At 42.1% G+C, this 72,089-nt stretch overlaps 1 protein-coding gene across 1 annotated transcript; it reads left to right on the top strand.

Moving 5' to 3' along the window:
* Positions 1 to 12,745: 12,745 nt before the first annotated feature.
* On the top strand, positions 12,746 to 63,898 carry THBS4 (thrombospondin 4; the record flags this gene model as incomplete). Its single annotated transcript, XM_084233215.1, has 22 exons — positions 12,746 to 12,940; positions 18,584 to 18,787; positions 29,986 to 30,233; positions 32,589 to 32,697; positions 33,376 to 33,458; positions 33,788 to 33,839; positions 34,034 to 34,236; positions 35,688 to 35,825; positions 38,619 to 38,687; positions 48,869 to 49,021; positions 52,599 to 52,703; positions 53,300 to 53,407; positions 53,709 to 53,868; positions 55,122 to 55,240; positions 56,069 to 56,121; positions 58,266 to 58,459; positions 59,292 to 59,470; positions 60,230 to 60,278; positions 60,365 to 60,561; positions 61,120 to 61,292; positions 63,096 to 63,235; positions 63,837 to 63,898. The coding sequence occupies exons 1-22, from the start codon at positions 12,853 to 12,855 to the stop codon at positions 63,896 to 63,898; spliced, it is 2,886 nt and encodes a 961-aa protein (XP_084089341.1). The 5' UTR covers positions 12,746 to 12,852.
* Positions 63,899 to 72,089: the final 8,191 nt, after the last annotated feature.

Genomic DNA, 72,089 nt, shown 5'->3' with positions numbered 1-72,089 from the left:
GGTTAATATAGATTTTTAATTTAATAAACCCTAAAATTAATCTTTTTACCTGTTTCTGAAAAATACAAGACTATCACATTGCTTTGTTCCAAGCTTTATAGTTTATAATACTCCAGTGCTATCTAATTTAGTTCAACAAACTTGAACATTATCATTGTTGTCTTTAAATGACTGATACTTACATTTACTTATTCACCACTTCTTCTTGCATTTCAGTCTTCTAATTTGAATTCATTCTCTCTGAGTCTAAAGTATATCCTCTAGAATTTCATTTTGTGAGCATCTAAACTCAGCTTTACTTGTCTTACGATATCTTCAGTATGCCCTTATTCTTAAAAGATATTTTTACTAATATTGATTTGGGATTGTTAATTATTTTTTTCTCAGCACATCAAATACAATATTACATATCTTGGGCCTCCCCTTGTGGCGCAGCGGTTGAGCGCTGGGCTGAGCGGCTGCCCGCAGCCTCTACAGAGCCAGTTCCTTCCCCGGCCGCCGGCGAGGATTCCACTCAAAAAATAAATAAATAAATAAACAATATTACATATCTTAATTGTTTCCATGACTGCTGCTGAAAACAGTAAAATACTGTAAGTGATTTAAGATGATTTGTTTTTCATCATTGGCTGCCTTTTTTTTTTTTTTTTTTTAGTTTAGTTATTTATTTATACAAGCACTGGGTACAGTCAGAAGCGCGGGAGGGTGAGAGAATTCACCAGAACCAGAGCGGGGAACAGAACAGGCAGATGGACCTAAATACACTGCTGAGGGGAGCAGCAGGCGCGGCAGGAGAGGTCTGCACGCCATGTGGGACCCTCCTCCAGTGGCTGGGGAGCAGCCAGGGATCGAACCGGCGCTGCAGAGGCTGTGGGCAGCTTCGCAACTCAGCGCTCAACCGCTGCGCCACCAGGGGAGGACTTCATTGGCTGCTTTTAAGATCCTTTCTTAGAGCCTCCCTGGTAGCACAAGGGGTTGGGCACCACACTATGAAGCAATCTGTAGCCTCTGCAGCATGAGTTTGATTCCTGGCCAGCCAGAGAACAACCTGCTCCCCTCAGCAGTGTATTTCGTCGGTGTTGCCTATTCTGTTTCCCACTCTGTCTCTAGTGAATCCTCTCACCCTTGGTGACTCTGGCCTGTACCCCAGCTCATGTATGCATGGATGGATAAATCTTTTTTTTAAAAAAAGAATCTTTAAAAAAAAAAAAGATCCTTTCTTAGACGTTGGTATTCTGAACTTTCACTATCACATGCCTAGGAGTGATTTTCCTGTAATTTATCCTATTAGGGATTTGTCAGGATTCTGTGGCTTGGTGTCTTTTAAAAATTCTAAAAAATTCTTGTCCATTATCTCTTTGAATATTTTCTCTTTTCCGTTCTTTCTAATATCTCCTTCTAAAATTATAATTAGACATGTAGACTCTCATTCCAACCCCTTTGCATGTCTCATCTTTCTTTTCTCTTTTTAATTTTTATTTATTTTTGTGTAGAAGCACTGGGGTATAGGCTAGAGGGGCGGTGGGTGAGAGGACTCACCAGAGACAGGGTGGATAGCAGAACAGGCAGATCAACTGAAATACACTGCTGAGGAGAGCAGCGGGCGAGACAGGAGAGGCCTGCTGCGCCATGTGGGTCAGTTCCCTGGCCAGGGATCGAACTCTGGCCATAGTGGTGATAGCACTGAGACTTAACTCCTAGGCCACCAGGGAGGCCTCCTCATCTTTCTTTTTAAGTTTGCCATATGTACTCAATATCATTCCCTTAGATTTATCTCACACTTCACTAGTTACCTCTTAATTTTGTCCAGTTTCTTGCCAGCAGAGATCCATCAGTCTTTGCTATCAGGGATCCCTTCCTTACCCTGCATCTTGGCTTTTCCATGTATCTGAGAGCTCAACCTCGAGAGTGCTAGTCTTTCCTATAGGGTTTTCCCGAAAGCCACATCTTGCTCACCACAGATGGCCGATCTGAAAGGTCCTGTAGAAATTGCAGTAGCAGTTATGAACACAAGTAAGTTTTGAAAAAACAAAACAAACAACTAAATTTACCTTTTAACTACACAGTTGAAAATACTGTTGTCTTAACACACAAAATAGTGTTTAATCATGAATTAGGGGTAAATCTGTCTTTACCCCTAATTCATGAAGTCCATTTATTCGCATCACTGTAAAGTTATAACCCAAAATTCTATACAAAAAAATGTATAAAGAATAGCTCAATCATGAAAGAACACCTCAGTATTTATGATTATAAATACCATTCATAACAACAGTGGAAACAGTACTGTTGACAGTGCAGTGCATTCTTCTTATATCCATTTTTAATTTGCTTATATAAAGCGTGAACTGTAAAGCCTCTCTCCATCTCTGCTCTCCCCTTCTCCCTCTCCTTCTCTCCCTCTCTCTCCTTCTCTCTCTCATTGTAGTAGACTTGGGATACTCTGGATCCAACTACTCTATGAGTATGTCATACTTCCTTCATTCAAACCTCCCCAAGAACCAGAGAAAACCTTTCCCTAGATAGCTGACTAAGTTACCATTAATTTCCTCAGTCACATGAACACAAATCTCAATTGATCAACAGGAATATTTGAGAAAGTGAGGGGGTTGGAGAAGAGAGAGAAAAAAACAAACATCTGTTCTGCCACAAGCAAACTCAGAATCATAACATTCCATGATATCCCACGGTCCCTGATTATAGTGGGAAGATTATTCCCTAGTGTAAGTTACAGGTTGTAAATGGAAAATATTTTTATTCTGGAACCTTCCCTGGCCCAAACTCTCTATTTTTTTATCTGTGTGTTGGCCAATTTATCTAGATATCCTTGCACACATAGAGTTACCAAGGAGTGAGATTATTGTATCTCTATATATAGCAACATAGCCTCCCCCTTGATTTAGAAGCTCAATTTTTGCCTAGGTTACCAAGGCACCCAAAAGCATTAATTCTGTTTGTAGTCAGGGTAATTGAACATTTCTCAAAGTACTGCTGGCCTCTTCTTTTTACAGGAGAGTTGGGTGCCCCTTCCCTAAGTGAATATGTTCTACTTGTTTTCAGGTTGTCAAGGCAACCTGCTTCCCTTGTTTCTTCTCATTTGTGTTCTGAACAATAATAAATTAACAAACTCAATTACAAATGGAATGATCTGAACCCTATTATTTTATTTATTTATTTTTTTTCGTGCAAGTATCTCCTGCTGAGGGTCTCAGTGGGTCTTTATTTATACCTTAAGGCGAGCAGTGGGATTACATCAGCATAAGCATTGAAGCAGAGCAAAGATAATCAATACATATTTTCTCATAATCATGTAAAGACTCCCTTGGCCTTACACCTGTAGGCCATTTCTTTGGTAACCTAAGAACAATTAGTTTCCTAGGTACAGCTCATTCACTAGCATGATCAATCATACAAAACAGTACAACATTTGGCAACATTTAAACTTTCCCAATTGCAAATGTGGGTGTAAAATTCCTATTCTACATTCAATTACTAAAATCAGTCTATCTCCTAGCACTCAATTAACTTGGTTAATATATTAATTACTTTAGTCTAAGACAACTCATCAAATCTATGTAAGTTCTACTGAAGTCTAACTCTTTTTTTTCTTTTATTTCTTTTATTTAAATTTTATTTTTATATTCCCCATACAATTACAACCCCCTTATTTTGATCCCAACCCCTCCTTTCCCCGCTGCCCACCCCCCATATAGTGTCTCTGGTTCATAGTTTTTCGTTGATTTTGATATTTTCTTTCTTATAGTTATTCTTTTTTCCTCATCCCTTATTTAAGTTTTCTAGATTCCTGCTATGAATGAGACCATCCGGTATTTTTCTTTTTCTTTCTGGCTTATTTCGTTGAGCATGATCCCTTCCAGCGCCATCCATGTTGCTGCAAATTGCATGTGTTTATCTTTTTTGAATGCTGAGTAATATTCCATGGTGTATATGTACCACATCTTCTTGATCCAATCATCTATTTTTGGGCATTTGGGTTGTTTCCAAAGCTTAGCTATTGTAAACAGTGCTGCTATAAACATAGGGGTGCAGGTGCTCTTTGGAATTGATGTTTCTGTGTCCTTTGGGTAAATACCTAGGAGTGGAACTGCTGGATCATATCGGAGCTCTATGTTTAGTAGATCCAGAAATCTCCACACAGCTCTCCATAGTGGTTGGACCAGTTTGTACTCCCACCAGCAGTGCAGGAGAGTTTCTTTTTTTCCGCAACCTCGCCAACATTTGTTGTTGCTAGTGCTTTTAATATGTGCCGTTCTCACTGGTGTGAAATGGTATCTCATTTTAGTTTTAATTTGCATTTCCCTGATTACAAGTGATGTTGAACATTTTTTCATTTATCTGTTGGCCATTTGCATTTCCTCTTCAGAGAAGTTTCTTTTTAGTTCTTCTGCCCATTTTTTGACTAGATTATTTTCTTTGTTTTTGTTGAGTTTCATCAGCTCTTTGCAGATTTTTGTGATCAGTCCTTTTTCATTAGTGTTGTGTGCAAAAATGTTCTCCCAGTCGGTGGGGTTTCTCTTTGTTTTTGTTATTGTCTCTTTTGCTGTGCAGAAGCTCTTTAATTTGATGTAGTCCCAGCTGTTTATCTTTGCCTTCACTATCACTGCTTTGGGTGATGTGTCTGTAAAGATGTCTTTGAGGTGCATGTCACGTAGTGTTTCACCTATATTTTCTTCTATGTATTTTATGGTTTCAGGTCTTATGTCTAGTTCTTTAATCCATTTTGTGTTGATTTTTGTGTATGGTGTGAGGTAGTAGTCAAGCTTCATTCTTTTGCATGTAGCAACCCAGTTTTCCCAGCACCATTTATTGAACAAACTTTCTTTGCTCCAATGCATATTCTTTGCTCCTTTGTCAAAGATGAGTTGACCATAAATCTGTGGGTTTATTTCTGGATTTTCTATTCAGTTCCATTGGTCTGTGTGTCTGTTCTTGTTCCAATACCATGCAGTTTTGATGATTATGGCTTTGTAGTACAGTTTGAAGTCTGGGAATGTGATGCCTCCATTACCTTTTTTTTTCAGGAGAGCTTTGGCTATTTGGGGTTTTTGGTGTGAACCCTATTATTTTAAAAAGATAATGGAGCAAGTACATGCCAGGCACTGGGTTATATTTCATCCCTCACCTAACAAGTGCCATTGATATTTCTACCCCTCTTACATATTACAGGTACCATTAGTATCTCCATCTTGTGAATGACACTCCAATCTCAGGCACAGAGACATTAAATGGCTTCCCAAGGGCACACAGTGGCAGAACCCAGGTGATACAACTGTAAAGCCTGCCCCTTCCTGACCAAGACACTACCCCTTGTTGTTTTCTCTGGCCCTAGTCAGAAATGTTTCATATCCACACTTCTGGAAGTTGCCTTCAGGTCTCCAAAGTCAAAGTCTAACCTAGCAATAAACAAGTCCTGGTAATTGAGAGCCACAATTGGTCAGCACCATACGGGAGCTAGTTTTCATATACTTCACAAGATAGCTATCATTCCCATTTTCAAGTGAGGAAACTGAGACACCACCTTCCCCAACAAGAGCTTAAGGGACTTCCACAAGGCCACACCCCTAGTAAGTGACTGAGCCTGGCTTTAAACCTATGCAGGCCACCTTTTCAGATCAGACATAGCATTCCTTCACAAGACAGGGCTGGGTCATGATTATTTCTTGCTGGTGACCACATACATTTTGGCAATCATCTTTAAAAAGTATGGAGAATAAAAAGCAAATACTGCAAAACCAGTTGGGGGCTTCACATAATAAATATTAGAAGAAAGTAAGTTAAATTAACAAGAAATTCACTGTGATGGTCTCATTTCTCTTGGTCTACCCAGAAAGAAGCTTTTGTGCATTGAGTAAGGTAGGGCCACAGAGAAGAGGGTGCTGGACCTCGGACTGGAAGCTTTGACATTTCCCAGAGAAATTTGTTTACTTTCCCCGACCTTGAGTCTTCTAGTCTGTAAAGTGGGAATTATAACTATCCTATCTGTCTCACCTCATGAGGATTAAATGAGATCAAATATAAGATAGGGTTCAATATCTGAATGATATAAAATTGGTTTATATCATTATACATATCATTATATCAGATTTAAAGTTGATTACTATTATTATGTGAGTTACTAAGACTCTGCCACAGAAAAGAGAAAAAGATGGTATGTATATGTATTTATGCATATACATGCACACATTTGCATACCTGTCTGTGTAAGGGCATATGTATAAATAACATGTGTTGTACAAATGAAGATTTAAAAAAAAAAAAACAACAAACTACTCATAATGTCATCGGAAGAGCCCTGATATAGTGTGTTAGAGTAAGTCTGCTGGCCTCTACGTTTAGAGGCTTACCCATCTAAAATTAACCATCAGAGATGCAGACAGTGTTGAAAGGTCACTGTGATGGCTGAGCTAAAAGGAACAGTAGTCCTGAGAGGACTAACACCCAGGATATGAAGCCGGGGGCAACTTCCGGGGGCTGCAGTGGAACACTCTAGCTCCACTGGGAAGGCCCTGGGAAATGAGTTCCTACGTTACTGGAAGGTGGGGGGGTGAGCGGGGGTGGGGGGTTATATTGAAAGATGAGTTAAATGGGGCATAGAACTCTGACAGGTACATGAGAGGAATGGGCTTTCAACAGCTCTGGACACAAAGAGCTAACCCTCCAAGAGCCCTTTGCTGCCTTCTCTTGCCTTTCCTTCTCCAGTCCTCTCTCATTTCCCCTTCTCTCTTCTTGTTCCCCACTTCCTCTGCTATGTTTGCTCACCTGCAGTTTTTCTGCTATAACTTATACCTTACTGGATTTGTCCTGTTTTCCTTTCCAGCTGATGAATTTTTTTAAATGCAGCAGCCAAAATAATCAACATCACTAGTAATTACATCCATGCTGAGAATTACTTTGGGGACGGGACCTATCAGATCTCCATAAGGAAATTTCTTTCTGAGAATTATATGTCAGAATTCCATTTTTAACTGACATGTGTGATGAAACACGTGGCATATAGCATGAAATGTAATGCTCGAATGTAATAATGAAATGTTTACAATTCCCATTTTCCTAGATCCATAAGAGGAGCTGCATTTTCATTAGACTTTTTTTCTTCAAGTCAGGTGACCAACTCCCATTTCTCCTGAGACTCATATGAAACTGGTCAATTTTAACACCACTAGAAAATACTGTACCTAAAGAGAGGAAGTAGAAGGGCCTCCCCGGTGGCGCAGCGGTTGAGCGCTGGGTTGCGAAGCTGCCCGCGGCCTCTGCGGCGCCGGTTCGATCCCCGGCTGCTCCCCGGCCACCAGAGGAGGGTCCCACATGGCGCACAGACCTCTCCTGCCACCCGCTGCTCCCCTCAGCAGTGTACTTCGGTCCTTCTGCCTGCTCTGCTCCCCGCTCTGGCTCTGGTGAATTCTCTCACCCTCCCGCGCTTCTGACTGTACCCAGTGCATGTACAAACAAATAAATAAATAAAAATACATGCCTCTTTAAAAAAAATAAATAAATAAAAGAGAGGAAGTAGAGGAACAGTAGATTTGACATTAGTTTGTGATACAAGGGAGCAAAATGTACCTTAATGCCCTGTGCCTCTCAATTTCTAGGTCTGAGTAGAAGAGAGTAAGGAATGAAATATCAGGAAGTCTCCACTAATATTTGCTTCTCTTTCCTTCTCATCCTTACTTCTGCTTTAAAAAGTCTACCAGTGTGTAGGATTGCCAGAAAAAAATATGGTCTAGAACGGAAGTCAAAAACTTTTTCTTTAAAGGGCCAGAGAATAAATATTTTAGGCTTTTGCAGGCCATATAGACATTGCTACCTATAAATGATGCTGACACCTATACATCTCTCTTAGCGACAGGCCCATGCAACTAAATGCTTAGTGAAAGTTCCACTTGATTATCTTGAAGGTGCTTTAAACTCAACATGGCCAAGTCCACCAAGTAGCCCAGGTCAGAACCACAGACATCATCTTGACATCTCCCTCCATGATCTTGTAAATTACACCATACCTTCTGCTTGTGGTATTCTTCCCTTACATTATCATGTGGGGGGGGGCAAGCCTCCTCACCCTTTATGACCTAAATGAAAAGCCAGCTCTTCTAGGAAGCCTATTCTAATTCTTTGTAACTACAAGTTGCTTTCTCCTCAGTAATTCTTTATTTCTTAGGACATATGTCTATTATAACCCTTAAGATATTGTTTATATCATCAGTTTGAGTAGACAGCAGAGGAGAACAAGAACTGGGTTTCATTCAGCTATATATGTCCATTGTCTATCTAAGACAGTGCTGGGCACATTCTAGAGTACTGTCAATAAATATCTGTTGAGTCAGTTAATGAATGAATACATAGTAGTTATTTATTGGATAACTAATTAATTAGTGACAGGATACTCCAGTTAAGATTTCATGCCTAATAGGCAAATGCTCTTTCTAACATAACACCTTTGTCAATGATTAGATAGCAAAACTCATGTAAATTTAGAATTTAGTGTTTGAAAATGCAGTTCCTTTCTGAACTCATTAAGGCTCATTTTTAATCAGCAGTGCCAATGTCCTTGTTGACAGGTAAAACTGCCAAAATCCTTCAAGTGTTAGGTTTTTTTAGTTAGGTTAAACATGCCTGCAGGAATTCAAGAAATGCTATTAATTTACTTACAACTCTTTGCCCCCATAGATGAACTTCAACCCAACTCAAGCCAAATTAACTCAAATTCTAAACTCCTTACATGTAAGTAGGTGTAATTTTTAGCATATTTTGCAAGTTTACTTTATATTCTGTGATTTCATTGCATTCTGCAAATACATTTAGACATCTGGCACTAACTTTGGGAGTTTTCTGATACAGTCGTCATTGTGATCACTAGACTCTGCAGGAACCAACATCTAGATGGATTCATCTATTTCTTAATGAAGAAGAGCAGTCACTGTCAAAACTCTGGGCTTCAAGTTGTATAGACATAGTTATTAATTGTAATAAATGCCCTCTCAATTGCATTTCTGGCTTTTTTCCTAGGGAATTTTTACACAGTAGTTTTTAAAGTTTATTTGAGTAGCTTAATGAGAGATTTTTATAGTCTATTTAGACTCTTAGGTTGAAAATGAGTGAATTTATACACTTATATTCTTGCTTCACTAATCTTCAGTGCCTAACTGCTAAGGCAAAATATCTTTTAAATTCTAAAAAAAAAAAAGTGTTTTAATTGCAAACTAATCAAAAGCCCCCTGCTTCATTTACTGGACCCTCATGGGTCTAACTAGTTTCTGGAGAAGCTATTTTCCTGTCATTTAACCAGATTCCTTCCTTTGTTATTAACACTAAACTAAACAGTAACCCAAAGTTTAAACTTTCTAGGCATTTGGTGTATATCGGCACACATTAGATAAGCCATAGTCTCTTTAAACCATATTTAAATTTGATAATTATCTTCCATTTCTTTTCTCCTGAATTATTCAAGTGGAAAATGACACAAGAAACAACTTTTATACAAGTTTAGTTACAAAAATGTATAAAACTTCTACTTGTGCCAAATCACAATATGTAATTTAAGTCATTTCTCCCATTTCTGAGGAACTATAGGAGCAGAAGCAAGATGAGCATCGCTGTTCCCAAAATTGGTTTGCATGTTGAGGTTGGTGATGGTGCCATACATACAGCAAAAGGGTTGGGAAAGGTTTATAACTTACGTAATGAGGCTTTCTGGTAGCACCACAGGCTCCCAAGCTGGTCTGACAATGGTTTGAGAGAGCAGGGCAAAGAGAATGACTTTGGGGGTTTATAGTGGTTAGTAAGTAGGACTGGAATGAGAATTCCTGCACATGGTCTAAGGTCTGCACAGTTTGAATTTCCTGCCTCATTAAGTGACTAAATTGCACCCAGGTTTTCTTGGTGACTCAGCTCTGTACCCTGTCTCTCATCCTCTAACAAGGCCAACACAGGCACGCTATCGGGTCAAAGGCAGAGGTGCAAGAATAAGTCAGTTCAGTGAAACAAGCACCTTTTAAAATTTCTGCTTATGGTACTTTGATAAAATCCTACGAGCCAAGGAATTAAATGGCTGAGCCCAGAGTCATAATGGGAAGACAGCAGATGTGTGTGTACAAGAGTGGACAGCTAGAGCAATGTTTGCTACCTGTTACAACTTCCAGTGGATTACTAACATACCACAGCAACTCTTACCTTACTTCATAGGAAAAGGATGTCAATTCACTACTCACTTTTGAGTGCAAAGTACTGTACTTGAATTGGAACAACAAAAATGAGATAGTGCTAAAAAGCTCACAGTCTGATATTGGGGGAGGGAATTAAATCAATACATTTTAAAATAAACTCAGTGTGATACATATGACAACAGATGTTTTTTTGTTTTTGTTTTTGTTTTTTTATACAAGAACCGGGCTTCAGGCCAGATGCGTGGGAGGGTGAGAGGATTCACCAGAGACAGAACAGGCAGACTGATGAAATACACTGCTGAGGGGAGCAGCGGGTGAGACAGAAGAGGTCTGCAGCGCCATGTGGGACCCTCGCCTGCCGGCTGGGATTGAACCGGCACTGCAGAGGCTGCGGACAGCTTCACAGCGCAGCGCTCAACCACTGCGCCACCGGGGGTGTCCCGACAACAGATGTTTTAAGGAGAGATGACACAGAAATGAAACTGATGTACCCTTTCATGTCCTTTGCCATAGATTTCATAGCCAATTTGGTGAAGTTTATTGTAAGTTTCTCTTGATTCTGAGGACATTAAAATAAAGCTGACTGAATTATCCCAGTCAATGGCTTCATAAAAATGCAGGCTCTTTAGAAGTAAAAGTAGATTGTAAATTCTGTTCAGCTAGTAGAAAGTCATTTGATTCTTTTGTTGCTCCGTTACATTCAGTAGTCATCCCAGTTTCAACCAATTTATTCTGTGCCTATCTGTACAAGCTATTTTGCTGGAAATTTTCTAGGATTGGGAATGCCTAGCGAAGATACCTAAACAAAATGACTTAAATGGACTCTGTCTCCAAGTAACTTCAGTTTACTCTTGCTTACTCTGCAGTCCATTTATATATATATATATATATACACACACATATATATTTATATTATATATATATATATAAATAAAACACAAAAGGAAAGCTGTTCTGCTAGAAAAAGAAGTTGGAAGTCTGGAGCTCCCTTTGATCTAGGCAACCCCTGAGGACACAATTTGAAGATTTGAAGATTCTCAAGTATAATCTGTTTCATTCATTTATAGTCTCATTGCCAGAAGCATGTACATCTTTTGTCTGGTGACCCATACCACTCAGTACTTTAGAGTAACGTGGCATTAAATGAGGCCTAGATTACAACTAGGTTGGACTATTTCCAGGTCAGTAATGTAAATGGAATCATAGTCACTGAGGAGTTATTCTAGACACAAGATGATGAGTTAATCTTCCAGCCTGTGCTGGATAGCTTCTTACACTTTGAAATGAATTTCTTTGAGACATAAAGGTGGGGATAGAAATACTTTGTTGGCTCTTCGCCATTCATTAGTCAAAGGAAAAGTTTGCTATTGTTCGGAACCACTTTTTCCTCTAGTTAATTCACATTATTTTTATGGGGCTTTGCCTAGGAGGACGACTGATAATTTCTTTACCTCCCCTATCTTTCGGATCCTACGCCTGTGGAATCTCTTAGGAAGTGGGCAGAGTGCTTGCATAGCCGACAGAAAACTAATTCCCCATAAAATATGATGTTCCTGTCCGGATAGATTTTTTTTTTTGAGGTGTTATATTTACATTAAAATCTCAAATTCGGGCCTCTCCGGTGGCGCAGCGGTTGAGCGCTGGGTTGCGAAGCTGCCCGCAGCCTCTGCAGTGACAGTTCGATCCCCAGCCGCCAGCGAGGGTCCCACATGGTGCACAGACCTCTCCTGCTGTGCCCGCTGCTCCCCTCAGCAGTGTTCTTCGTCAGTCTGCCTGTTCTGTTCCTCCTCTGGCTCTGGTGAATTCTCTCACCCTCCCGCGCCTTTAACTGTACCCAGTGCTAGTATAAATAAATAAGTCACTCTTTAAAATCTCAAAATCTTTCAAACGTCCACTGTTCGTATCTGAAAACTTTATGTGAAAAAATTCAACATTTGAAGTAGTCACGAAAAGTCAATTGAAAATAAACCAGTTATTCTCCGGACCACTTTGGGGCGGGGCAGGGGGCAGAACGTTCCGGGGGAGCCTTCAGAGTTAGCTGGGAAGGGAGCCTGAGATGGCCATCAACAGCCTTTCCAATGGTCTTCTTTTCAGAAAACAAGAGGCATACAAAAGATGGGGGACCAGTAATGCCCATATCTAGCAGGTCGGGGTCAATTTCTTTCGCCCCATCTCTTCTACCCGGCCCTCCGCGTGCCGCGCCGCGTCCTCCTGGCTCGCTCACCAGCCTCCTCCCACCTCGCTCATCCCGCTGTCCTGACCCCCGAGCCAGGCTGGGTCTGGTCTCTTTCGCGTGCCCAAACTCACGCCGCCTCCCCTCCACCCGCGCTCCCCGTCCGGCCGCCCCCATGCTACCCGACCAAAGGGAATCCCAGCCAAGGGGGCCGCCCCGGCCGCGGCCCTCCCCCGCCCCGGGGCCGGCCGGACCATAAAGAGCCCGGGCCGCGGCCGCGGGACCAGCCGCGAGCGCGCCCAGCCCCGCAGCGCCCGACGCCCGCTGCCGCCCCCGACGGCAGCCCGGGACGCCGCGCTCGGCGCCCGCCCCTGGCCGCGCACCCTCCACCTGCGCCGCCGGCGGGTCCCGCCCGCAGACAGCTCGCCGCCCCGGGACGCCGAGGCAGAGCCCCGCTGCGGCTGCTCCCCGGCGCCCGCGCGCTGCAGAAGAGCCAACATGCTGGCCGCGTGCGGAGCCGCCGTCCTCCTCCTGCACCTGGGCCTGCAGCCGTGGCTGGGGGTCGGCGCCCAGGCCACCCCCCAGGGTAAGCGGGCTCGGGCGGGGGCGCCGGGTCCCTGGTTCGCGGAGCCGCCGTCCAGCGCCGCGCTCGGGGCGCGCTGCTCAACCCTTGGCTCCCGGGGCCTCGCTGCACACCGCGGTGCCTCCGGGGTCCGAGTCAAAGCTTGTTGTGATGGGAAGCGGTGATCGAGTGTAGAATTTTCTGAGATTCGATTTTCCCGCGATGAGACTAATTCCCTGAACCATCGTTTGGAGACGCAAAAGTTTTCAGTCTACGCAGGAGCGTGGGGTTTCCTTCAAAGCTTGTGTGGGGTGAGGTGAACGCTGACTTGTGTCCCGTGTGATGCTGTATGGTCCGCCCTGCCCTCATCCCTTGCCCCCTAAATTCTTCGACGATGCGGACGGAGCTCGTTCGCTCAGAGAGCGGATGCGGACATCCCCCAGAAAGGCGCAGCTTTTCTCTGTTTACCCGAGAAAGGCGCAGCGTTTCTGAACTACCCGGCCACTCGCCTTGTTTCTGCTGTAACTTTCCTTGGACACCAAAGTCTCCTTTGGGATTTGGCTTGATTCCTGGGATAAATAGAACAGGAGAGGGTGACAAAACCGGTCTTTTCTCTATCAAGAGGTAAAAATTGGATAATTTGAAAAGGCAGCTGGGAGATCTGCAAACCCCCCTGTGAGATGGGGGTGAAAATAATGGCTGGACAGAAAGCATTTATGCTAATAGAAAATTTCTGTAAAGAGGAAAAGGAAGAAAGTATTTAAGCAAGAAAAGGTCTCCCGGGCTCTGGCTATCTAGTGGTGATCTTCATCTGTTTGAAATTGGTGCCCAGATTAATTTAATTACTAAGGAACCCTAGAAGAGTTACAAACTGTTTTCCTTATTTTTTGCCTAAAATCAGGTTTGTAAAAGGAGGCTTTAAAATGTAGTTGTAAATTCAGTTATAAATGGACAGTTTAAAACATTGCTTTTATTGTTTTCTTTGTTAAGTACCACTTTTGTGGATTTCATTTATTCACCAAACCTACTAAAATAAGGTACACAACTGAAAGTTGTTGTTGCTCACCAAGATAGAGTGAAGAAAGCCTGTAAAATGCATTCTCACTCCCTTCCATTCCCATGGCAATGATCACTCAGTTGAGCTTTGCATTTCACCAAATAACTCATTTTTTCCCCAGACCAGGGAACCAGAATTGCTTTTAGTTTAGATTGAAATATTTGAAATGTTGTATTCTACATTTATTCCCTATGACTTTGCTTCTAATTGACTTTGCTTGTAATTGACTAATTGACATAATAGCATTAATTTCAGGTGTGCAACATAATGAAATGATAATTTTATACATTGTAAGTAATCAGTGAATAGACAATTTGAATTAACATCCTCCACCACACATAGTTACAAAAACTTTTCTTGTGGTGAGAACTTTTAGGATCTACTCTCTTAACAGCTCTCAGATATGCAATACAGTATTAATTGTAGTTCTCATGCTGCACATTACATCACCATGAATTACTTGTTTTATAACTGGGAGTTTGTGCCTTTTGATCCCCTCTACCCATTTTATGCTCCACCAGTCTGCTTGGTATTATTGTTTTGTTTTTTCAGATTGCACTTCCACAAATAAGTGAAATCATATGGTATCTGTCTTGTTCTATCCTACTTATTTCACATATCATAATGCCCCCAGGGTACAGCCACATTGTTGAAAGTGGTAAGATATCATTCTTTTTTATGACTGAATAATATTCCATTGTGCATAGATAACACATTATCTTTATCCATTCATCCATCAATGGACACTTAAGTTGTTTCCACATATTGACTATTGTAAATAATGCTGCACTGAACATAAGGGTCCAGATATCTTTTTGAGTGACTGTTTTTATTGTCTTTGGATAAAAATAAGATTCCACCCAGACATGCAGTTGCTGGGTTATGTGGTAATTCTATTTTGAACTTTTTGAAGACCCTCCATGCTGTTTTTCATAGTAGCTATATCAATTTACATTCCCACAAACAATATACAGGCTTCCCTTTTCTTCGCATACAGGCTTCCCTTTTCTTCGCATGACAATTTCTTCACAAAGACCGCACTTGTCTTTTTGTTTTTTGATAATAACCATTTAAACAGGTGTGAAGTGATATTTCATTTAACAACAAACCTAAACAGATTTGCATTCTCCTAAGATTAGTGATGTTGAGCATCTTTTCATGTTTCTGTTAACCATTTGTGTGTATTTGGAGAAAAAATGTTCAGATCTGCTCATTTTTTAATCGGATTTTTTAGCTGTTGATTTATATGAGTTCTTCATATTTTTGGATATTAACCCTTTATCAGTATCTGATTTAAAAATGTTTTCTCTAATTCTATAGGTTCGCCTTTCATTTTGTTGATGATTTCCTTTACTGTGCAGATTTTTAGTTTGATGTAGCCCCACTTTGGCTTTTTTGCAATTGCTTTAGATCAGAAAGAAAGTTTGTTCTTTTTTGTAAACACAGTTCACATGTTTTCTTATTGCAGACATTGGCAGGCTTGAATTTTGTGTTGTATTCTTGATGTTGCAACTCACAGCTTCGTGGGTGGTGCAGGCGAGAGTTTTGCTTCTGCCGAGATAATGCTGCCTGTCTTAGGGAGATTTGAACTCAGGCTGTAATACCTATATTATCTGGTTACTTTTGTTGCTGTAGATGATCTGATTAAGCCAAGTTTTTGACAGATTCTTTTATTGAGTTAGTCTTTTAATTATCAGCTCAACTTGATACTTATCTCCTTTCTCTTCTGAGTTTCAGTGCTAATCTTAAATTACAATGGATTTGATTTTCATACCATGGAAGTCGGGCTCATGGCAGCAGTAATTTCCCCTCTATCACTAGAGGGCTGTGCTTAGTTCCTGACACTATTACTAGAACATAAGAACATGAATAGAAATTTGTAGTGTCTCATTTCCTTCTCAAAACACTCTCTAAACTCATTACTAACTAATCCTAACTCTGCCTCTTGAGAGAGAAGCCAGTGGCTTAGATGAACCATACAGATTGAAGTACGATAATTTAGTTTCAGTTAAATTATGTACATGATCACAGTCAAAGCAAGAATCCAGAATACTAAAAATTTAGTGTTTTAATGCAATTCATAAACGCACATCTCTTTTTGATGGTGCTGGTCCTGAGTGGGGCTTTTCAATATATTGCCTGATTTTCCTTTGTCTTCCTCACTGGGGAAATGTAAAATTTTCAATTATCTGGAAATTTAAAAATTCAGTTTCCCTCCGAAAGTACTGTATGCTGCAGTCTTCATGTTTGGGGAGTGGAGGGTACTAGAAGTAACATAATAGATTTTTTACTTTCTAGCACTTCTAATATTAAATTCAGAATTGTGTGAGGTCCTCTGATCCATGCAAAAGAATACAGATTCAGGATGAAGACAGAGTGTGTTTTGAAAAAAGTAGACATTCTTGTGTAACTAGGTTTTTATCTATAGCTTTTATTTATTTTTTCATACTGTAATACTTTCAAAAGCAATACCTGTTCATTGTAAAAAAAAAAGACTCATAAAGCCAAAAAAAGGAAATTTAAAAAGTATGATTACATAATCTAGATACAGCAACTATTCGTGTTAACAATATGTTGTTCTGTCTTTCAAATTTTTTATGCAAATATATTTCAAATAGCATGTTACAGTTTTATAACCTTTTGTTCCACTTTATGTATCATGAATATTTTCCCATATCTATCAGTATTCAGATGCATTACCCTTTTTAATAGATAGTATTCCACTCTTTGGAAGGACCAAAATTTATCCAGGGCTCTAATAGAAGACATCATACTATGTTCCAGTATTCTGATATTATAATAATTTTTCGTATTTATGCATACAAGAGCTGGGGTACAGGCCAGAGTTGCGGGGGGTGAGAGGATTCACCAGAGACAGAGCAGGGAACAGAACAGGCAGACTGACTGAAATACACTGCTGAGGGGAGCAGCAGACGAGACTGGAGAGGTCTGCCTCACCATGTGGGTTGCTCCCTGGCCAGCCGGGGATCAAACTCTTGCTGCAGATGCTGCAGATTGCTTCACAGTGCGGTGCTTAACCCCTTGCGCCACCAGGGAGGCCCTGATACTATAATTTGTTGAATAATCTCAGTGCCTCAAGATGGCTTGAGATGGCTAACATCCCCTTAGTCTCTGTGAGCCCTTTTTGTCATCTGAGGACAGTTTGTTTTCATAACAAACTGCAACGCCAACAGAGCAGCAGGTTTCCCACCTCTTGCAATTCAGTTTTCACTTAATTCCTTCCTAAACAGAAATTCTAGAAGTACCACTGGTAGTGAATATCTTTATATCTAAATTGGACGTGTTATTCATTACCTCCTCAGGATAAGTTTCTGTAGGTAGAATTGCTATATCAAGGAGCATGTGTGGCTTAAGACTTTTGGTGCTGTTATTTAAACTGTCTTAATGTTTAAACTAGTTTAAATCATACCCACCACTATTTAAGATCGCCCATAGGGTAATTGTGATGCTCAGGTTTTTATGCCTCAGCCTCTGTGGCTATCACCTGTGGCCTTGAATGCAGGAGGCACTTGGGAGCGTGGGCGCAGGGCATGCGTGCTGATGGTAGCACCTGGAGTGTGGTGCAGGCGGGTGTGAGTGGGCACACCTGGGCCTGGAGGATGAGGCTATAAGGGCGGGGTCACTCAGAAGACGGCTGCGGCAGAGAACAGAGGCAGAGGACAAGTGACTACAGAGAGGCAGAACCACAAGAGAACTCCAGAGACTGGGGCCTGGGCGGCCTTTTCCTTAAACCCTCACCAACAGTTGGGTATGGGTGTATTTATTGTTTTTCCAACTTGATGGTGAAAAAGACACCTTAATGTTAAGTTAGCAATTCCTTCCTCTTAGTTAAGCATATGAATACTTATGGGGGGGAGTGTACACACATTTATTTGCCATTATACTTTTTCTATAAATTGCTTTTTCGTGGTCTGCCTGTTTTTGTTAGGATGCTTATTTTATTAATTTGTAAGAGCTCTTTATAAATTATGGGTACTATTACCCTTTTAGTAACCAGGTGATTGTATCCAAGAGAGTTCTACAGTCTAATTCCCACAGGCTATGAAGTTGTTTAAACATTCGCATAAACCAAAAGAATGGCAAAGTAACTTCTAGTGTCTCTTATCCAAATTTGATATTTGCCTTTAAATAACTCTGAACTACTCTCTCATTGTTTTCATAAATCATTGCAGTTTAAGAGAAAGTGCTGCTGGGTTGATTAAAAGCAACTTGGGACCATAAGAAAAGCAATGAGTTGGATGCTGTTCCCCTTGCACTTTACACTTCAAATTTTTTTTTTTTTTTTTTTTTTTGCCAGCGGGCATTTTCAGAACCACTTCTTAAGCCAATTGCAACATTTGGGGGTTGCAAATTTAGTCTTCTGGGGGTCGGACTATAACCTAGTGATGAATAATATGCTGTGTTTCTTCTGTTTCAGACATTTAGACATTCTAAGTGATAAGGAAGGACCAGAAAATTAGCAATGTGGAAAAATAATTACAATATTAGTTTACACTTGTTAATAGCTTACTGTCAAGTTGTCCCCCTCAGGTTTGTTAACCCAAAGTTCAATCTTTTACTCATGATCCTTTTCTTCCTATTGTCTCTAGTCCTTGACCTTCTCCCCTCTGCCAGCCAGAGGTTGAACCCAGGTGCTCTGCAGCAAATCCTGATGGACCCCACCCTGAATGAGCTCTATGTGATCTCCACCTTCAAGCTGCAGACTAAAAGTTCAGCCACTATCTTCGGTCTTTACTCTTCAACTGACAACAGCAAATATTTTGAATTTACTGTGATGGGGCGCCTAAACAAAGGTAAGCAAACGTGCATAAATCATTCTCTTAAAAAATCCCGTTTTCTTCCAGGATTTGAGGTCTACTTTTCTTGAGACGGTTCTCTTGCAATTTTTATTCTCATTCACGGCTCATTTCAATACCAAATTCTTCTAATTGTATATTTGCCTATGTAAGGAGGGTGAGTTGATAATGGGGAAAAAAATGAAGAATTTCTTGACCAACCTGATATTTTGGATCCATTCTGGAAGAGACAGGACACAGGACAATCGGACCACTGTCGTGGCTCTGGTTGCAATAGCAAGTACTGTAATCTGGGTGGCTTAAACAACAGAAACTTATTTCTCACAGTACTGGAGGATGAGAGGTCCAAGGTCAGTCCAGTAGACTTACTTCCTAATAAGGGCCCAGGTGCTGACTTGTAGACAACTACCGTCTTACTGTGCCCATGATCTTTCCTTGTAGTACGAGGTAGAGAGAGTGAAAGCTCTCTGTCTTCCTCTTCTAAGGACACTGATCCCTTCATACAGATCCTAATAAGTGCACTTCCTAATACCATCACATTGAGGGTCGGGACCTCAACATATGAATTTTGGGGAGACATGAATATTGAACCCATAATAGCCACCCACACCATTCTTACCTTCCCCTCGAAGCTTGTGACTTGGCAGACATGACTCCTTAGCTCTGCAAGCAAGTCTCCCTGGACTTGGTAAAGAGAGTATTCCCCAACCAGAGAACGAAATGAGCAACTCTTTTCTACCAGTTTCATACCAATTTCCATAGGTCTGTCATCTGTTTCTCCCTCTGCTATTAAGTGTTTCACTGTCGAGTGCTACAGGCTAAGAAATGACTCCCAGTGAAAGAGGTCACTGTTTTTTCATCTCCTTTCACCCATGTCCTGGGACAACACCTATTCCTGCTTATTGAGGAATGTGACAGATACATGTTTGTGCTGCCTCTTGCTTTTAATAAAAATAGAAGGACCATTCCTTCTGCCTAGATTTTATATTTATTTCAGTTTTCTTTACAAATTAGGAATTTCCAATGCTTCAGACACTGCCTTAGATTCTAATTGTGATTGAACACGTAGACCTGTAGGTATTAGGAACTGAAATTTTAATCCTTAGATTTCAGAGGCCTCTAGAGTTAAAAGAAGGAGGGATGTGATTTCCCCTTCTTTTATGTCAAGTTCTACATTCTCCTTCCCTCTTTGCCTCAGCCCCTGGGGCTTTTTGAGGTTTCAGATAATAAAGGGGGTCTGGAGTCACAGATTTTGATTCAGCAGATGATCCAACTAGTCATGCCTCTTCAGCCCTAATGAGAGTTGATTTTTACCCATCTCTCTGCTTTACAACAGACAACCCCATTTTTTGCCTCACATCTGTTTGAAGGAATTGCTTGTCTAACAACTCCTCTTCATTGAAAGATCAGAATTTCACTAAACTGCCTGTTTTAGTTTTAGTTGCATTAGAAAATTTTCTCCTAGCTCATTTAATTTAATGACTGAAAGGCTCTCTACAGAGTAAAAAACTGCTTCCAGCTTTTTGCCCTCACTGAATCCCACCCTCTACTTCTAAATTGACCAGTGTCTGAATCTGAAAATTTTGAGGTAGCCCGAAAACACAGGGAAACAACTTCCCCTGAATTCATTCTTCTTTGTTTACTATTATATAAACAGATAGATGGGCAGGTAGGTGGGTGGGAAAGAGGGTTGTTGGTGTCTCCTCTAAAGAATCACTAGTACTGAGTTTCAGCTGTGTGTACCAGCTGATCGCGGTGTTAGAGAAGATGAAAGGGCTATGAACATCTCCACACCCTCCAGTCCATTAGAAAAGATAAAGTGCACTTAGAAAAGATCAAAGAATCGAGAGATGAAAATTCTGAGAAAACAAAGAACGGTTTCTATTACTATTACAGGTTGGAGAGTTGAAGAATTTAACAAGGAGTAATTTCTCTGGAGCAGAGGGGAAATATAGAAACTTAGCATCTCTCATGAAATCTGAAAGTTCTTGAAACATCAGCCTATTCTGACTAGAAAAATGAGGAGAGAAGTCACTGGGTCTGTTAGGTCCCAGGAAAAGATTTAGCATGTGGTTGTGAAGCCCTATCAAGGTATTTGGTGGTGGCCGTGCAGCCTGACATAATTTATGGAGGGTACAGGGATAATTATCTCCTTGGAAGTGGGCCCCCATTGCTAGTACCAGGCAAGGCTCATCTGATCTCTTCTGTTGATTTGCATGGGAAACAGTGAAGCAGAAGAAGTCAACATGTAATTCTACTGATCTAGATCACCTGAGTAGGAAATAAGACATGTGATTTTGGAAAGGTTGACAACACAGTTTGCATTAAACAGCAGGATTTTGTTGTCTGGGCCTTAAATGAGCTTTTATAATAGACGAAAGTGTAGCTTGTGAGAACTACAAAAAAATGAGCTTGCCAGTGAACTCTCTGCTTCTACTTTTACACTCTGTGTATCATCCTACCCATGGCTATCTCACTCCTGTTCACAAAGCATAACACTGACCCCAGAGACTTTAGTGGCTCAGCATTCCAAACTGAATAACATATAATCTCCCCTGCTGGGCACTGAAGGCTTTCCACTACATGACCCCAACCAGCCTTTGCAGTTTATCGTTCCTTTCTATGCTACCTGCAACTTATACTTCAGCAAGGTGGACCAGCCACCTGTCCCTGGACCCACCTATCCTATCCTGTCTACCCCACCCTTCCCCTCTGCTCCCACCTGGTATGAGTCCTGTACTATCTCCAGATAGCCAAGTCCTTTGCATGCAAGAACCACTTCAAACTCCTTCAGACATCTTTTAACTTTGTACCTCTGTGGAAGGCACTAATCTTCATTTGCCTTGTATTTAAATTACTTCTAGGTCTTCTCTCCAGTAGGTGGTAATATCCCTCAAGGCAGGGCCTGAGGTATCTGCAGCAGCACATGGCACAGTGCCTTATACATAGAAATGGCTCATGAACAAACTGAATGGACTAAATGGAGAGTAGCAGACATGGAAATTCCAGGAGTACAATGCTAGGGCATAGAGGTCATTTTTGAATGAATGAGTGAATTTTTAAGACTATTTGGATGAGGATATAAAAGAAATGCAGGTAGTAATTCTAATAGACATGATCTATCAGATAATTTGTAATATAGGTGGTATAATCTTGATAGAAATAATCTACAGAAGCCATGTGGATAGAAGATACTACTTGATGCTCACCTTGTATCTGGCATAAAGGCAGCTTTTAAGTTAGCATCCTGAGTTTGAATCACAGTTAAATGTCTTGCCAACTGTATCACCATAAATACATCTCTGAATCACTCTTAGCCTCAGCTTCCTATCTCTAAAGTGAGGATAAGAAAAGATTGATTGCAAGAACTGAATAATATATAAGCTGTAGTAACTTTTTTTAAATTGAAGCTCAATAAAAATTTCAAGTTCTGCAAATCAAAACTACAATGAGATACCACTTCACACCAGTGAGAATGGCACATATTAAAAAAACTAGCAACAAAAAATGTTGGCGAAGATGTGGAGAGAAAAGAACTCTCCCGCAATGCTGGTGGGAGTGCAAACTGGTCCAACCACTATGGAAAGCTGTGTGGAGATTCCTCAGCCTACTAAAGATAGAGCTTCCATATGATCCAGCAATTCCACTCCTAGGTATTTACCTAAAGGACACAGAAACATTAATTCCAAAGAGCACCTGCACCCCTATGTTTATAGCAGCACAATCTATAATAGCAAGCTTTGGAAACAACCCAAATGCCCAAAAATAGATGACTGGATCAAGCAGATGTGGTGCATATACACAATGGAATATTACTAAGCATTCAAAAAAGATAAACACATGCAATTTGCAGCAACATGGATGGAGCTGGAAGGGATCATGCTCAGCGAAATAAGCCAGAAAGAAAAAGAAAAATACAGGATGGTCTCACTCATAACAGGAATCTAGAAAATCTAAATAAGGGACCAAGAAAAAGAATAACTATAAGAAAGAAAAAAATCAAAATCAACAAACAACTATGAACCAGAGACACACTTTGGGGGGGGCAGGGAAAGGAGGGATTGAGGTCAAAATCAGGGGGTTGCAATTGTATGGGGAATATAAAAATAAAAAAAAGAATTAGAGATAAATAAAACTAGATCAGTTTAAATTCCAGCTCCACTAAAAAAAAAAAAAAAAATTCACGCTCTGCCTCTATTAGACAACTGTCCTCCAAGGATGATGATTTGGTGAACTCTTGGCTTGTCTTGATAAAAGCTTCACTTTTCAGAAAAGGCAAATGAGAAGAACTGCTATGTTAGTCTCCATTTGACCACCACAAAAGAATAATGTAGTGTCATGAAATGAAGGGAAGAATTTGCAATAATGGGCAGCAGCTCTTCTGCCTGCCTGTGACTGTGAAGGTGTTTCTCCCTTTGCAAAGCAGAGAGCAGCTCTCCTCCCAAGGCTGCCCACCTGTGACTATGCAGAACTCACTTTTAGCAAATCTGTCCCTTTTAGGGTCAGCTTTTTCTGAGGGCCTGTGTCTGTGCAAGTATCCTTTATTCTTCTCTCCCTTTTTATAATAAACCTGCCCTTTTGGATATTAAAGAGTCACTCAGGCTCCCAAGAGTAAGCATTGGAGATACCAAATAGATTAGAGCAGTTCTGAAACCTGCAGGCTAAAGAGAAATACAGCTTGAGAGAAAATGTGAGGATTTAAAAATCAGAATTCTGAATCCAGTAACGGAAGTAGAAAAATGAGGTGCCTTAAGCATTAACAGTAGTATTTATGAAGCCTTTACAGTGTGCCAGGACTGTGCTAAAGGCTCTATACTTATTTTCCCTTTTGACTTTCATAATAGTCTTATGAGGTACCCTTGAATGAGCTCAGTTTTGAAGTGGTCACATGCCAAAGGTGGAAAGAACGTCAGTGAAATTTAGGACAGACTCCCAGAGTATTAAAGTATTTTGGAATTGCCTGGAGAAAGAAAGATGGGATTATTTGAAGACTAGTGGGTTTACTAAAAATGAGGCATGCCAAACTTTTTCAGTAAAGTTTCTAAGATGATGTGTTGGTAGAGGTTGCATTTTTATTGAAGGCATTTGTGGAGTGAGATATTAAGCTGGATGACTTATAATGCTGATATTCTGTGTCTCAGCTGAGCTGGCGAGGTACCATAGGTGCTTAAAAAATGGCTTTACAACTTTCTTATGACCTGACCTTGGGATTCTGTGCATATTCACAGCTTTGCCACCTACCAGGTAGTTGAGTGCACTGATGAGTCTCTCATAAGTTCTCAAAATATAAAGCCTGCTGCAGATATTTAATATAATTGCAGTATTCTTCTCTTGTGTGTGTGTGTTTACTCTGTAAACTTTACAGTTGTTGAAACCTTTGTAAGAAGTTTTCAAAACATATAGACTGCATTTATCATACCTGGGAGTCACTCAGCACTTTCAGGAAAAGCAGTTTGATGATTTACCTTTTATATATACTTCCAAAGCACTGATGTTACAAAGGCCTAGTGTCTTGGTCATAAAGATAAATAAGCAAAGGCAAATAAGACTATCCATCACAAAAGACATTAATGGCAAGGAGGCGTTTTTCAAATGTACAATTATTTAAAAAGAAGAGGAAAGGTTGAAAATGATGGCCTTGATCACATACTTAAAAGTGCCATAGAGCAAAGCAGAAAGTCCCAGATTACTTTCACAAATTTGCTGCCTTCAGGCCAGGTCATTCTGAACTCCGTTGCCCAAGGAAACAAAATATTATCATTTCCATTTTTTTAAAGCTGGCTTCATTGCCTCAACATTCAACACATAATATTTTTGGGGACCAAGCCCACTTTTCAAAAAGCACCTTTTGAAATGTCTTTCCCAAGATAGCAATATTTCAGATCTTCATTGCTTAGGTTTGGTTTTTTCATCGCCTGCCAGTCACTGAGATGGTATTCAATAAGGCTAGGCATTGTAGTTCCTGTGTCAGCCTTGTACTCATGCATGCAAAATATAGTCTTAAAATCAGGCTCCAAATTGTCAAATACACAAAGGTGCTAAGTGTAGAAGGCAATGAATCAATATTTATAATAAATAAACTGATAGATACTGCCACATACCTTTTTTTAGGATTGTCGTTTTAAAAAAATCAGAGTGGACACATGGCTACTCTAGTTTATCTATTTTTTTTCACTCTATTTTTTTTTTTTTTGTATTTGGTGTTCTCAGATCTTATACGAGAAAATTAGTAAAAAAATAGGCCCCTGGTCCCAAGATTGTATACTCTAGTAGAGAAAAATAAGAAACACAAATATACTAATGCCTACATTTGTGTAGCAGCTTATAGTTTTGTGTTTTCTTATTTGACTTCCACTAAAAACAAGATGAAGTAGAAAGGACATATTAACTCCATTTAATAGTTTAAGAAATAGAAGCATAACAAAATTAACAGGCCAGGGGTCATGTAGCTATTAAGTATCTGAGCCATGACTAGAACCTGAATCCTGGAAAAGTATACCTCGAAAAGAAAGTGATATGAGAATAGAACGGGAGGGAGAGAGGACAAGGAGGACCTCAGGGGGTAAGCTGCATTTGAACTGTGTCTTGGCTTCAAATGCGTAGTGATGATGGAGCAAGGAGAGGGATTGAGAACAGAACAATCTACGCGAAGAAAAGATGAGGGAGACTGGAGAAAGCTACGTTTGCTGGGAGTCAGCATGGAGGGTCAGGAAGGCGGCAGGTAGGTCAGGGCTAGTCCTGGAATAAGGAAGAACTTTAGACTTTCTTTAGGAACCCATAGGGCTCTATTTGAAGGATTTCATTTGCTTGCTTGTTTCTTAGTTTGAGAAGGCAGCCCTATAAGAAGCCCAAGATGTCAGTCCAGGAAAAACCATGTAGAAAAAAAGACTTTAGGAGGAAGATGAGTCAGGAATCTGGCAGAGAAACCCAGAGAGGGAACAGCATCGAGGCAGCAATGCCATTTGGAGACCTACAGTCTTAAAGTTCTAATCAGATGTGCTGACCTTGTGGGAGAAGCAGGCCCAAATTACTAAGCAAATTTGTTTCAGCTGGTGGTAAGGGATAAGCAATCAAGAGAACTGAAAATGCTGCAGCTGGAGAAACGAGTTATACCCAGTGACTGATTTCCTGAGTGCAGTGCGGAGGTGTGGTGGGCCCAGGGGAAGACCGCACCTCCCAGCTTCAGGGGCTGTCAATTGTCCTGGAGGGAAATGACTGTCTCAGCTTGTGTTACAGCAGTCTCTCTCTCCCCACCCATCCTTCCCTCTGCACGCACATGCCCCGCACGCGCGTGCACACACACACACAGTTCTGCATAGGCATTGGACTAAGATAGGATGAATGGGCACTAGAAAAGCAGGGCCTGAGAGAGGAAGGGAACCATGTCTGTTCGTCCCTGTTCCAGACAGTGTCGTCTCTGAGGAAGGTCAGGGATACCCCACCCGCACCCGCCAGCAGGCTGTGGGCTCCTGGGCCAGAGCTTTAGGCTATTTCCAGACTTTGTATGGCTAATGTGAAAAAGTTGAGTTTCCTGAGCCAGATGCTGTCTGCCCTCGGGGGTAATCTTAACTGCTCTGAAGATAAAATAAGTATAGAAGCACTGAAGTAAGGAATTTGCAATAAAAAAGAAAAATGAAAAATGGAAGTCATAAGAGAAATGAGAATTATTGGATCCAGTATGAAGAATGGTAAATGTCAAAGCACTTGATAATTTTTCTGTTAACAGACATGTGAAGATGAAGTTTCCATAATTCTTCTTTTTCTTTTTTTCCTCTTGGCTGTTGTCAGAAGAGCTAGAAGCTTGAGGATTTTGTCATTTCAGTATTGTGTTGCAACACTAAGCAAGACAGAAATATAGAATTCCCTTAAATGACAGAAGGAACACAATAGTAGGTTTTGTTACCTGCAATAGATAGTGAAGTAGCGTGTTCTAAACTATTTTATATAGGAAAAGTTTTAAATGCTGTCATTAAGTTATTCACTGAAAGTTCATATCCACAACATTAAATGTGCACCTGTTCTGTATAAATTACTCCACTAGGTACTATTTATAAAATTAACTTAGCTGTTCAGTCATGAAAATAAATCATGACCCACATGCCCTAGAAGGTCCATTAAAAGTCGGCAAGATGCCCATGAAAATATATTTCCTTTGAATTTCACAGAAACCTCAAAATGGAGAGAACTGAGTGTTTCTTTTAAGTCACCATGTGTCTCCTCTTAAACTGTTAATATGTGAGACAGAGGTTGTGGCCATAACTGTAATAAGGAAATATTGAGTATACATGTGTAGCACCTATTTGAAGTTTGGTGGTCCAAGTGGTATTTTTATTGGCCTGTAAAAATGCTAGGTATTAGCCAAATGGTTCTAAAAAGCAAAGATATAGAGGATGAATTGAATTAGTGCATTATGTTTGAATTTAATTTCCCCTTCCTTTGGGTACCGTGTATGTCTTCAATTTCCAGCCATACAGTTATTATAAATTCTCAACAGTATTAAAGATGTAAAATTTTGTTGTTTAGGCCATATTTAAAATACTTCACCAATTCCCACTCATGTCTGTATTCCTCCGTCCCACTACTTTCTTTTCATGCCACATTTATATAAGCTTTACCAAGACTTTACTTCAGAAGACACGGTATTGTACTATATTCATAGAAAGGCCTTCTAGCTAATCTGTCTTTCCAGGTCTTGTACGGATTATTTTCTCTCAGTAAGCAAAGGGTGGTAACCTCAGAGGTGGAAGAGATCATCTCCCATCTGACTCCTTCCATCATCGCCCTACATCACAGAATCAAATGGAAAGGCAAATGCAACTAGTTAGAAGGAATGAAAGAATTAACCAAGCAAGTCTGATGTGAAGAAAGCTTTCAGATACTTCCTTCAGGTTTCACATTAGTGATTCTTTTCTCTGGCAATACTGCACCATGCACGGAGCTCCTAGCTAACTGCTTTATGGGAAGTGCCACGTAGCATATACCCTCTAAAGAGAAGGTTCCTGAGGAAAGATGGTCTGCTCTACTTGCTGCAAGCCACAGATTAACAGCAGCAGCCTGGATCAACATGTGTAATCCATTTCCTTTCACTTTTTTGTATTCTGTAAATAATGTTTATCTCTTCTAGAAAAAATTAAACAGTAAATATAAGCAAAAGGAGAAAAAGCACATTCAGGCACCCAACAATGCCCATATTAATGTTGACATATTTCCTTCTTGTTTTCTATACAAGTGCACATAACTATAACATGCACACATCTTTTTCTGAATGAAACTGACTCATACCTTTTTTTTAAATTAAAAAAAAATAGTAGGAAAGTCTTTTTGTACATTTAATATATATCTATTCTATAGTATTCCATTTTGTGGTTATACCATAACTTAAGTAGCCAGCCCACCCTATCTTTATATATATATATATATATATAAAGCAAGACAGATATATCTACATACACACACACACAAACACACATATATTATATATATATATTATATATATGTGTGTGTTTGTGTGTTGTGCCAAGTTCCTGTTATAATTTTTTGAAATCAAATCCTAGAAGTGGCATTTCCTGGTGATAAGTTCTACATATGTTTAAGGTTCTGACATAAGTCATTAAATTACCCCCTAGAAAAGTGCTGGCAGTTTGAGACTATCCCATCCTCTCAGACATTTGGAGCTGCTCTGATGTGTTCACCTGAATTATCCAGCAGCACTTGCAGTCAGCCTCTGACCTTGCTCCTGGGATAGCTTCTGGTCATAAGTTTGGGTTTGAGAGTGGTGCCTGTGGGTGGACGTCGGGGGGTGATTTTGGTAGACCCACTAAGCCCTTGAAGCATATCACTTTGGTCTTTCTAGAAAACCTCATCCAGTGGGCTTTACTCCCCAAGGCTTAGCACCCAGAATAGATTTTTGCTCAGATCTCACTATATTCAGAACAGTAATGAAATAAAAATTAGAATTTTTTAAATTTTTGTGAATTTTTATTTAGTGAGCTTAATGAGCTATGTGAATAGGCTTTGTCCTTGGGGTGGGGGGAGGAGCAGAAAATAAGTGGTGGCTCCCCCACCTAGTTCTGTTGTTGCACACAGGGATACCTTCAATTTTCTTTAATTAATTCATTATTTTTTATATTTTTTTATTTTTTTACATCATTGTTCATTTTTAAACAATATTTGCTCCCCACTTCCAGATGTAGTCCCCATAGTTTCCTTCCCCAATGCACCTATGCACCATCACCTCAGTCCCCTGTGCTCCTCCCTTCCTCCCTCTAATCCCTCTCCCTCCTCCTCCCCTGCAGGATGTCTCTGATTTATAATTGTCCGTTTTTACTTTGTTGTGTTTTGTACTGTTATCATTTTTTTTACACTGATGTCTTATTAGTTTCCCCTATATTCCTGCTATAAGTGAGACCAATCTGATATTTTTATTTTTCCTTCTGGATTATTTCACTGAGCATAATTCCTTCTAGTTCCATCCACATTGCTGCGAATGGCATGAGTTTATCTTTTTGATTGCTGAATAATATTCCATTGTGTATATATGCCACAACTTCTTGATCCAGTCATCTATTTTTCAGGGATACCTTCAATTTTCTAACTGAGCACTGTTAAATTTAAGGGTGGGTTGCTAAGGAGCAATATAGTAGATTATACTTTATTCACCATATACTTACAAAGGCCTATCCATGTCTAGTATTCTTTTAGTCATAGAATAAACCACACTCAGGTTCAAATTCTAGGCCTTCCATTGCTATATCTTTGACCAAGTTCTTTATCTGAGTTTCACTTGTCTCACCTGTAGTTGTTCCAGTTGCCATGAGTGGAAAGTAAGTGTTTAAGCCACTAAGGGCAGCACCCAGTCCATTAGTCACACTCAGTAAGTATTTGATGAATGGATGTATTCATGCCCTCCAGCACTTACTTGGATTTTAGTTGACTTTTGATGGGTTCCTCCTACTCATTGTACTTACCACAATCTAAAATTGTTTACTTTCAGATTTGCCACTTACCTTCTAACTCTCTGTCAACACAATTCTTAGCAAGAGTGAGTTGCCAGGACTTAGAACATTGAATATTTATGGTTCCCACTTGCTTGCATTCTTTCTGGTCACTCAGCCTTGTGACCAGGAGGCTGTGCACCACAGAACCCCCCCTCATTTCCTCATTTCTGTCATTTATTGAGCTGTGCTTGGTTCCAGCAATCCTCCGCTACCTGAAGAATGATGGGAAGATTCATTTGGTGGTTTTCAACAACCTGCAACTGGCAGATGGCAGGCGGCATAGGATCCTCCTCAGACTGACCAATTTGCAGCGTGGAGCTGGCTCCGTAGAACTCTACCTGGACTGTACCCAAGTAGATTCTACTCACAATCTCCCCAAAGCCTTTTCTGGCCTCTCCCAGAGTCCTGAGTCCATGGAATTGAGGACTTTCCAGAGGAGGGCACAGGTAGGAACCCATCATCCATTCTCTGAAGCCAAGGCCAGGAACACAGGAGCATGCAGGGGTCAGGAGTGGGTCTAATTCTGCCTGCATACTACAATCACCTATGGCACTTAACTGCTGATAGAGGACCCAGCCTCATAACAAGTTGACTCAGAATCTGTGAGGTGATGCCTAGATATCACTAATTTGAAAATACTGATTTTAATGTGAAGCCCAAATTGACAGCCTCCAGTTTATATGATCTATGGAAAGTTTCTGGACAATTGTAAAATTGGGAAGGAATAGCAAAAATAAAAAAAACTGTCTTTGGACAGTATTTTTACTCTTTTATAATACTTTTTAATGAAAAGAAGAATGACTGGAAGCTGCCAAGCACTAAGAACATTTTTTCACAGGTCTTATCAAAACATACCTAATAAAAAGGACCTTATTGCCGACATATTCCAGGTTTAAAAATCCCATCACTTCTGTATCCTGCTTTATGCTGTCTTGGAGGTATATATTTTTTATTGTATCACTGTACCTACTGTAAAAATTGCCACATACTTTTTTTTTTAAAGATTTTTTTATTTATTTATACAAGCACTGGGTACAGTCAGAGTGCGGGAGGGTAAGAGAATTCACCAGAGCGGGGAGCAGAGCAGGCAGAAGGACCAAAGTGCACTGCTGAGGGGAGCAGCGGGCGGCAGGAGAGGTCTGCGCGCCATGTGGGACCCTCCTCCGGTGGCCGAGGAGCAGCTGGGGATCGAACTGGCACTGCAGAGGCTGCGGGCAGCTTCGCAACCCAGCGCTCAATCACTGCGCCACCGGGGAGGCCTGCCACATACATTTCTTTTAGAGTTTTGTCCTAGGAAATGCTTTGTTTTCTATAAAGAAGGAGTATTTTTTGCCCTTTTCAGTAAATATAACTATAACCAATTATGTTCCAGAATTTTATCTTACATGAAAGCCAGTGCCAAAATGAGTAACTATGTTCATCTGTTATGGCCTATAATATTATTGTCTTCTAGCTCTCAATTCTTATTTTACATTTTTTTTATTGCATTATATGTGTTTTAGATACAAGCTACTCTGAACCTTTGTATAAAGAGGCAAAGTGTCAACTATAATTTCCATTACAACTAGGAATGCTAAGTTTTAACTAAAAATATAAAAACTCAATCTTGTATGAGAATTTTGTGCCTGGGAAATGACAAGTATTTTGTTTTAAAATGGTTTCTAAGTAAAAATCTATAAAAAAAAAAAAAAGCTACAATTCAAGGTTTTCCTTTTCGGTTTGGTTTGCTTTTACAGATAGTTATTATAGATTTATAGAGAAAATAATGAAATAAATACACTAAACTACCAAGTTTTCCCAAATAATCAGAATGTAGTCAGAAATTGTCAGTGACTGAAATTAATGTTCAGCACCAGGTAAGTCAATTTCTAAAAGCCAGGAGTCAGCCGTGACAAGCCATGACAGCCAACACAACTATATTCGTTGGAATGTTCTCAAAAATTCTATTCCTAAACTATCAGCAAGGACCACCGGGCATTCAGTATGTCAGCCAGTCACATTCTGGGCATTAGCGATACTGTGGGGGCAAAACGTTTGTGGCCCTGCACCCATAGAGCTGATGGTCTGAGGTTCTACACAGTATCTGTTAAATAGCACATGTTGCATACATCTCAACTAAATTAAAAATAATCCTCTGAAAACCCTTAGTGTGCTCATTTCTTAAGTAAGGTGATGAGTTTACGGTGGCAGTTAACAAACTTTCTCTGTCCTATATAGATTAAATAATAATTAGTACGAGTTACAAAGTAAAGGGGTGAGGAAATCAACTTTGTGACTAACAATGATCCAGTAAAGTGAAAATATATTGCCCGTTATCTCATAATCATGAGATAAATAAATACTATTTATTCTTTCTCATAGCCCAAGGAAATCAGAGGCTTTGCTAAACCCAAGACATCCTAAAAACAATACTGTTTAAAACTGGAATCAGTATTTTATTTATTATTGTCTAAACTCCATAAACAAATTTGGGACAATTCTTAAGCATCTCCTGCCACAAAAGAATTTGTTTACTATGAAGGAAAACAGTCTTTCCTCTCCTCAGAGCAGCCTTGATGAGCTCTCAGGCTGCCAAGTTGGATGCCAGCATTTTCCTAGGCTACTGGCTACTTCCAGGTTTGCTTTAGTCAAAAGGAATGAGACTTGCCAGCTTTAGGAAAAATGCAAACCCACAAAATTATGTAAGATGGCATGATCCAAGTATGCAGGGCTACTCTGTTGTGAAGACTGCTCAAGCATGTGAGTGCATTGGCTTTTGAACAGTGTCACTAATATATGGTATGAATGTGATTTTTTTCCAGGACTTTTTGGAAGAGCTGAAGCTGGTGGTGAGAGGCTCGCTGTTCCAAGTTGCCAGCCTGCAGGACTGCTTTCTGCAGCAGAGTGAGCCACTGGCCACTACGAGCACAGGTATGGACTCTTGGGCAGTTTGCATGCCCTCTTCAACACAGGCACATCCCCAGGTCCCTGAAAGGGCTGCACCCAAGCACAGAAAAGTGGGTTGTCAGCAGAGCAGCCATACAGGATAAATCTACAGAAATTAGACTTTGATTCCAATGCCCAGGAATATCTTCATTGCACTTTTATTTATTTTTCCTAAGGGATGTAAAATAATTTTTATACTTTTATTTTTACAACTCATATTAATTTGGACTGATTAGCCAGTGCATTAGAATTTTTCAGGTGAACTTGATGAATTATCCCAAGTTAAATTCCTCTGTCATTGGTGGGTTTGTTTTTTGTTTTTTAATATTTATTTATTTATACAAGACCTGGGGTACAGGTCAGAGTCATGGGAGGGTGAGAGGATTCACCAGAGACAGAGCAGGGAGCAGACCAGGCAGACGGGGAGCAGCGGGCAAGACAGGAAAGGTCTGCCGTGCCATGTGGGTTTTTCCCTGGCTGGCCGGGAATCGAACCCACGCTGCAGAGGCTGCGGACAACTTCACTGCGCTCAACCGCTGCGCCACCGGGGAGGCCCTGTCATAGGCTTTTGAATCCTTTTATGATGATTCTATGGGAAATCATTTGTTTTTGAGTCACTGTAAAAAAGTCACTGACTAAATGTTGCCTTTGCTGTTCTTATAGGAGACTTTAATCGGCAGTTCTTGGGGCAGATGACACAACTAAACCAGCTGCTGGGAGAGGTGAAGGATCTTCTGAGACAGCAGGTAACAACGGAGACATGCCTCCAAAAGAAAACCTAGCTTTGTAAGAGCTAGCAGGCTGTAGGCCTGCAGAAGCAGGGAGGTAGGCCTGGAGTCAGACCTCGGGTACCCCATTAGCCTACCACCCTAGAGCTCTGCTAGGAGGGTTCTGGAAAGGGGGACAAGCGTGTGATGAATGCACCTGGCTCCAAGCACATGGGAACTGTCCAGGGCTACTTCAGCACAACTTGAAGAGGTGTTTAATAGACTGCTACACATGGATTCTTTCATTCTGGAGTATATGTCAGGTATTCCTTTTCCATCCTTTTTTTTTTCCCTTCCCATTTCTAAAGGTCAAAGAAACGTCATTTTTGCGAAACACCATTGCTGAATGCCAGGCTTGTGGTAAGTGCTTTTCTAGTAACTGGCTCATTCTGAGTTGGACAAGCAGATGCAGATTGATGAAGGGCCTAGGGTGAGGCTACATTGGCTGTGGTTTCTGGAGGTTTGGCACAGGGTTGGAGAGAAGGGAAGTTTCATTATGTATCAAGTATATTTTTCTAGTAGTGAATAAGCCTGTGGATTATTGGATTTTTTAGGTCCTCTCAGCTTTCAGTTTCCAACCCCCAACACACTGGTGGCCCCTGCACCTCCCTCGCCCCCAACACCCTCATTGCGCCGGTGTGACTCCAACTCATGCTTCCGTGGTGTCCGATGTACCAACACCAGAGATGGCTTCCAGTGTGGGCCCTGCCCTGAGGGCTACACAGGGAATGGGATCACCTGTTCCGATGTTGATGAGGTAAAAGTTCAACTAGATGGGAAGGGACTCCCTAAGTATTTGCACATTCTATAGCTTATGGAAAAAGAAACCAGAAGGCTGACTAAGAGATGGCTTGGGTGGTCCTCTGGCTACATAAAAGCTGCTTCCTCATAAATCTGTAGAGACCACAAATTGCCATGAGCAGCAGGCGGAAGGAGAAATGACACATAAGTGTGGCTGTGTTCATGACATTTCCTCTGTTTCCAGCTTTTCCTACTGGCCAAGGTTGATAAAATGCTGAGATTTGGACTTCATGCTTTTGCATTGATTATTTCTCTTGAGCATTCTGTTAAAAGGCTGACTTTTCCATATTTTTGCCATCATGGGAAGGGGAAGATCTCTGTAAGAATACATTTCGGTTACAACTGATTTCTTCAGACTTCCTGAAATAGAGGAACAGAGGGGAATCTCACCAAGATTGGTTGAGGAGCCTCCATAATGTGCGAGTCACTCAAAGTGCCCCAAGGATGGAGTCAGAGAGACATACAGTAAATACAGGCTGTTCAGCCAGCTGGCAAAACCTGTGGAAGGAACTGTTTCAAAACCATGGTTAATCACTAGTCCAACCCCAAAGTAGTGTTCAGAGTAGGTAGCAAGCCTGCACCAGAATGCGGCCTTTCCCTTCCACCTGGACTGAGGAAGGCCAGAAGGACAAATGGAGAGGGCAGGGAGCTCACACCCCTCCTGCAGGCCCAGTTGATTACCCCCCACCCCCCAAGGTAGTAAGCTGCTAAGATGGTTTCTAGTGATCCCTCAATTGGAGAAACATCTGCACACATTTCACAGAACTACATCTGGTTTTTATCTGTGAGCTGGAATTTTCCTCCTTTTAAAAGGGCAGGAAGTAGTCATGTTTTTTACATTAGTTGAAGTGGTTAAAAAAAAAGGGGACCAGAACCAATATACTAGACTCCAAGAGCCTTGGAACAGCCATGGGCTTGATTGGGCGTGAAGGCAGGCACAGACTGTGATGGATCACATCTTACTGAAGAAACAACGGACTTGGCTTGACCTCCCAAGGCCTTTTCATTTGAGCAGTTGCTTCAAAAATCCCTTTGAACTCATCTCATCAGTCAGCTCACAAGTGACCCAGCAACATTATTCTTTTAGATTTTAAATTGGATTTTCAAATTCCAAGTTAGAATCTCAGGAAACTTAGAATGGGAGGGGTAGACTAGTTAACATTAAGGACCCTTTCCATTTGACTGTGCCCTTATTCTGCAATAAAGCAAAGCCCAAAAAGGCAGCCCCAGATTGTGTGGGTCAAGGAAGTCGGTGGGTAACTACAAAATTGGAAACCTTTATTTTCTTTTATTAGTTTGCCACCAAAAAATTGATTAAGTGAACAAGCTAGCATATACAAGTAGATGAATGCAAGTTTGAGACTGCTTTCTCCATATGGCTAAAAACTTTGAATTTTTTCTCTCCAGTGCAAATACCATCCCTGCTACCCAGGCGTGCGCTGTGTCAACTTGGCTCCTGGCTTCAGATGTGAGGCCTGCCCAGTAGGTTTCACAGGGCCCATGCTGCAGGGTGTTGGCATTAATTTTGCCAAGTCAAACAAGCAGGTAGGCCGAAGTTATGGTCTTTCTATTCTTTTTCTATGTTAATTGCCAACAGAAAAGCGTTGGTTTCCACCTCTTCAGTATAGCCCTTAACCTACTTGAACAACTGCTGCCACATGGAAGGCATGTCATGGTGCACAGTGGGCAATTTGGAAACTTTCCAACCATTTCTGAGTATATGTTCATAAGGCCTGTAAGGTGGATGCCGTTCAATTGGGATAATAGAGCATCACTAGGAAAAGTGAATGGGGTCAGACTGTGTGGCATGGTTTTAGATTTATTTTGTTGATAGCTGTTAAACATCTAGTTTTGTAGAAAAACTTGATTATCAGGGAAACAAAGCTTTGAAAAATTAGATCACTTCTGTAGAGTCATTGTTACCCATCAGAAGCTGTTTTAGATATGAGAGGATTTCAAGAGTAGAAATAATCCCCTAAGGAAACCTTATATAAGCTCTAAATTGCCATAAAGCCCTTGAGCACTTTGTGACAGTCTCCATTTATTTCCAAATGTTCTACTATATCCTGGTCATTATTTAACTGACTGACTCTGAAATTCTTTTTGATGTTTTCAGCCCTTAAAAATGGATGGTCTATAAATATATTTTACTACCTCAGGGAAATTATTAGCTTTGAAGAAGGGCATGGGTTCATTATTTCCTAGCTGCCTATCAAAGGATTCTAGAGGGCATCATTTTTTAGACTAGAAAAGGAAGGCAGGCTAGACTCATAGGAGTGACAGGAAGCCATTAGAGTAATGACCCACAGTTTCCCTTCCTCTCCTCTAAAGACAAAATCTCCGAGACTCAACCCAGGAGAATAGACAAAATGAAATAGAAGATGCTTTGTGTAAGCTAGTAAGGAATATTTCCCAGTGGGATTCCAGCAATATGGGAGATTGAACTAAAGTAGAAGGAATCTACTTGGCTAAATTTTAACAACAAATGTTAATATTTTACTGATATCAAAAGAAATAAAAGGAAATGTGCAAGTTCTGGAAACGAGGAAATTCAGAGACATTAGTGCAAATGATGCTACAGCAGCTCATGGAAGAGAGTTGCTGGGTGTAGACTCTATGAGCAGGGAGTCAGGGTTTCACACCTATATGGGCACAGTAGATGTAGTCTTGGACCTTTAGAAAGACCTAAAATCCCTGCATAAAGCCAGAAACCTCAAAGAGCTCCCCAGTTCCATTAGCATGGAATATCTTTCTGTTTCTTAGTTTCCATTGTGGAGGTCCTTCACTTCCTTGGTTAACTTTTGTTTCTGGGTATTTTATTCTTTTCAACGTGACTATGGGTGGGAGATTGTTTCCTTGACTTCTCTCTGATACTTTATCATTGGTGCATGGAGGCACAGCCTGTTTTATAAGTTGATTTTGAATACTGCAGCTTTGCTGTGTTTGTTTATTGTTCCAGTGGTTTTTAGGTAGCCTTTGGGATTTTTCTATGTGTAAAATAATTTTTTAAGGAGAAAAAAAGGAGATGAGAGAACTTCACTAGTCCCATAGAAGCTCTGTGTCAGTTTTGGGACATGACTGACAAAAATGAAATTACCCACAGCAAAACAAAACTCCAAGCTTGTACCAAATATAGTGTGTTCCAAATCTTTGTTACATATTTGATGCAGAAACACAGGGTTGAAAAAAAAGCATAAAAACCAGCTCTGGAGCAGTTTAATCCTCAGGGCCCTAACTAATGTCAATGTCATGGCACTTTGTGAAAATACTTCAAAACTCAGGGCAGTGAAAGGCCCACAGACAAGGAGGGATACTAAGGATATGCTCCAAACAAAAAAATGACAATTTATATGAAGAAGCTACCATGAGAAAAACCATGATAAACATAAAATAAGTTCAAAAGGATAAAGAGGAAAAGGAAGGAATAGATATTCCATAATTAAAGAATAGGGCAATAAGAAAAAAAACAAGTAGTTTAAAACCTAAAGAAAGGGCCTCCCTGATGGCACAAGCATTAAGCACAGCACTGTAAAGCAATCTGCAGCCTCCACAGCACGAGTTTGATGCCCTGCTGGCCAGGGAGCTACCCACATGGTGTAGCAGACCTCTCCTGTCTCACCCGCTGCTCCCCTCAGCAGTGTATTTCAGTCAGTCTGCCTGTTCTGTTCCCCACTGTCTCTCTGGTGAATCATCTCACCCCCTGCACCTCTGGCCTGTACCCCAGTTCTTGTGTGCATAAATAAATAAATCTTTAAAAAAAAACCTAAAGAAAGCAGCTTCAATGAAAACATAATTATTGATGCTAACAACTGAATAGATGGGCAAAACAGCTAACAGGAAATTTATAGATTGGAAGGTAGAGCTAAGGAAATCATTCAGAGTATAGCACAGAGAAATAAAGAGATGAAAAATATGAGTAAGAGACTAATAGTCAAAAGAAGAAATTAATAAGAAAGGCCAATGTTTGTTTAGTTCCATTAAAAGAACAGGAATAAAGGGAAGCTGAGAATTTTCTAAATTGAAGAAAAATAGAAATCATCAGATGTGAAAAGTACATTGTGACCCAAACAGAATAAAGAAGAACCTTCCTGACTAAAAAGGGGTGGAACAAATTAATTGTACAAAGTTGTCTTTTCTAACAACTTTAAATACCAGACAGACAGTATCACTTGAAATTAGGTTAAGTACAGACTGGTACAAAACACAGGGAGATAGCTGAAATGACCCTCTGATAACTCTCTACCTGAAATTCTGTTGTCACTGCACACAAAAATATCAAAGAAGGAAAATTTGTCTGCATTTCTGTTTAAACTGTCTTGTTAAACTTTTCTGTACTAGGTCTGTGCTGATATTGATGAATGTCGAAATGGAGCATGTGTTCTTAATTCTATCTGCATTAACACTTTGGTGAGTATTTTTCATGATTGTTGCTATTAAAGCCAGACCTATTAGTAAAAACAAGTGTTTATAGACCATAACCCTCAGAACACATGTAGAATATATAGGCATAATGTATTTGATTAGCAGAATGAGGACAAACATTTGTGCTGGAAACCATTTGTAGCATACAGTTGACCCTTGAATAACATGGATTTGAACTGTACAGGTCCACTTATATGTGAATTCTCTCGTAAACAAAGGACAGAATTTATGGTATTGATACTTATGGTACTGTAAATGTATTTTCTTCATGATTTTCTTTTCTCTAGTTTACTTTATTGGGATACAATATAGTACAAATAACATACAAAATAATTGTTGACAGTTAAGGTTTATGTTACCATTTAGACTTCCTGTCAATGGCAGGCTATTAGTACTTAAGTTTTGGGGCAATCAAAACTTATATGCAGATTTTCAACTCTGAAAGCATGTTGTTCAATGGTCAGCTATAAGAGTAATTTTATAAGTAATATGCCAAATTTGGTTTTTGTCTTCTGTCAGAGTTGGGCTCCTAGATAAATGTTTATTGAATAAAATTGTGTCATCCTAGTATTTTTTTAATGAAGAATTTCATAGTTTATATTAACAGTATAGTATTCCAGAATATGCATTACTGGTGCCAACATGACCCCTGAAGGGGATTCATTAATTTCATAAAACTTACCAAAGTTATTGATGTGAAATTAAAATGCTTCGCACTTAAGGGATCTAAAATTTAAGTACCGAGAAATGGGTTTTATTTCTGAAAGTTCCTGTCAGTTGTTTCCAGACTGGTAGGTATAGCACAGTAGACTGGCAACAAAAGAACTGGTTCCACAGATGACTATTTCTATCACTGTGTCCCTGGGAAAAGTATTACTCTTTACATTCCTAGATTCCTTGTATGTAAAAAGCATTTTATAAATATCAAGTTGCTTGTTTTAATCTTCACAATAGCCTTGTTACTAGGCATTATTTTATGCCCATTTTACATGTCAGCAAACTGAGGAACAAAAGAGTTAAGTATGACACTAAGGCCACACATCTTAAAAAACTTTGAGGCTAGCAGCAAAGTCTGTGTTCATACCCACAATGCACTGCTGCCCAGGAACAGACAGAGATCTATTGCTTCATAGCTCCTTACCAGGACAAAGCTAGTCTGCAGAAATAGATAGGGGAGACCTTGACATAAAAGTAATTACTAAAGCCACCCAGGAGCAAAAAGTAGATAGTGGAACTGTCTATAAAATAGAACTAAAGAGAGCCCAAAAAGTGACGGAGCAGGCAAAAGGAAAAATGAACAGAAACCAAAAAGGGGGAGAGAATTGACCAAATGGAGCAGTCCAAGAGCTGAAAGATCAAAAATTATCATTGAAAGACATACTTTGGACTTGGCAATTAACAGAGTGTAAGTGACTAAAATCATTGAGTTGCATACTTTATATGGTTGTCTTGCGTGAAATATAAATTTTATCGTAATAAAGCTGTTAAAGAAAAAGTCATGCCTGGCCCTGGAAGCTATTGCAATAGAATTGACAGCTCATTTGCCTGGTTTCTTCCATCACAGCCGGCCTCATCAAGGATTCTCAATACAAGACCACCAACATTTTTCTGTGTGCCTGTTCCTTTGTTACTCAATTACTAAAAAAGCCAAAGGAACAGTTAAAAAAAAATCCTAATTTACTTTCTAATCAAACCGTCTCCCTTTGTCCTTAGAGTAAACCCTTTCACTTCACGTCTCAGGACTTCTTGAAACTATAGCCCTTCCCCCTGTTGTCCTTCACAGTGGAGTTGGCAAGTCAAAGTGACAGTTTGCCATCTAACTGTATTCTGCCCTTACTTCTAATCCTTCATTGTCTACTTGTCCTGCCACAGCTTCCAATCTGGTGGTGTCTTCACCAATCGTCTTATGAGACGCGCACATAGTCAGAGAGGCAGGCATGGGTCTCACTTAATCCTGGCATCATATACGTATAAAGACAAACACAATTGTATTAAAAAAAAAAAGACAATGGAATATAATTGAAAGCCCAGAAATATATGTATATGGAGCCAGGACCATACAATGGGGAAAGGAGAGCCTAACAGATGGTGCGGGGCAGTCACATATTTAAAAGGATGATGTTGGATCTCTTTCTAAATCCATGCACAAGAATAAACTCTAGATGGAATAAAGTGGATAGAAGACCTGCAACAATAAAATACATATAAGCGAATATTAGTGATAACATTTTATAAGATCAATGATAAAAGATGTTTTTGGATATTTGACCCCTTATAGCTAAGGAAATAAAAATATAAACAATTATGACTACCTCAAATTAAAAAACTTTTACACAGAGAAAAAAAACTACAAGTAGATTAAAGACTTCCTACTGAATGGGAGAAAACATTCACATATTAACACAAATGACAAAAGGCTAATATATTCAAGATGCAAAAAAAGGTTTAACACTGAATAAAGCAACCCAATTAATAGTTAGCAGATCTGGAGGGGCGGAGCAACATGGCGGCGAGGAGACGCTGCGAGTAAGATCTCCCATTAAAAAAAGTTAATAGGGAGGAAAAGCGGCAGGTCCCAGTGAGAACTGGGACACGGAAGATAAACGGACGACTCCAGCAAACTGCCCGAAGAAGAAAGTTGCCATAAAAGAGGACGAGAAGGGAGGGAAGCGCAGAACCCTGCTCCCCTCCCCCGCCCACAGAGGCGGCACTCTCCGACCGGCAGAGACCAGGGAAACAACAAACCAAAACGCCCAACAAGAAAAACGGATGCAGCAAGCGGGACTGTGAGTGGAAAGGAACTATTTCAGCCACCACACCCCGTGAACGGGAGCTGAGGCGAACCCTGCAGGATCCGCCGCGGAGGTGAGCTCCACGCGCCATTAAAAAGAGAGCTCCGCCCACCAGGAGGAGACCAGCACCAGCACACAGCCCCGGCCGCCCGGTAAGCTTGCGCGAAAGCGGCGCTCGGATTGCAGCTGCCCAGGCCCCTGTGCCTGCGACCTAGGCTTGCGGGGAGACAGCGGAGGCCCTCCCTGAGTGAGCAGGAACAAGGTGCCCAGGCAGGGGAGCGGGATTCAAAAGGCGCCATTCCCGCGCCACTGATCTGGGCTACAGCCCACGTCCTGGAACTGAGGGCTTTGGAACTGAGACCCGGGCGAGGCCCTCCCTGAGTGAGCAGGAACAAGGCGCCCAGGCAGGGGAGCGGGATCCAAAAGGCGCCATTCCCGCGCCACTGATCTGGGCTACAGCCCGCGTCCTGGAACTGAGGGCTTTGGAACTGAGACCCGGGCGAGGCCCTCCCTGAGTGAGCAGGAACAAGGCGCCCAGGCAGGGGAGCGGGATCCAAAAGGCGCCATTCCCGCGCCACTGATCTGGGCTACAGCCCGCGTCCTGGAACTGAGGGCTTTGGAACTGAGACCCGGGCGAGGCCCTCCCTGAGTGAGCAGGAACAAGGCGCCCAGGCAGGGGAGCGGGATCCAAAAGGCGCCATTCCCGCGCCACTGATCTGGGCTACAGCCCGCGTCCTGGAACTGAGGGCTTTGGAACTGAGACCCGGGGCACGAAATTAGGGGCGTGGGTTCCCCACGACGGTGGGGCACAAGGCAGACACAGCACCCCAAAGCTGTTGAGGTGTACCCTACCATCCCCGCTCTGCTCCCTGTCCCACGGGGTGGAAAATCAGCTCCCCAAGGGCTCTAGGAGAGATCTCTGGTGCCACCTAGCGACTTGACCCCAGCACAGGCTACTGAAGGAGCTAGTGGCCAGCTGGGGAGTTAGCCCACACCGGGCCCCTTCTGAACAAGTAGTCTGAGCCCACAGGGAGAGCGAGCACCCACAGCCGGGGCAGACCAGGCGCGCAGAAGAGTGTGCCTGAGACCAGAAGCGCAGGGAGTGTGTCCCACATCACCATTTTAGAACAGGGACATTTCTTCAGTAAAGACTACCTGCAGAAGGCTTCCTCAGGAGCCAGAGGTGAGCGGGGGAAGTTCGCCCACGCCAGACCCCCTCTGGCCTGCAGTCCAAGCCCAGAGGGAAGCAGGAACCCACCGCCGGGGCAGACCAGGCGCACAGGGGAGTGTGTCCCCACATCGGCATTTTAGAACAGGGACCTTTCTCCAGTAAAGGCTGCTTGAAACTGACAGATGACTCCTGGAAGAACCAGAGGGGAACAGAGAAGCCCACCCAAGATGCCGGCAAGTCCCAACAACACAGTGTCCCAACGCATACGGCAAATTAGAAAACAGACAGTAGGGAGGAGAAGAACCACACGCAACCTAGCAACTCTCCAGAGAAAAAGCACACCACAAAAAGAAAGCCAGCCCCCAGATTGCAACGACAATAACTTGGAAGAATTTCTGAGCCTTCCAGAAAGAGAATTTAAAATTGCCGTGATTAAAAAACTGACAGAAGTCATAAAGGAAAACAATGATAAGGGAAAAATAATCAACGATCAGAAGAATGCAATTGAGTCCCTAGAGAGGGAAAACAATGGTCAGAAGAAAGAAATTGAGTCCCTAAAGAGGGAAGTAAAAGAAATGCAGGAGATCAAAGAATTAATGGAAGAACTAAAGAATTCTGGGAAAAGCAATGAAAGCAGAATAGATGAAATGGAAGAACGAATAAGTAATCTTGAAGACACAGAAATAAAAAGAACCAAAACAGAAAAGGAAAGAGAAGTACGAAGGAAAAAGAACGAAGAAAGACTTCGGGAACTATCTGACTCCATGAGGAAAGGAAATATAAGAGTTATAGGAATACCAGAAGGAGAGGAGAGAGATGTAGGAACAGAGAAAATATTCAAAGAGATAATTGAAGAGAACTTCCCAAATGTGAAGAAGGAGCTGAAAATTGATATACAAGAAGCAAGAAGAACACCAAACTTCCACGACGAAAGGAAAAATACAGCAAGACACATAATAGTAAAGCTCCCAAGAATCCAGGACAAGGAAAAAATAATGAAGCTGGCAAGAGGGAAGAAACAGATAACATTCAAAGGAAAACCAATCAGGCTGACATCAGACTTCTCCGAAGAAACACTACGGGCAAGGAGAGAGTGGAGGGACATAGTCAACAGACTCCAAGAAAACAGATGCCAACCAAGAATACTCTATCCCGCAAAGCTCTCCTTCCTCTTTGAAGAAAGAATATGGACCTTCCCAGACAAACAGAAACTCCGGAATTTCATTGCAACTAAACCCCCACTCCAAAAAATACTACAAGGAGTCCTAAAGCCAGAACCTCAGAGTGACGAATAACAATGAAAGAAGGCCAAAAAAAAAAAAAAAGTTATTAAAAGAATAAATAAATAAAATCAAAGGAAAGACAAACACAATGGCAAATACAGATGTTAACATATCAATATTAACTCTAAATGTAAATGGACTAAACTCTTCAATAAAAAGACACAGAGTTGCAGCCTGGATTAAGAAACAAAACCCAACCTTTTGCTGTCTCCAGGAAACACATTTAGCTACAAAAGATAAAAATAGGCTCAAAGTTAAAGGATGGAAAACAATCCTACAAGCAAATGGACCAAAAAAGAAAGCAGGAACAGCTATACTTATATCAGATAAAACAGATTTCAAACTCAAAAAGATAAAAAGAGACCCCAATGGTCACTACATTATGATCAAGGGGACAATACTTCAAGAAGAAATAACACTCATTAACATATACTCACCAAACGAAGGAGCACCAAAATATATCAGACAACTGTTGTCCTCTCTGAAAACAGACATCAGAGAAAACACATACGTAGTGGGAGACTTCAACACACCACTATCAACAATGGATAGATCAACAAGACAAAAAATAAGTAAAGAAACCAAAGCTCTAAATAAAGACCTAGAGCAATTGGGCTTAACAGACATCTATAGAACACTAAACCCCAAAAAAATGGAGTACACATTTTTCTCAAGCGCACACGGATCATTCTCCAGGATCGATCACATACTGGGGCACAAGACAAACATCAACAGATACACCAAGATTGAAATCATATCAACCATCTTTTCTGACCATGAAGGCATCAAACTAGAAATAAACCATAAAAAGAAGGCAAGGAACTTTCCTACCTCATGGAGATTAAAAACCACACTACTGGAAGACCATTGGACTAATGAGGAGATCAAAGAAGAAATTAAAAAATTTTTTGAATTGAACGACAAGGAGGACACCAATATCCTAAATGTATGGGATGCAGCAAAAGCAGTAATAAGAGGAAAATATATAGCAATAGAAGCTCACATCAAGAAACAAGAAAGAACGCAAAGAAACAACCTAATCTCGAAGCTCAAAGATCTAGAAAAAGAACAACAAAAAAACCCCAAAACCAGTAGAAGAAAAGAAATAATAAAAACCAAAGCAGAAATAAATGAAATTGAAACTAAAAAAACAATCCAAAAGATCAATGAAACCAAGAGCTGGTTCTTTGAAAAAATCAATAAAATAGACAAACCCCTAGCCAGGCTCACAAAGGAAAAAAGGGAGAAAGCACAAATAAACAGGATCATCAATGAAAGAGGAGAAATCACAACGGACACAGCAGAAATCAAAAGAATAATCAGTAACTACTATGAACAGTTATATGGAAACAAGTTTAACAATCTAGAGGAGATGGACAAATTCCTACAACTCTACAATCACCCAAAGCTAGATAAAGAAGAAATAGAACACCTAAACAGACCAATTACAATTAGCGAAATTGAAATGGTAATCAAAAACCTCCCCAAAAACAAAAGCCCAGGACCTGATGGATTTACAAATGAATTCTACCAAACATTCAGAGACGAATTAGTGCCTATCCTTCACAAACTCTTCCAAAAAATTGAGAAGGAAGGGACAATACCAAACACGTTCTATGAAGCCAACATTACACTAATACCAAAACCGAACAAGGACAACACAAAAAAGGAAAACTACAGGCCAATCTCCCTAATGAACACTGATGCAAAAATCCTCAATAAAATTTTAGCTATCAGAATCCAACAATGTATCCATAAGATAATTCACCACGACCAAGTTGGATTCATTCCAGGGGCACAAGGATGGTTTAACATCCGAAAATCAATCAACGTTATCCAACACATCAACAAAAAGAAATATAAAAACCATATGATAATATCAATAGATGCTGAGAAAGCTTTCGACAAAGTGCAACACCCATTCATGATAAAAGCCCTTGAAATTCTTGGGATACAAGGAACATACCTCAACATCATAAAGGCCATCTATGACAAGCCAACAGCCAGTATCATTCTCAATGGTGAAAAGCTGAAAGCAATTCCATTAAGATCTGGAACAAGACAAGGATGTCCACTCTCACCATTGCTTTTCAATATAATACTGGAAGTCCTAGCCAGGGCAATAAGACAAGAGAAAGACATCCAAGGAATCCAAATAGGAAAAGAAGAAGTCAAACTATCACTATTTGCAGACGATATGATATTATACATAGAGAACCCCAAAAACTCCACAGAAAAGCTAATTCAACTCATCAATCAGTTCAGTAAAGTGGCAGGATACAAAATCAACACGCAAAAGTCAGTAGCCTTCCTATACACAAACAATAAATCTGAAGAAGAAGAAATCAAAAAGACCATCCCTTTTGTTATTGAAACAAAAAAAATCAAATATTTGGGAATAAATCTAACAAAAGAGGTAAAGGACCTATACAAAGAAAACTATAAAACACTGTTAAAAGAAATAGAAGAAGATACAAAGAAATGGAGAGACATCCCCTGCTCATGGATTGGAAGAATAAACATTATTAAAATGGCCATCCTTCCAAAAGCAATATACAGATTCAATGCTATTCCAATCAAAATTTCAATGTCATTCTTCAAAGAAATAGAACAATTATTGATGAAATTCATATGGAATCACAAAAAACCCCGAATAGCCAAAGCTCTCCTGAAAAAAAAAGAAGGGAATGGAGGCATCAGACTCCCAGACTTCAAACTATACTACAAAGCCATAATCATCAAAACCGCATGGTATTGGAACAAGAACAGACATACAGACCAATGGAATCGAATAGAAAATCCAGAAATAAACCCACAGGTTTATGGTCAACTAATCTTTGACAAAGGAGCAAAGACTATGCATTGGAGCAAAGAAAGTTTGTTCAATAAATGGTGCTGGGAAAACTGGGTCGCTACATGCAAAAGAATGAAGCTTGACCACCACCTCACACCATACACAAAAATCAACTCAAAATGGATTAAAGAACTAGACATAAGACCTGAAACCATAAAATATATAGAAGGAAATATAGGCGAAACACTACGTGATTTGCACATCAAAGACATCTTTACAGACACATCACCCAAAGCTGTGATAGTGAAGGCAAAGATAAACAGCTGGGACTATATCAAATTAAAGAGCTTTTGCACAGCAAAAGAGACAATAACAAAAACAAAGAGAAACCCCACCAACTGGGAGAACATTTTTGCACCCAACACTAATGATAAAGGACTGATCACAAAAATCTGCAAAGAGCTGATGAGTCTCAACAACAACAAAGAAAATAATCCAGTCAAAAAATGGGCAGAAGAGCTTAAAAGAAACTTCTCTGAAGAGGAAATGCAAATGGCCAACAGGCATATGAAAAAATGTTCAACATCACTTGTCATCAGGGAAATGCAAATCAAAACTACCATGAGATACCATCTTACACCAGTGAGAATGGCACATATTAAAAAAACTAGCAACAACAAATGTTGGCGAGGGTGTGGAGAAAAAGGAACTCTTCTGCACTGTTGGTGGGAGTGCAAACTGGTCCAACCACTGTGGAAAGCTGTGTGGAGATTTCTGGACCTACTAAACATAGAGCTTCCATATGACCCAGCAATTCCACTCCTAGGTATTTACCCAAAGGACACAGAAACATCAATTCCAAAGAACACCTGCACCCCTATGTTTATAGCAGCACTGTTTACAATAGCTAAGCTTTGGAAACAACCCAAATGCCCAAAAATAGATGACTGGATCAAGAAGATGTGGTACATATATACCATGGAATATTACTCAGCATTCAAAAAAGATAAACACATGCAATTTGCAGCAACATGGATGGCGCTGGAAGGGATCATGCTCAGCGAAATAAGCCAAAAAGAAAAAGAAAAATACCGGATGGTCTCACTCATAGCAGGAATCTAGAAAACTTAAATAAGGGACCAGGAAAATGAATAACTATAAGAAAGTGAAAATCAAAATCAACAAAAAACTATGAACCAGAGACACTTTTAGGGGGGCGGGGGCGGGAGGGGAGGGATTGGGGTCAGAATGGGGGGCTGCAATTGTATGGGGAATATAACAATAAAATTTATTAAAAAAAAAAAAATTAAAAAAAAAAAAGAAAAAATAGTTAGCAGATCTGAACAGACAACTCATCAAAAAGTATATCTAAGAGGTCAGTAGATACATTGAAAAAAATATTCATCATAGCTTTTAATAAGGGAGAAGCAAGTGAAAACCACAGTGAGTGTGACATACTAATAAACCCCAACAGGTGCTGGTGATGATACAAAGAAAGAGGAACCTTCCTATTATGCTGCTGGTGGGAATGTAAACTGGTGAAGCCATTTTGTAAAATTAGCTGGATTTACCTTAAAAAACTGAAAATGAAAATACTGTATCACCCGACAATCCTGCTCCAAAGAACACAAAACCATCATTTACAAAAACTATACCCTCTACGGTATTTATTGTAGCACTATTTATGATAGCCAGGTCATGACAGGAGCTGAAGTCCCACTGACAGAGGGTTGGATCAAGATGTGTTCCACACAAAAAGAACACTATTCCACAGGAAGGACAGATGAAATGTTGCCATTTACAGCAGAGGATGGAGTTGGAGGTAATTATGTATAGTAAAGCAAGTCAGAATGACAGACAAATACCGGATATTTACATTACAGACAATTCAACAAAGCAGAGTACTTAGAAAAAACCAGCAGCCATCAATAATGAAATGTAGTATCTGAAATTAAAGGGTAGAAAAGATCAAAGGGGACTAAGGGATGGGAGTGAGAGGGGAAACATAGAAAAAAAAATAAAAAATACATAATCTCCCCTCCCAAAAGGCAGGGGGAAAAAGGGCACAGTGCCTTTGTTCACAGTTCTGAATCCTTGGCTCATTGTCTTGTCTTTGCTGCCTGCAGGGATCTTATCGCTGCGGGCCTTGTAAACCAGGGTACACTGGTGATCAGACTAGAGGATGCAAAAGTGAACAAAACTGCAGAAATCCAGAACTGAATCCTTGCAGTGTGCATGCACGGTGCATCGAAGAGAGGCATGGAGATGTGACCTGTGTGGTATGTCCCTTTTTTTTTTTTTATCATTTTTCATCCTCCATTTTCATCACACCCCTCTCCAGTTTCTACTTGCTTTAAAGTACTCAAAAATGAAAACACTGCAATCCAGATAAATACAGACTGTAATAGTAATAGGGTCAAGTGGACTTGTAGAAACAGTTTAAGTTCACGTAACCATCAGCTGCCTTTTCTGTCCTTGCCTGTCAGTCAACAGTTTCCTTGGGCACCTCATGGGTGGAGCCCCAGGTCACAAAGGCCACTCTGTGGAGGCTCCAAGGAGTGAGCAGGTGGATGTGCAGGAGCCTTCTCCCCTCCTGCTGTCTACTGCCCTGTCCTCTTGCTTGGATAACTTGGCACACCGCTGCCATTTCAAACTGGTTTTACCCTTAACATGTCCAGTTGCAAATCTGTGCTAGTGCTCCAGGAGGTGGGTCGCACTAGAGAGGTGGTGGGTGGTGTCAGCCCTTGGAGAGAAGCCTCCTTTCTCCTGTAGGTAAGTGGGAGGGGCAGAGCTTCCTGACTCTGTATCCCTCCACCCAGATTCTGGAATAGCTCAGTGGATAGTCACTTTGTCTGCACCTTCCCAGTCCTGGAGCCAGTCAGCTTGGGAGGCTGACAATCCAGCAGGCCAGTCTTGCCTGATGTGGGTGTCACAGGGGTGGGTGTAGGGGGTCTTGCTGAAAAAGGTGTGTTCCTGCCATCCACTCCCAACCCCAGGCTCCAGAGGCTGCAGGGACACTAATCCCTGAGACACCAGCCATCTTCTCTGTTCTCCTCCTCCTCCCGTTCCGGGGAAGCCAGACCTTCCGCAGACAGCCCTTCAGAGTCAGATTCTCGAGTTCATGGAGATCAGATCTCTGAGTGGATTCTGGGAGATTTTTCCCTCTTTATACCTGAAACGTAGACTTCTTTATCTCTAAGCCCACAGAATTGTCTATAGTGAACATATAATTTTTCATACAGGAAATAATAAGAATCAAAATTTAAAAAAAAATAATAATGACATAGGCTCTCTCCAGCAACATATAGTCCCTAACATGGTCCTAATGAAGGAACTTGGTGGGTTGGGGATCAACCAGCAATTTCTCTAATTCCTGTTGGTTGGGCATGTTTATTACCATTGAGAAGCAAGTGTATCTGTGCTTAACTTCTCATTTTCAGTGAACAAATAGATGACTTCCTTGGGATGGTGGGTGATTGGGTTCTTAATATGTTTTTGAATTTGTAATAAGGTGCAATGACAGATGGTAAAGGATTAATACTCTTGGTATGACTACTAAGATAATTTAATCTGCCAGAAAAATGGCTCATTAAAAATGTATTTGTTCCTGGAGGAAATTTTTTCTTCATCAAAATGAGTCAAGGACCATACCCCATGGCCAGGCTTTCCAGGCCTTCTAAAGGCCCTAAGGCAATTGCACAGGGGTAGTTACAGGAGGGGTGTCTTCGGAATCCTGCCTTCTAAATCTCTGTTTGCAGAGGGGCAGTGCAGATGATCTAGAACAGGCAGCTACAGCTAGGAAGTCACTGGTTTTAAATCACCTTATTTTGATTAACAAGGCCAGGAAATTGTAACATTTACGTCTTGTAACATTTCCTTTCACTTGGCCATGGCCCTCTTCCTCAGCTGTCTTCTGCTCTCCTTTCATGTCCTTTCATAGGTCAGCTTTTCCTCCCCCTGTCTGATTCCCTGTCATTTTATAGGTCTCTTTCTTCCTTGTCCCTTTTGCTGTTCTGCCTGTTTTTCCTACAGTGTCCATTCTGCTCTTGGACTGAGCTTCCAGGTACCACCTCACACCCTGGACATGGCTTTTAGAAGGATTTCCTTTCTCTTTGGTTTGTTAGTCATCCTTTAACTGGGCCAGCTAGGATATGGGATATGGGGATGAACTCAAAAGTGCACGTTCATCATATATAAATGGCGAAAGACATTGGACTGTGATAAACTTGAATTCAAGTCCTACCTCTGACCTTGAACAAGATATCTAACCACTATGAGCCCAGCTGATTTTTCTGTAAAATGGGATAACCTTACAGCATCATCGTAAAGATTGGAGAAAACAGTTGTCAAGAATCTGGTGTAGAAGAACCCTTGCTTTAATGTATATTTTGCTGATAGTGAGGGCTTGCTCTTATTGGCTGGTGGTGGCAGGATACTGGAGTAGGCTTCTCTAGGGGAGTAGAGACATGGAGACCAGCACTGTATCTATGGGAACCATCTTCTGTTACAAGAAAAGGGTATGGATAGAGATAAAACATTTTGGTTCTTTCTTTGGTGGAAACAAGATTCTTTGATTCAGAGATAGGACTGTGTTTCAATAATAAGAAAAGTGGGCCTCCCTGGTGGTGCAAGGGTTAAGATGCAACCAATGAAGCTATTTGCAGCCACTGCAGCACAAGTTTGATCCCCAGCCAGGGAGCTACCCACATGGCGCAGCAAACCTTTCCTGACTCGCCTGCTGCTCCCCTCAGCAGTGTATTTCAGTCAGTCTGCCTGTTCTGTTCCCCACGCTGTCTCTGGTGAATCCTCTCACCCCCCCCTCCACATCTCTGGCCTGTACCCCAGTTCTTGTATGCATAAATAAATCTTTTATAAAAAAAAATAAGTGCCCCAAAAGCCAGTCTACCTGCTCACTTGTTCATTTGCACTGTGAGAAGAAATCAGATAATCATGGAAATCATTTCGGTAAGAACTCAAAATCATAAATACACTTTGAAAAGGAATTCCATATAAGAAATTTAGTACATGAACAGAATGACAAATGTACCAGAATTATGTGTTGCATCATTATTTGCAATAGAAAAAGATTCTAAAAACCTGATGCTCACCAGTAGAATACTGGTTGTGCTAACTGAGGCACATGTATACTTGCATACGATATATCTGTGCCCATTAAAAGAGATGGCATGAGGGCCTCCCTGGTGGTGCAGTGGGTTGAATGCAGAACTGTGAAGCTATCCACAGCCTCTGCAGCGCAGGTTCGATTCCCGGCCAGCCAGGGAGATTCCCACATGGCGTGGCAGACCTCTCCTGTCATGCCCACTGCTCCCCTCAGCAGTGCTTTCAGTCTGTCTGCCTGTTCTGTTCCCTGCTCTGCCTCTGGTGAATCCTCTCACCCTCCCATGCCTCTGGACTGTACCCTGGTTCTTGTATAAATAAAAAATAAATCTTTAAAAAAAAAAAAAGATGGCATGAATCTACATGGAGTGATATGGAGAAAGCACCCATGGTTCAATGTTAACTAAAATCAAGGTACAGGACAATATAGATGTGTGTGTTGCCAATTGTGTTAAAGGACAAAACGACAGGAAAATTGATAGTGGGTTTGCTTCTGTATGCACAGCTCCTTTTCAAAATTATACATGAAAAGGGATTGCCTTGATTACCTCAGGAATTGGAAGGAGTTGTCACTCTATCTCCATTTTTACCTTTTGAACCTTGAACCAATAGACTATTCGAAAAAACGGTTTAGTAGTTTTAAAATCCTACCCAACAATGCAATCTAGCTCTGGGAGGTAGAGGCCCCGTCTCACCAGGCTCAGCTCCCCAGACTTCTGATTGGCTTTTCCTCCACAGTGTGGAGTTGGCTGGGCTGGTGATGGCTATGTCTGCGGAAAGGACGTAGATATTGACAGTTACCCAGATGAAGAACTGCCATGTTCTGCCAGGAACTGCAAGAAGGTAAGGATATCAAGCAGGAAAAGAGGGTGTGTGTGTGTGGGGGGGGGTGCTTTCCAAAGCCACATCTAATATGGGTACTGTGTTCTGCAGATTCCATTTAAAATTGCATTTGTAAAGTCGCTGCACCTCAAATGTAGGAACAATAAAACCAGGCAGTCACAGTCGATCTCAAGGTCAGAAATAGTTTTTGACTTAAGACAGATAATAGGTGGAAGTTAAGGGAAATAGAGGGTGCAAAAAGTGTACAAGCTGTTAGATGAATAAGATCTTTCAACTGTAAGGTGAATATATGTATTGTATAGCATGTGAGCATAATTGTTAACACTGTATAATTGAAATGTGCTAAGATAAAACTTTATCCTCACCAAAAAGGGGAGAAAGGGGGGAAGTATGTGGGATGATCAATATATGTGATAGAGGAAATCATCACAACACACTTGGGTATACACACACACACACACACACACACACACCTCTCTCTCAAATCATCATCCTGGACATTTTAAATATCTTATAATTTTATATGTCAGTTCAATAAAGTTTAAAAAATATGTAGACAGATATAGATGTTCCTCTGAGCTGTGTTTCCCCCTAAGGACAACTGCAAATATGTGCCCAATTCTGGCCAAGAGGATGCAGACAGAGATGGCATTGGAGACGCTTGTGATGAGGACGCAGATGGAGACGGGATCCTGAATGAGCAGGTACTGCTTTGAGGGGAGGGCCTGTGAGTTGCCACATACCAGCGATGGTGGAAGGCGGCTTGTGAAGTCAGCTATTTATATTTAATCTTTCCAAATGTTCGTTTCCATGCCTGCGTTCCCATAGTGCTACAACTTTTATTCTAAGATTCTCAAATGTTTAAAATATAAAACCAACAAATTTGAGCCTCCTGAGTGCTGACAACTCATGACAGTGGGGCCTGGGAGCAGGCTCCACCACGGGCCCAGGCACACAGGGGTTAAGTAAAAGTCTGAGTAAATGTCTGTTCTTCTGATCCTTTAGGACAATTGTGTCCTGACTCACAATGTGGACCAAAGGAACAGTGACAAAGATATCTTTGGGGATGCCTGTGATAACTGCCGCACTGTCCTAAATAATGACCAGAGAGACACTGATGGGGACGGAAGAGGAGATGCCTGTGATGATGACATGGATGGAGACGGTGACTTTCTTGTTCTCTCTTTTTTGGGGATTCATTTGTCCTCTTGCCCCTATTCTCTGTAAAGAGTGGGAATAGAAGAGCTGACTGGGAGGACCTTCCTTCATGTGACCTTGTCTGGGGGCCTGAAGGTTGACATATCTCTATGGAAGGAGACTGTGCAGCCCACTGCCCTATTTAATAACCTTGGGTGTTTCTGAAACGCTACATCATTGCCAGAAACTATGGCAATCACTTTAAGCAGTGTTTCGTCAGGGTTGTGTTTTTGTATAGGAATCTGTCTTCTAGATTATAACTTTTCCCCCATCCTTTTCACCTGTGAGACCTGGAAATGGAGAATTGAATAAGAGGGCTTTGAGCAAGGTCACAAGCTACAGCTTCAGGTCAGATTCCTCCTGCAGAGAAGCAGGTATTTCCCAAGAGACGTAGACATCCCATCTGTTCAGGGAAAGGCTGTGGCAACAAGTGGCCTCTACAGGCGTCATTTGTCACCTGTGGGGGTTTCATATTGTGATCTGTGTGACTGTGACCCCCTGGGGTAAAACTCCAGAGCTCTGGAGCCTTACCAGATGTGCAGGAGGATATGTGTTCCTATGAAGCTTCCATAACATGCAAGTGTCATCAAGTGTCGGCTGGGCCTGAGATTCTGGAAAATATCACATCACAGTGTCTTGAAGGAAATTCCTTTCATAAATGTACCCCCCAATAGTGTCCTCAGCCTGCTAAAACATGGCCTTATTTTCTGTGACCCCAACTGATGACCTGTAGCCAGTGCTGTTCTGGAAACCAGCTCAACAAAATAAAACAGCACCCTGTGTTGTAGCATTTGCCCATATGGGTGATGCAAATATTCCACCTTCATGAATTTGAGTTACCAATATAACTAGCTTATAACTCTTGAACATGAAGCTGGGAAGAGAAGGGTGCAATGACCTGGCTCCAGCACACCACTGCCTGAGCCCAGGGTCCCCAACAATGCCCACAGCCATACAGTCCTCTTCTTGCCTCCTAAGCTCACAGACTCCTCATCTGCTTTTATAGACCTTGATATCTTACGTAGTGCTTCAGCTCACTCTTCATTTTTAAGTCTCCAGAATCCATCCTTTGATGTCACCTCTAGATAACTCCTGGACAAGGCACAACTTTCTAGGCTGTCTTTGTAGAAGACTGTCTCTACCTCCCCGTGTGCAGAAGTCAGGTATTCCAGACCTGTCTGTGGTGTTAGCCTGACTGAGGGAAGCTTTCCTTTCTCACAGGAATAAAAAACATTCTGGACAACTGCCAAAGAGTTCCCAATCGTGACCAACGGGACAGGGACGGTGACGGTGTGGGGGATGCCTGTGACAGCTGTCCTGATGTCATCAACCCTAACCAGGTTAGTGGGGGACTCAGACTCCCAGCTGAACCCGCCTATGCCAAGACTCATTTAAGCCCAGCATCTGAAAAGCACAGCGGAACCCACAGGCCCAGTTTTTTGCTGTTACCACACACCTTGCAGAGCAGAGGTGATGAAAGCGGTACATATTTAGGCCTGGAAGGTATAAGAAAGATATTAGAGTGCCGATGAGGTTAGTGATATGAGCTTAATGAGCCCCAAACATTAGTTCTTTCTTCTGAAAGGAAAATGTAACATGGAAATTTACCATCAGGAACCTGGTGTCTTTCAAGTCCCCAAACCCCTACACACCCTACATGTGGCCATTTCAGATTAAGTTCAGTCAGTGACTTACTCTCCCATCTCACTCTCCCTTCGTGTCTGGATAACTGAGTATGATGTGTCATGTATTTTCAAAGCCCTGAGAGAAGGGAGTCATTTTTGCTCCCTGTGACTCACTCCCCTTCCAGCTCCATGCCAAAGTGCCAAAGCAGAGCCTCGTCCCCAAGCCTGTGGCTGGCTCCCTTCCGACCCGTGCCGCCTTCTTCGTCTCCACCTGCCACTTGCTGCCCCGGCGCCCTATTCTAATCAGCTCATCTGGTGTGTAGGCAGCCCAGCCATGTAGCTTGATATTTTGGAAAGCTTTTTTGAAGATTCAGCATTGTGCCTACACCAATATGGTGTTGTCCTTTTGCAGTTTTCCACCAGCCCAATTCCAACGAAATAATTCCTAAGCTCCAGTGATGATGGGCCAGGCCTGCCTTCTCTGGAACATTCTGTGCAAACAGGCCCAGAGATAAATAACAGCACATTCTGTTCTCTTTGCAGTCTGATGTGGATAACGATCTGGTTGGGGACTCCTGTGACACCAATCAGGACAGGTATGGCACATTTCCCAGCTGTGGGGGGCTGGGTGGAAAAATCTGGAGAGCTTTATCTTTCCGACCTTCCTGCTGCTGCCACATTTTGGGATCACTCTAGATAGATTGAGCTGCTGTTGGAAAAAATCCCTTCCTTTGATCGGAGATGGGGGAGTGTGTGTGTAGGGGGGTGACAATGTCAGGAGGACCCTCTAGGCACACTAGCAGTCGAGTGTCACACTTCCGAGGTGGACTCTGTAGTGACAGAGCTTCACTTACAACCTGGCTATCCTGCGGCTATCCTTGCCTTCTCTTTTTTGGGGATTCATTATGTTTCAGTTTTCTTATCTGTAAAATGGGGATGACAATAGCCTCTGAAGATTGAGTTAATATATGAAAAGTGCATATTGCAGTTTGTTTCATAGATAGCACTCAACAGATAATAGCTTTTTTACTATTCTTTCTGCTTAGGAACAGTTCATTATCATCCCCAAATAGAAAGCTGTCAGTTTGCAGAGAGATCACTGTTGTTTCATTGCTCTGGAAATTTTCCATTCATTTTCCCTTGTTTGAGTGGAATCGTTCTATGCAAATGAATTTTGTCAGCCCTCCTAGCCCCACACAGATGGAGTCCTACATTAAGACACAAGGCTGGCTCAGATGTGGCAGGGACATCACCGGAAGTGTAGACACTTGCAGCTCTGCCTTAGGAGCATGGCGATCCAAGGAGATAAACCCTTTTAGCTCAGTCAGGAATCCTTAGAGACAGCAGCACAAGGAGGCAGGTGACCTGCTGCAAATGGAGACTGTTACTGTCAAAGCACCAGGAGAGGCAAGTTGATGATAGTCTGACACAGGCTGGTTCTGTTTTGATGGGAGCTTGATAACCTCCCTAAGTTACATGCGTCCATGTATGCCTGTTGGCAGGTCATCCTGCTCTCTGGTTATCATGTACAGGAATGTCTAGAATATCTTGTCCCACCAGCCTCTAGATTTTTGCCTAAAATAAATGACTCATTTTGCTCCATTTTAATTTCCATAGACTTGAACCTTGGGGAGGAAGACAGAACTACTTGTTTTTTGCTTAAAAATGTTCAGGGCTAGAGAGAATGGCTTCTAATGGAGTGGCTCAGTCTTAGGATTAAAAAAGCCTCCTGGCTGCATTCCAGGGAGTTCCAAGGCTTGAGCCAGGTCAGATCACTTTCGCTAGGACTCGTTTACCTCCTGCATGCTTCTGGGAAGTGTGACTTGCAGGATGTAGACAGGTCCCTGGCCTCCCTTTCTGGGGGGAGCAGGTGAAAAGAGTATCTATCTCTGACCACAGTAGTCATGGGAGGTCTCTGCCAGCTCAGGGAAGCCTCTCAGGATGACAAGGCAGACTCATGGTCAGGTGGGCAGAGAATGAGCGTTCTAAGAAGTGCTTTATTTTAGTTTTTGTGTCTGTGAGTAACGTCTCTTTTTTTTTTAATATATATTTTACATTATTCTTCATTTTTGTACAATGTATGCTTTCTCCTTTTTCAATTTTGAGAAGTGCTTTAGACCAGGCTGGAGCCGGCATGCATGCTCACCTCTCAGGGGGATACATGTTCTCTTTGCCATTCTCCCAGGGCTTTCACATCGGTTCCTTCTTAGATCTTCTGGCCAAGGACTGTAAAGAATCATCAAAAAGAAAACACTGTAGCGCTTCCTTCCAGCCATGCATTTACAAGTGCCTTTTCATATATTCAGAATTTAATATGCAAGCCTATGAGCCAGGGACTGTTATGTCCCCATTTTACAGATGAGGGCACTGAGCCATCCAGGGGTCTAGGGTCATCATGTCTGGAGCCACATGCTGGTCATGGCTGAGCCGCATTCACAGTGAGCAGTGTCCAGCTTCACTCTCTTCCCTTTGTGTAATCTGAATCAGGTTGTCCCCAGACTGATAGGAGCATCTGGTCACAAAATATGGACCCTTATCTTCTTGAGTAGGAAGTGATCTACTTTTAGCAGTTTGAGGGAGCAGGAAAATGGTTTGAGGCCCTAGAGCAGCCTTATCTAAGGACATTGAGTTTGATAAAAGACCAAGCCTGGTTAAAAACCCAAACCTCCCCTCCTTGATAGCTGGACTCTGCATGCCCTCTGCTGAAATGTCATTAAATCACCCCTGCTTGCTCCCACAGTGATGGAGACGGGCACCAGGACAGCACAGACAACTGCCCCAACGTTATTAACAGCGCCCAGCTGGACACTGATAAGGATGGAATTGGCGACGAATGTGATGATGATGACGACAATGATGGTATCCCAGACCTGTTGCCCCCTGGACCAGACAACTGTCGGCTGGTCCCCAACCCAGGCCAGGAGGACAGCAACGGTAAACGGGCTTAGTCCATGACTGCATATGACCCCAGGGTGCCTTCAACCACACACGGTGCTCACCTCTCCAGAGGCAGCCACTCAGACTAGCTGCAGCTTGTGTGGACAGTAGATAGCTGTGGACAATAGGTTGGCAGAGAAGAGCTGCTTTGCAGCCCCTGAGCAGCCCTAGAAGATTACACAGGGCAGGGAAGCAGCCAAGGGTTTTGGGGAACTGCTCTTCCCTCTTGCTTGTTCATTCACTAGGAGACACAGAAACAGAGCAAGTAGAACGGCACAGTGGCAAGTGGCTTAGGTGAATTCACAACCCCAGATGCCTGCAGGGTCAAGCCAGTAAGGAAGGGTGAGCATACATTCAGATGGAAGACAGCAGAGTGAGGATGGTGAGTGGTGAGGATGTGTCCAGCCACGGCTGCAAAAATTCAGGTCTTAATACCATCATGTCAGCTGAACAGACATCATTTATAGGCCAGATTCAGCCTAAGATCATTAGAAATTATGGTCTCAGATATTCTGATAACAATTGTCATTTGCTAATACAAAGTCAGATTAACATCCACCAGTTGGTGAACCCCACTCTGTGTACATAAAGAACTTCCCAGACATAGTGACGTTGTTCAAACTGACCTTACAAGAAACTCCAGGTGCTGCTAAGGACCACCTGGTGTCCCCGACAGACATGACTGATGCCAGGCCTCCTCTCCCAACACAGGGGGAACCTGTAGCCCTGGGGGTGGAGCTTGGACGCTGTCCTGCTGCTTCCTGGTCTCCTTGCTCTGTCTAGGAGCAGGGGCAGGTATAGCCTCCTCACGTTCCTCTTCCCCACACAGCTGATGGGGTGGGAGACATCTGTGAGACAGACTTTGACCAGGACCAAGTCATCGATCGGATTGACGTCTGCCCAGAGAACGCAGAGGTCACCCTGACTGACTTCAGGGCCTACCAGACCGTGGTCCTCGACCCTGAAGGGGATGCCCAGATTGACCCCAACTGGGTGGTCCTAAATCAGGTGAGTGTCACACAGTTAGCGACACCTCAACTTTCCTTCTCAACACAGCCTCCTCTGAGAGCCGTAGGTAATGTCTACATGGTACCGCCAGTGAGTCAGGCACTGTGACACATGCGTCATTCCTCAGTGGCCCCATGTTACAGAGGAGGTGGTCAAGTCTTACAAAGCTTGCATGAGTTGCTGAGATTGGGACATAGCAGTCTGACACACACAGTCCCCCTCCAGGGGTCTGTTTCCCTCCAGGCAGGCACAGGGAGGCTCTGGGGATGGGCAGTCATCACCTACAAGACACACTCACTAGAAGTATGTTCTCCAATTAAGAATTTATTGAGTCAGCTAATTGATAGTTTTAGCAAAGTTATTTCCATGCAGGTTAACCTCTACCACCAGAGAGAAAAGTCTCGGTGCTATCAAGCTGTCACCAGCCACTGTAACATGAGTTCCATCCCCAGCAAGGGAGCTAACCCATGTGGCGCAGCAGACCTCTCCTGTCCTGCCTACTTCTCCCCTTAGCAGTGTATTTCAGTAGATCTGCCTGTTTTGCTCCCCACTCTCTGGAGAATCCGCTCAACCCCTGCACCTCTGGCCTACACCCCAGTTCTTGTATGCATTTAAAAAAAAAGGCATTTCTATGCACCCTTAAGTTCTTTATTTTTAACAAGACTGTGCTTTTTCTGAACATGTAACAAGGCGAAGCAAGTCCTCACTCACTTCATCCTGAGCTCACTTAACTAAGATCACCCTTAAATCTCTCTGCAGGGCATGGAGATCGTGCAGACCATGAACAGCGATCCTGGCCTGGCAGTGGGTATGTCCAGGGCCTCTGTTGCCACTTGTGTAGAATCACTCTTTCCAGTGATTCTTGTGGCTCACCTGTTTTTCTGATCTTTACAGGATACACAGCTTTCAATGGAGTTGACTTCGAAGGGACCTTCCACGTAAACACTCAAACAGATGATGACTACGCTGGCTTTATCTTTGGTTACCAAGATAGCTCCAGCTTCTACGTGGTCATGTGGAAGCAGACAGAGCAGACATACTGGCAAGCCACCCCATTCCGAGCTGTTGCAGAACCTGGCATTCAACTTAAGGTAGGGCAGTTAGAAGTCACCCCTCTCCCTCCCTGTCCTCCATGCCTTTCACCCTCCCTTTCACTTCATGTCCTCCCACAGGGCATTTAACTCAGCTCAGAAGTTAATGCACCTGTGCTGGTGTTCATTTTAGGGCCTTACCTTCATTTGGATGTACAGGATCTACAGTCTAACTTCTGTGTGATTCATGTTGAGAATTTCAGCTGGTGTAGGGCCCTAGAAGTGGAGGTTTGGGGGTATATCTACATGCACATGAGGTTGGATACTGACCAGTCTGTTTCCTCAGTGAAGCCAATTTTATGGGGGAGGGCTGAGGGGCTTCCTGTGTCATTCCTGCTGGAAGGCAGCCTTCACCTGCTGCCTGTGGGGAGCTGTGGGTTTATACAATGCTGTGGGGAGCCTGTTTATACACTGGACAGGCTAGCATAACATTGGCCAGGACTCACCTCGGTAGAAATGGCATTGAGTGTTTAGCTTTTGTCTGAATCAACACCCCTGGGATTCCAGAAAGGGTGGTCTGTGTGTCCTATTGTAAAATCCTGCTCATATCTTATCTAGGCTGTTAAGTCCAAGACGGGGCCTGGGGAGCATCTCCGCAACTCCCTGTGGCACACGGGGGACACCAGTGACCAGGTCCGGCTGCTGTGGAAGGACACCAGGAATGTGGGCTGGAAGGACAAGGTGTCCTACCGCTGGTTCCTGCAGCACAGGCCCCAGGTGGGCTACATCAGGTAGGCAAAGGACCCATCTCCTCACCTTGCCCTTGAAGCAAAGCACCCACTCCGTTCTGCATCACAGAGCCTTCATTTCCCTGACCGGGGCTGGTCTTCCAGGGCCCTCCCTTCAAGTTACACTTCCTAGAAAAAGATGAGGACACAGCATGATCATATAGAATATTTGGGCCAGACTGGATGTGGAAGCACCTCCTATGGGGGAAGACTCAGCCTTGCATTTGAATGGTGAGCTCCCTCTCCACCATGCTGGCTGGTGAGATGTGTGGCTGAGTCTCCTAGTTACAGCTCCTTGTGATCCTCTGGGCCCTGTGTGATCACTTAGATATTTTCTCTCTGCATTGCTAAGAGTCCCTTATAGCCTCGTCTTCCCTCCTGGACTGTAAACTCCATGAGAGAGGTTGCTATGTTTGATTTTATCTTGTTCTCCTACTGAATGTACCACATACACTTGAACTAATCTTCATGTGCCATTGTAATCTGTAGTTCCCTATAGAACTATTGCAAAAGTATCAACATTCCAAAAAGTAGGGGATGGCATATGACTACATCTTTGAAATTTAGATGGTGTACTTACTTGCAGGTCAACCCCAAACCCAGCTCATGTAGTTCTTCTAGAAAAAGAGTACCAGTTGCATTCTCTTCACCAGGGCAGGAAAGCAGCCTAGAGGGGGAAAAAATCTTGAGGGCTAATTTGTGTTTCGTTCTTTGAAACATTACACCAAAAGTGCTATTGGTCTCACAGTAAGATGCTTGTGTTCCTGGCCCCATTAAGGCCAATGCCCCTTTTTATAATATTTTGAAATCTCCCCTTCTATTCCCAAATGAAATCAGAAAATCTAACCTATGCATAATTTTATAAAATCAATCTGATCCCTAACAACATAGTAGAGAATAGTTTTTTAAAAATCGTGTAAATGCCTGGACACAGCACATCACAGGAGACTGAAATAGACATTTGCCCCTTTACCTGCAATCACTGGGAATGTGATATACTAATACAGATTGTTGTGTTGGTGACTTAAAGAATGGCGGTGTTGCTAGTGGTGATATGAATTTACAATGATAAACAGCTCTTAATTTTCAAACACAAGGAAATCAACGGCTTCTTCCTGGAAAAATCAGTTTATATTGAAACTACCAAAAATTCTTGATGTTCACAAGTAAAAGGGAGTTAGATTCTAAACCCTGATGGTTTAAGCAGGCTCTTCACTTTCCCCAGAGTCGAGAGGAACATTCCAAAAAGTATGGGATGCAGGACAGGTTTGTGTTCTCTCCAGAGCCTTGTAAGCCATCCCCCCTTTTCTGTCACTAAATGCCATAGTGACAGCCAAAAATGCCCCCACAAATTTTAAAAATTTTCTCAGAGTGCTGTCACTCCTGATGAGTGTCATTGCTGAGATATTCCACCAAATGATGTAAATCAGACCTATGGAAAAGCAGTGGTGGTTAAGCACGTTGTCTAGATACCGTCACAGGATGATAAAATCACAAAACCTCTTGGTTAATGTGTCAGATTGTGATTTCTCTAGCTCATCAGCAGTACCCATCAAATCGGACTCTGCCCAAGGTCCTGGTAGACCATGGAGAGACAAGTTTGAAGGACATGGACTCTGCCTGGCAAGGAGCTTGCAATCTAGTAAGGAAGGGGCAACAGCTAGAGGATACTCTAGGTCTGTGAAGAATTGAGTATCAAACAGAGCAAGACCCATGTGTATAAAAGGTGGGACCCCTGGGCCTCCCAGTAGGAACTTTACCTTGGTTTTGGTTTCACGAGACCCACTCCAGCTCTGTTGTCTGCAGGGTGCGATTTTATGAAGGTTCTGAGTTGGTGGCTGACTCCGGGGTCACCATAGACACCACCATGCGTGGAGGCCGGCTTGGCGTTTTCTGCTTCTCCCAGGAAAACATCATTTGGTCCAACCTCAAGTACCGCTGCAATGGTAACGTGCATACTTGTTACTGTACATGATCACCACTAGGATTAATCAAATAATGCACATTATTTTTATAGCATGCTTTACTCCCAGAAAGTTAAAGCTCATGCCGTATATTTATTGCAACCTGATGTCCCCGTATAATGGTAAAGTAAAAGGCAAATCTCATTTTTACTTTTGATAGAAGGGAAAATTGAGACCCATGGATTTAAACTGCTTGGCTTAGGGTTTGGGGTTTAGTGAGAAATTCAGTCAGGTTTAATTTATAGGCAGCCTTTATTTTCATAGGGCTCAAACATAATCACAGACTCAGAGCCCACTCTGCCTGCTAATTTTCTCTAGGCCTGTGAATGAGCACTCCTGGGCTTTAGGCCAACATTTGCAAAAGCTGCCTGAAGTAGAAAATGGTTGCTGGGCCTTTTGGTGCCTGTTGGCAGGCTGACAGTGACCCCTAGAGGATGCCTGCACAAAACAGACAAGCCCAGATTCCAGGGAGGAAGGGATCTTGTGAGCCTGTATTGTTGATGTGTTGATTCTTGTTTCTTGTGTCTTTGAGTTCTTTAGGAAGGGATCTTATACTAACCTCTGTGCCGGTTCTTGCTTGCAGATACCATCCCAGAGGACTTCCAAGAATTTCAAACCCAGAATTTCGATCGCCTGGATAATTAAGGAAGCAATCCATAACTGCTTTTCCAAACACTAAAGCCATATATTTTTTAACTTCATACAACTTTCTTTATATACACTGTGGCTTTCTTTTACCAACATAAATATATCAAACTTTTTTATATGACTGTGGCAATAAAGAAGAAATAATTTCTAAAAACCATGTAACTCAGACATACATACTTGAAGTTCATCCTTTGATGGCAATTATATTGTTCTCCAAGGTATCGAGGTCGAACTTGCAGGAGGATCTTTTTTTCCCTCAGACCAGATCAGCCAGTGAGATGGAATGTGTGTTAGACTCAAGGAGTCACCTTTGGTCACTCTGCAGTCACATGCTCATCTCCGTGACATGGGCTTGGGCCACCTTCCTTATATAGACTTTTCCTGACCATTCTTCACAGATTAGTCCTATTCTTTCAGATACCCTCACCCACCCCACATACACTTTCCACACAGACTATTATTCCTTAATACAATTGTGATTTATATATTTGGCTCCCCCTAGTGGAAAATAGCCTTACTGGGCTGAAGGGCCGTGTTACAGCAATCAGTATCCTCAGTACCTTGGCAGTTGTAATATTGGAGCAGATGCTAGCTGGATGAATGAATGCCTCTGAAGTAACAAGGACTGTGGCATATAAATGGATTATCCATATAAATGGATAAGCCCTCCAACTCAAAAGGCCCACAGCATGTGCTCTGTTGGTATTAGTGACAGTGTACTAGGGCAGAAACTTGCCAGATTTGTACACTAGTTTTCTTGCCATTCTATTAATAAGGCAAAGATCCAAGCAAGTTTTTGTAAGTTCCTTAAGAATTTTCTTTCAAAGATCATTGCTTTCTTTTGGTCCTCTGCTAGGTTGTCTGTGAGAAGGAAGATTTCAGATTCTCTTTCTAATTGAAATACATGTCAGATCTTATATAAAAACTATATTAATAGTTAAGAAATTGTGTTGGTTTATCAGATCTGAAACTGAGCCGATTCTCATTAAATGGCGCTTTCAGATGAGCCTGATTTCCTCATCAAAACCTCTGCCTCCAGTCTTCTCCCTGAGGCTGGTAAAAAGGGGAGGCAGCCTCCTCCCACCCACCAAGTCTCCCTACTATTAGCTGTGCAGTTGCTCTAAGATAGTCTATGTCCACAGGAAACAGTGAATCAATACTCTTGTCCCTATCACCATGCTAGCACTGTGGCCCACAGGACATTTAGAACATAATTCCAGCCCTTAAGGAGTTTATTCCGTTGCCAGAAACAAGTTATGTACAATCAGAACAAACAGATGCACTGAAGCCAGTGCACACCAGCTCATGAGAACCAACCATTAAATTCTTAGGAATTATGTAAGCCATTGTTAAGCTGTTGACAGTTTGAAATTCGCTGTGGTAGGAGTATTTGCACCACAGAAATTGGCAAACATTACAAATCAAAGCTCCAAGGAACTGACTGTCAAATAGGTAACAACATATAACTGGGTACGCTTATTTCTGGTAACCACTGATTGGTCATATAGTCCAAAAGCTTATTTTTCTTTTATTCATCCCTCTGTGGCCTCTATATCACACATGAGTGAATTACAGTATTTATCTTTCTCTGATTTATTTCACATAATGAATATTTGCTTTAGATTTGTAGTTTAAAAGTATGGAAGAATTTGGTTGAGTATATAAATAGTGGGGTAGTTAAGATAAATCACCATATAATCCACCAGTTATATTTGAGAGTTATTTAAGTACCTACATAGATTTTTGTCAGGTAAATGACAAAAATTTAAGTATTAAATATTAGTATACTACAAATTAGCATAGCATTTTATTTATACTAAATTTATGAATGCAATTTAAAGTGCTTATGGAAATTTATGTTTGTAAATGGGACCAAACGTTAATCAAACGCTTAAAACATAAATTTTGCTATAGAGTAATATATAGATTTGCATATTTAGAGTACTAAATTAAGATTTTTCAGTTGAGCTTATAAACTTAAGGTTTCAGAATCTTACATACTAATTTTCAAAACCAAAGCAGTCATAAATTGTGTTTTCTATGTGCAAAAGTTGTCCTAAGCAAAAAAGAGAACCAACGAAAAAGAGTAATCTGGGGAAATGCATCCTCCACTCTAAGTGACCGAGGAGTCAGCTAGAGCACAGCACATTTCTACAGAGGGAACTGTCAGGGAAAATAGGAGAAAGGACTTGGAGTGGCTCTCCTGGCTCCAGGAACACCACCAGGCAGCTGGCTGCAGCATTACCAAGTGGCTTGCACCACGAGCTCTCAGCCCTCATATGCCTGCTTATGTGGCCTAAGGAACTCACTAGCCTCATCTTGGGGCCCCCTGTGGGATTCTGGTGAGGAGCAACTCTCCCCACCTTATAAGGATACCTAAACCTGTCTACCCATCTGGAGGGGCCATAGCTGCCATTAAAAATTCTTAGAATTTTGTAAGCCATTGTTAAACTGTTGACAGTTTGAAATTTGCGGTGCCACAAGGCATGAGAGATGGAAGGAGCCTCTGATGGTGTTGGTGATGGTGGGGCTGGACACAGCCTGGGAGCCAAGCCTACAATGCCAAGTCTGCAGTGGTGGGCATGCCTACCAGGGGGAGACCTGCAGTCACCCTGAGGAAAGCACCCCTGTGGGAGGACCAGATCCTCATACTAACCTCCAGGAATTGAAGTACAATAGTAAAGGTGGTGATCCCCAAAGGAAAAACCCTTTGTCTCTTCTGAAACCATACACACCCAGGGTTCATCAGTGGGAAGTGGGGGTGAGAAAGGATTCCAGTAAGGACTGACTTAGAAGTCAGCTGGGGGAGAAGACGAGACAGAGTGAGAGCAGGGAGCTGGGCTCTGCTCAGACCCAGCAGAAGGAGCAGACTGGAGCTCCAGAAGAAAGGATGTGAGGGGCGGCACTAGGGGAGGGAAGCAGCTGCAGAAAGAGCCAAGACCTCACCAGAGGGAGAAGCGGGCAACCCCAAGCCCACAGGCAGAAACCAGGAGCCAACAAAATCCTTACACTCTTCTAAGATAAAACTGCACATGTGTTTGTTTCTAGAGGAAGGAATAGAAGTTAAGATCAGAGAAACCAATGAGTAGTTTAAATTGGCTCAGCAGAATACTGGCCAAGAGAGATACAGGTGATTAAATGATAGACATCAGAAAAACTGGTATGGAAATAAACAACTGTGGCTTTTCCCCCCAATTCACACCACCATGGCTGGACCCCAACTCACTTTCTTGAGCCACAAAAAGTTGGGCCTGGATTATTAAGCTCCGGTTTATTCTTAAAACTAGAAGATTTGTTCTTAAAACAAAAAGTTCCCTGTGTTTTTAGACCAGGCCACATCCCTCCCCCTAGGAAGTCCACACACAGTCCCTGAGCTAGTGTCACAGATGGAAGGGGGTGCCTAAGGCCCAGCAGCACCTGGAGGGTAGCTGTCAGAGCTGCTGTTGGAAGTTCAGCGTACCCTGAAAAAGGGATTCATTTCAGTCCTTTATCCAATCTGATCTAGCACAAATGTCTCTCCTTCACTAAGTTAAACTTGCTAAGTAGCATTCAACTTCTACACTATGAAACACGATAGGAAATCACTTTGGAAGCAGATGTGTCCACAGCCATCCAGCTAAGTATGAACATCTGTTGCCACGCTCGGAGTTTTTTCTAAATAGTTGCTCATTGACTACTTATTTCATAGCGCCCACGAGAGTAACAGTTGCAGACATCTAATGTCTAAGAAAAAGTTATGAAAGGAAAAATTGTTGAATATTTTCTCCATTTATTTTTTGAGTTCACTAGTCTATCTCGCGCCCATACCTCTCCCATAAATATTCTGAGGATCAGAATCTGAGAAGTGATATCTCAGTAATATCCCTTCCAGCCCTGTGATTTTCTGTGATCTCATGGAGGATGGTTGCTGTGCCATGTTAACCTCTGTACCTTCATTTCCCTCACCCCTCCTGTAGACCAAGCCTCAAACCCCCAGGAAGGCTTCAAATTCTTGTCTTTCTCCGTGGACTCCTGTAGGGGGCAGCAACTCTCTAAAAATAGCCCTGTTCCCAGCAAGCTGTGTTTTAGCTCAAGATGTCACTCACTGTGCAGGTCAGATCAAGTGGAAAAAAAGTTACTGAAGAAACCAGCACCTCTTCAACACTGACTACACCTTTGTTGTGCACTTTCTTTTCATAATATAATTACTAACTTGTTACCTGTCTTCTTTATTAATAATATATCCTACTACATTTCTACTTCTTAACAACAGTGTCTGGCTTGTATTTTTTTTTTTTAATATATTTTTTTTTAAGATTTTTTTTTAAAGATTTATTTATTTATTTATACAAGCACTGGGTACAGTCAGAAGCACGGGAGGGTGAGAGAATTCACCAGCGCCAGAGTGGGCAGCAGAGCAGGAAGAAGGACCGAAGTACACTGCTGAGGAGAAGAGAGGTCTGCACGCCATGTGGGACCCTCCTCTGGTGGCCGGGGAGCAGCCAGGGATCGAACCGGCACTGCAGAGGCTGTGGGCAGCCTCGCAACCCAACGTGCAACCCAGCGCACAACCGCTGAGCCACGGGGGAGGCCCTATTTATTTATTTATACAAGCACTGAGTACAGTCAGAAGCACCGGAGGGTGAGAAAATTCACCAGAGCCAGAGCGGGGAGCAGAGCAGGCAGAAGGACCGAAGTACACTGCTGAGGGGAGCAGCGGGCGGCAGGAGAGGTCTGCGTGCCATGTGGGACCCTCCTCCAGTGGCCCGTGAGCAGCCAGGGATTGAACCGGTACTGCAGAGGCTGCGGGCAGCTTTGCAACCCAGAGCTCAACCGCTGCGCCACTGGGGAGGCCCTGTCTGGCTTGTATTTGCTGAATAAATATCTATTGAAAGACTGAACTAAAAAAAAGATGTCTTCTAAAATTTACTACAGTAAAATAAAGATTACAGTTTATCACTCTTCTTCCTGCCCTATGTTAAGTGCTAGCAATTCAATGATAAAGAACTCTTATTTACCAAAACAAATTACTAGCAAAAAACAACCACCACCAGACATAAAGCAACATAAACTTCAATTAAGGCATGTGAGGCTCTGAATGAACTTGGAAGCTTTTTTGTTATTTTTTGTTTTTCACGAATTATCTAAAGAAGACTTCTTCCCTGTCTCTCAGGCCCAGTTCACACTATAGTCTTCTCTGTGAGCCAGGAATAGTGTATATTCATCTGTCCATTCATCACTCACTTATTCATTCATCAAACACACATTTGCAATTGCTGTGTGCTAAGTATAGTCAGGAATACAAAAAAGTACACAAAGCCAGGCTCCTTTAGTCCAGACCTCTCTATATGAAGAAAAACTTTTTTTTTCTAATACTGGACAAAAATATAACTTAGAATCGGGTGAACCTTAAAGTTAATCTCTAGATTTCCTTGCTCTGTATCTCTGTAAAACACAAAAGACAACCCCTTGTCTATTGAAAGAGCCCTTACTTATTTAATCCAGAGAGTGGTTAGCTTCTTGGCCCAAAAAAGAACCTTGTCCTAAACATCCCACCAGGAAGAACAAATTTTCAGGGAGCAAAAGCCAACTTCCCAGGCTTGATGGGTGGCTTGACAGAAGTTGACTCAATCAAAAACGATGTGATCTGTGGTGCTTTTGTTGTTAGGTTTTTTGATTGGTTTTGTTAACCTGAGCAAATATTTAAAACTTGGAAGAGTTCACATAAAAATCAGGATTTCCAAGATGGCTTCACTTATATATGTGCAATATAGAGAAACTGAACAAAGGGTCAGAAAAAAAACAAGCTTATCATAGATCTGAGGCCTACAACAGGGGCTGGGGAGGGAGAGGGGGCAAAACAGGGGAGGAAGAGCACAAGGGACTGTGGTGATGGGTCATGGGTGCTGTGTTGTTGGGGATCTATGGGGACTACACCAGAAGGGAGAAATCAAATATTGTTCAAAAATTAACAATGATGTGAGAAATAAATCAATTTAACTTTTTTAATCTGAATTTCTAGCTTCTCTTTTAAAATAAAAAACTCAGGGCCCCTCTGGTGGCGCAAGGGGTCAAGTCACAGCACTATGAAGCTATGTGCAGCCACTGCAGCCACAGCCACTGCAGCCCGAGTTCAAACCCCAGCCAGGAAGCTACCCACATGGCGCGCAGACCTCTCCTGTCTCTCCTGCTGCTCCGCTCAGCAGTGTATTTCAGTCAGTCTGCCTGTTCTGCTCCCCACTCTGTCTCTGGTGAATACTCTTTCCCCCTGCCCCCCCCCACACCTCTAACCTGTACCCCAGATCTTGTATACATAAATAAATAAATCTTTTTCTAAAAGTAAAAATAAAATTAAAAATGCTGACTCACTCTCTCCAGAACTGACTCACTCTCCAGCACAAGAACCCTGAAGAGACCCAGGTCCTCCTCCTGCCCTGGACCCCAGCTCACCCTCTTTACTCATTTAGCACCTACCTGGCCCTTTTGGTGACTGAGCTAACATTTCAGCTCAGAGGCCTGGCACTCTGGCAGGCCTGCAGGGAGCCCAGCGAAGGACTGCTCCCCTCTGGCTGACAACCTGATAGGTGTCCTAGTCCCCAAATAGTGTAAGATAGGACCTGGACTCTAGTTCAGGAGCCCTAACTCCTCTAGCAGCAGCGCTCCCAAGAAACAGGTGGTAACCTGGAGGGTAATGAGACAAGCTAATAAAGGGACCATTCATTAATGGAGCTGGGGGCGGGTGTCAGGAAGCCAAAGAGTGTACAGCATCCCTCCCTATGTTCCCTTCCCTTTTCCCCCACCAAGGAATAAAGGGGAGCTGTTTCCCCTCACCTCCACCCTTAACAGAGCCAGGGAATCATTCCTGAGAGGGCAGGAGTATGGTGCGGGCTGGCCTGCTGCAGCTGCGGTCTTGGCTAGAGACACACAGTCATTCTCCCAGACCCCATCAAGAAGGAGCCAAGGAAATAAACAGCTCCACTCTGCCTCCTCTCCCTCCCAGTGTGTTCAGTCTCAGAACCCATGAGAGAGAGAGGTCCACTGCTGCAGAAATGCACGCCAGCCCCTCTAGACAAAAAGCAGGGGAACAGGTGGGGAGTGTGGCCCCACCTTGACCCCGGGACAGAGAGGAGACCCCTAGCACACTGCTGCTCACCGGGATTCCTCCACCCTCTGCCCTGGCATCCAGCTCTTCACATTGCCAGCAAAGGAAAGAAAAAAGACTGACAACAGTAACAGCTCTAGCCGGATAGCCTTGGAGACACCGCACACGTTACCCACGTTACCACTAATCCTGACAACCAGCCTGCATGGGAGGAGAGGGAGAGGCTAAAGGGGAGAGAGGGGAGGATTCTTTTTTTTTTCTAACTGAAGACACCTACTTTATAAATGTCACAGGCAAGATTCAAACCCAGTGTCACTGACTCCTGAAGGATCAGTCTCCCCTCAAAATTGTTCAGATGGGCTTTTCCCAAGATGTTCAGGGTAGGCGTTTTCCAATATGTGTCACCTTGGTACAGGGAACAAAAATCAGCTGAAGTCCTATGGGGCTGGGAGAAAAGGTTACCATTGCTTAGAGAATGAAGATGACCCACAGTTAGGGACAGCTCCAGAAATCAGAGAAACCCAGCTGAAGTCAGCGTGAACATCTCCAGGCAAGGTTGTATCATATGAAATCATCCCCTCCTTGTTATGTGAACTCCCTTCTCTCTCCCTCATATCTCAGGCCCTTTTAACAGGCTATAAATCCCCAGTTTGTTCAACTTACTTTAGAGTACAGAGCCATGTAAATTCTATATATGTGTGCTATTAAGTTTGATCTTTTATACCCTACCGTGTGGGAGAAAATATTTGTACATCATACATCTGACAAGGGACTGATGTCCAAAATATACACAGAACTCCTACGACTCAAAAAGAGGGTTTTTTTAATGGGCAGAAGAAAAAATAGGCACATCTCCAAAAAAAGCCAAAGAAATGGCCAACACCAAAAAAAAGGATCATGACTTATCAGAAAAATGCAAATCAAAACCATAATGACATAGGGCCTCACACAGTGAGAAGGCCCATATCAAAAGAGAAAAAAGTGTTAGTGAGACTATGGCACAAAAGGGACCCTTGTACACAGTTGGTGAGAATGTAGACTGGTCCAGCCCTTGTGGAAAATGTATGGGTTTCCCAAAATATTAAAAATAGATCACATGATTCAGAA

The sequence above is a fragment of the Talpa europaea genome, assembly GCF_964194135.1.
Source record: "Talpa europaea genome assembly, chromosome: 5".
NCBI lineage: Eukaryota > Metazoa > Chordata > Mammalia > Eulipotyphla > Talpidae > Talpa > Talpa europaea.
The sequence above is the reverse complement of the archived record's forward strand: the minus strand, read 5'-3'. Positions and strand labels throughout refer to the sequence as shown.